Source organism: Botryllus schlosseri, chromosome 13, assembly GCF_051294905.1.
Source record: "Botryllus schlosseri isolate E-star chromosome 13, Bs_hap1, whole genome shotgun sequence".
NCBI lineage: Eukaryota > Metazoa > Chordata > Ascidiacea > Stolidobranchia > Styelidae > Botryllus > Botryllus schlosseri.
The window spans coordinates 21828766-21900854 of record NC_137248.1 but is presented as its reverse complement, the minus strand read 5'-3'; the positions used below and the strand labels follow the sequence as shown (position 1 = coordinate 21900854).

At 41.3% G+C, this 72089-nt stretch overlaps 2 protein-coding genes and 1 long non-coding RNA gene across 3 annotated transcripts in view; 1 reads left to right on the top strand and 2 right to left on the bottom strand.

The window, feature by feature from the left end:
- Positions 1-19977: 19977 nt before the first annotated feature.
- LOC145454344 (uncharacterized) lies at positions 19978-21425 on the bottom strand. Its single transcript, XR_013920102.1, has 2 exons — positions 20585-21425; positions 19978-20525 (listed from the first exon to the last, which is right to left on the bottom strand). It is a non-coding gene; the product is annotated as an uncharacterized LOC145454344 (long non-coding RNA).
- Positions 21426-24746: 3321 nt separating this feature from the next.
- On the top strand, positions 24747-68918 carry LOC145453297 (uncharacterized). The gene is made up of 17 exons (XM_080331282.1): positions 24747-24903; positions 32828-32953; positions 38960-39066; positions 39626-39773; positions 40294-40469; positions 42308-42441; positions 44435-44659; positions 45193-45338; positions 49654-49795; positions 55120-55304; positions 56294-56468; positions 61648-61768; positions 61915-62144; positions 62628-62769; positions 64091-64195; positions 67364-67551; positions 68635-68918. The coding sequence occupies exons 1-17, from the start codon at positions 24769-24771 to the stop codon at positions 68706-68708; spliced, it is 2559 nt and encodes an 852-aa protein (XP_080187408.1). The 5' UTR covers positions 24747-24768; the 3' UTR covers positions 68709-68918.
- A 1189-nt stretch (positions 68919-70107) lies between these two features.
- The window catches only part of LOC145453300 (kelch-like protein 9), a 23481-nt gene continuing 21499 nt past the window's right edge, over positions 70108-72089 (bottom strand). The window contains exon 14 of the mRNA XM_080331286.1: positions 70108-72089. This exon is cut by the window's right edge and continues 440 nt beyond it. The gene's annotated coding sequence lies outside the window, so the exon portion shown is untranslated.

Here is a 72089-nt window from a genome sequence, read left to right as displayed (position 1 = left end):
CGAATGTCTTGCGTACTGGTGTGGTTGTGTCTTCTGCAGTCAAATCAGCAGATAGCTGCTCTGTGATGACAAAATTTCTATGTGGTGTGGAGCAGGACCGTAACTGCCGTTACTGCGCCACGAAGCACCAAGGCCATGTAACATGCAACTCCGAGAAGTGTGCCAGAACAATCAGCAGCGAGAAGACCTTGGCCGAGAAGAAATGGCCTTGTGGTGACCGAAAACTTCGATATATCTACAATATACATATATGCTTAATTGTCCACAGGCGGCTAAATGGCTGGCGCCGAATGTTCCTGTACTGGCAATCTGAACCCCACAGGGAAAAATTATTTGCAAGTAAAGCAATACCATTTTGAAATCGTGTGTGCCCTTTAGTTTGGGCGATTTCCATATCTTTTGACATAGCAGATATAGGAGGTCACGAAATAGCATAATGTTGTGAAGTCAATATATAGGGGAGACCGGGGTTAGTTGTTACGATTTTGTCCATTTTCGGCCTCACGGCTTTTCTACTCGGCTTGCGCAAATGATTTTGTTACACTGTCTACACTTATCATCCACTTACTTCTACAAAGTAGAATGGAACTTCAAGCTCTTATACGTTTGGAAATATTTGCATTTTAAACATGTGAGTCTTCTGTCATAACTTGCCCCGAGATAGGGGCCAGTTGTGACTGGAGAGGAGGCAAGTTGTTACATTGAAATTGTCAGCTGAAAACTCCATATCCATAATAAAAGCATTGTTGTAACCATGTATATTGAAAACGAAATGAAAGAAAAATCAAACGAAACAGCAAAATATGAAAAGAAGTCATTCAGTCCTTGCAAAAATCACACACGTAGGGTGTAGAGCAGGGGTTCTCAACCCGCGGCCCGCGACATCTTTCATTATAAACACAATTATTGCTGACACGGTATTGTAACAAATTAATTTAGATACTTAGCTCTTTTATCGCACCGTCCCTGTTTCGTTTGATTACTAATTTTTGAATGCAGTGGTTCTCAAACTGGGAGGCGCATCTGAAAGGCGTGCGACGCTGCGGTCAACTGAAAAAAATTTCGCGCTGCGCGCAATTTGTCTTCAGTTCATAGTTATTTCTCTGTGTATAGTCCGAATTTCATATTTGAGAATTCTCTCATCAACAGTCATAACCTTCCATGCCATCAAACTAGCCGTTTGTAGCATTCTGGTTGCATTTTGTTATATGACGATAAGGGGGCACGAAATTTATTAACTATCAAAAAAGAGGGTGTGTCTGAAAAAGTTTGAGAAGCACTGCTTTAATGTGCTCTCGTTTCTTGATATATGCTCGACTTCAGATTGTTATTGTTTTGAATCGGTATTCTGCTGGACTCTGGTTCAAGAGAATCCCGCTACTGCAATTTTAAAGAGTGTTTGACTCACTACGAACGGTTGTTGAGATTGCCGACAACGTTACAGACGCGTCGTTCAAAATTACTTGGAATATCGCTAAATCCTAGAAATCTGCTGAGACAGAAGGTGCGATTTCAATAAGACCTTAACATACTGTGTGAATATTTGCTGTTTCCGGAACTTAGCAGCAAAGACAATATCACCTGAGTAATTTTGAAGCTACAGTCGTCTGATTCAATCGTGTCCAGACGAGTGACGTCAATGTCAGTCGGTCGCATGTTCTGAAACACGTTGCCGCGTAGACTGCTTTAACCCAACCTCGGACAAATCCACCGACATTGCGTAACTTTTTTATCTGGTTGAATTTTATCAGAGTGGACAATTGGACATATAAGCAGAGGAAATGCTGGCTGGGCAAACGTGGTGAGGGGGCCAGCGAAAAATATTAACTTGACGAAGCTAACTCTGTAACTGTTGATGTAAGGCCCCAGGCATGGAAGGAAAAGAGAATGGTTGATTGGTGTGCTCAGAAATGGCCTCTCATATCACTCCAGAGCTCAGTGTGATAATGGCCTCTGTAACGCAAAAGTTACCGTAATTTTATAATTGCTCACTCAAGCATTGAAACAGCTGAGAGTTCGGTTCTCTGGTGGAAGGGTTTTAAGTTGCATATACCGACTTGGCAATGAATGCAATGCACGCTGCATGAAGGGATTTAATTGCGCCGCTAGAAGATACATATTCTCACAATAAGCAGCAGCTGCAAACTTACGAACGCTGTCCATTGATGCTTTATAATGCATAAAAATGTACTAAATGCCCGTATACGAGTGGTAGGGGAGATGTGGTACCGATGGATCACTGGGACCGAAAATACTTTGAAAATTCTCTATGATAATTCCATGATTACACTCTGTGAACTTGTCTGCAATTGCTGGCTGGCAAAATCTTTCCTCACATAAAAAAAATTCGACGTGCGCGAGCTATGGGGTCTCTCACAGATGTTTTTTTGTTTTGGGGGGTGTAAAGTAAATTTATATCGACATATACATTTTTCTTTGTAACCTTCAACACGAACAAACTAGCAATCATTTTTATTGTGAAGTGTAGAGCTTGTATCAGGCTATATAATGGCACCTATTATTTTTTCAGTACTTTTCTTGAGTGGAATTTTTTTCGATTCATGTATAAAATTCGTAGGGTGGGGACCGATGATACAATAGCCAATTCAAGCAAAATAATCAAGCATACTAATCACAAAAGAAATGAAACATGCCTACGTACAGAAAATCTTTATGTAATAATTTCATATGATGTTTTATCGCTATAACGAGGTATTTGGAAGTCACACTGTCCATTTTCGGGCAATATGTATGTACCCTCAAATTTATAAGTCCGAGCCTAAATCGAAACGTGATTTTATGACAACATTTGAGTTAATATTTATTCTATTTTTTGACGGTTGCGATCAAACATTCTTCTTTGGCTTACTGTAGCTTAGATTATAATACTGAGCAAGAAAAGTTGTCACATCTGAGGTGTTTAGGGTATATGTGTCATAGGTCCCCGGGTCGTGTGCCATTGGACCCACCGGGTGGGGACCGATGACACGTTCGAGCAACAAATTTTGAACGTCCATAACTATTTTTTGAAAAGACGGATATTCATGTATATGTGCGCGATAGGTAGAGCTTGTATCAAAGTGCTGAGCCAGCAAAAGACCTGCTGTTTTCGGCTGAACATTTTGGGGCCAGCGATCATTTTCCAATTTTTGATCCATCGGTACCACATCTCCCCTAAATAGGCTAGTGTAGCCTAATATTAATTGTAGCCCACAAATACACGGTAATATTGTTCTGCGGCCCGCAGCGTCTTTTGCTGTTAAAAAGCGGCCCGTTGCACAAGAGAAGTTGAGAACCCCTGGTGTAGAGCGATCACTGCATGCTTCATGCGCCCACTTTTGACAACCAGTGCATTTGACCCATACTTCCTCAGACCTAGAGTTGTCATATGTGTCATGGCACAGTAGGCAATGATTGTTACTAGCATCTGTGTTTGTTTCGTCAGTGAAATCTAGGTTTCTTTTTGTTGCTTTTTTTGACATTTTCTTTTTGTCAATCTTAGAATTTCTTGCTTCCTTCGCCAAGTGCTCCCCGTTTCGTTCGCGTCCGCTCGTAGTGTCAGCGTTTCGTTCGCGTCCGCTTCTAGTGTCAGCATTTCGTTCGCGTCCGCTCGTAGTGAGATCAATTCTCACGCGTGCTCGCAGTGACGACATTTTGTGTACCTGAGAATGGCCTGTTAGCCAAGTCGCTAATTTCTGTCTAAAATACACTGTCTAAGTAAATCGATACTTGGATGTGTGAGCTCGTAAGATACCTAGCTTGTAGTTACTTCGTAAATGAGCGACATAGTTCGACAAACCTTTTGCTAACCTTATATTAATGGCGTAAAAGAGGGAAGTGTGATGCACAACGCCGCGTTATAGCGTGAGAGATGGTCGCAAGACAAGTGCGCGCCTCTCGGCGGACAAGCCTCGCGTGCTCAATGCAACACAATATAGATAGTCACCTCACAGCTGAAACACACAGCATATAAAATAAATACATTAGAAAATCACAAGGCGTGACGCACAACAGAGGAAACACACAGCATATATAAGATACGCTTGGGGCTTCTAGCGCTCGACAGAAGTCAGTCGGAGCCGTAAGATGGTAAAACGCGGATTTGAACCAGGGGCTTCTAGCGCTTGACAGAAGTCAGTCGGAGCCGTACTGACGCATTCTTAGAAAGATGGTAAAACGCGGATTTGAACGAGGGGGTTCTAGCGCTCGCCAGAAGGTAGTCGGAGCCGTAAGATGGTAAAACGCGGATTTGAACCAGGGGCCTCTAGCGCTCGACAGATGTGAGTCGCAGTCGTACTTACGCACTAACTGGTGTTCAATATAAACTGCCTTACGAGTCGAGACGTATAAGTGACAAACTACGTAAGATACCTTGTTAACTAATCATTAAATGCGGTATACTGTTTCACACATAGTGTGCAAAATTTATATTAAAAATAGACAATAGAACGGAAAACGGAGCATGAAAATATGCGATACACAACAGTAAATAAAAGTGGGACGAACACCGCAACATTAATGCATGAAAGAGAGGTCACGAAGCAAGTACACGCCTCTCGGCTGACCCGCCTCGCGAGCTCAACAAAACACAATAGTGAAAATTGCCTCACAGAGGTAAAGGAACAATAATGCATAAAAGGAAAGTCACGAAGCAAGTACACGCCTCTCGGCGTACCGGCCTCGCGAGCTCAACAAAACACAATTTTGATAATTGCCTCACAGAGGTAAGGCCCACAATATGAAAAATGCCGCTAAATTCAATTGCCAGGCGCCGGCACGAAATGGTTGACTCGCGGTGGGATGAGAAAGCGTAAATTTTCCCTACGACGCACGCGCGAAATGGCGACGTAAGCGCAACCAGCGGTAAGTTGCGGGCGATCGAACCAGGCAATGACTTTATCCAAAGTTTGACCTTGCACCTTATGAATTGTGCAAGCGTAGGCCGAAGTGAACGGATAGTATATTCCGTTAGGCGCAGTTATGGGGTACATTCGAATAAGGCGGCCATTAGGAATGCGTACCAACATAGTACGACCTATAACAGAATGAATAACACCACATAGTCCGTTAACATAACCGCGCTTCTTCTGCCTGTTCTCAGTTATGATAACACGCATACCGATATAGACTGGCTGGAAGTCGGACTGCGAAGTCGGATATCGAACGTGCTTAGCCGGTTGTGAAATCCCGAAGAGGTTTTCCCGTACGGCGAAGTTGAATCTCCGGGAGGCAGCGCGCGTAAACGTGAGAACTTTATAATCCGGATGTTCATTATGAATCCGCACGAGATCTTCGTCGTCTGGATATGGCGAATCGTACAAGACGAGGCCTTGAGCAAACTCTGAGAGCGATTGCGCAGTCGGTTTGCGTAAACGGCACTCTCTTGGAAATTGCGAGAGGCGGATATCGGTGGTGCGGTACTCTTGCAGTAAAGTGGTGCGGTCACATCGGCCCATAATGCCTCCGTGTGAAAAAAGGCTGCCGACGATGCCCGCAACTGAGACCGGCTGCTGCTGCCATCGGTCGCCACATAGCACAATAACAGAACGGTTCGATACATACGATAGTGTTGTAAGTATATGATCGCCGTGGCGCAACGAGACCATGGAAATTTCATCAATTAATATCAGATCATAGTGACGTAATTCCCAGTTCACTGAGGATCGATCGCTTTCATTCACTGGGATATGAAACGCCGCATGAACGGTATCGGTCGACAAATCATTACCGAACCAGGCTTTATACGTAGCAGATAAAAGGCCAGTAGGACCCAACATCAGAACTGTGCATGATAGCGCAAGCGCCTGACGTATTATTTCTTTCAAACACACGGATTTTCCAGTACCCTGCGACCCGCAAAGCAAATGGTAACGGTTCGCGTCTTCTTCGTCCTCAGCGTCAATAGTAGGGTCCATGCGATTGTCAATGCGATGTAAGACACAATTAACAAACCCAGCTTGCACTGGGGCGAAAGTAGTTGCCGGTTGTAAGGTAAAATCAGTAACGTCCAATTGTTCGAATGACAGCGATCCAGTAAAATGCCCATTCCAAACTTGGAAAAGACTAACTAAATACCCCCATAGCGTAAAAATGTAATTGGCGCGGCAACATTTCTAATGACAAAGTTCAGTGATTCTATCTTTGTCTTGCCAAAACGAGGCCCGATTGTGTTGCGCGAATGAAAACAATTTTATGTCGGCAGGCAGCAGTTCAAATTGTGGATGATATAATTGGTCAAGGCGACGAAAGGGAGTATTCATGACGGCATCTTGAAAAAAATACATATCATTGAACATGTTTACGAATTTCACTCCAAGCAGCAGAGGCTTTGCGAGCGATCACGTGTGACAGTAAATTGACGCAAAAATTGAAACAAAGTCATTCGTTCGGTATTTGGCACGCGGTTCATGTATGCTTTGATGGTATTATCGCTGCTTGCCCGCTCTAGGGTGGGGATTAAAAACCGTTTCGTATCGGAACACGTGTAAGCCATCTTGCAATCAGCCAACAGGGTGATCATTTCCGGTTCCGCTGGGCTTAATCCCGTAAAAAACGATAAGCGACGCTGTGCGCCGTCAAGTCCGAAAAGAAAATCTCACGAGGAACACTATGCTCGCGCAGTGTTGGGATGACTCGAGTCATGACTTGACTCGAGTCAGACTCGAGTCATCTATTTCGTATGACTTGACTTGACTCGAGTCACTTTGCTGAAATGACTTGACTTGACTTGACTCGGCGTATAAAAAATGTGGATTGACTCGTGACTCGGAGCAAAATTCACGAGTCAATTTCAAGTCATCAAGTAATCGGTGTCGATAAAAATCACTGTATCTCGCGTATGTTCGAATTGTTCACGAAACGCTGCTGTAACCCACGAGAGCGACCAATCATTCAATGATCGTGCGTTTTACTGAGCCTCCATTGTTCTCTCACTCTCACAAATATATTGACCGCAAACGAAGTCGAAGCTTACAGCTTACTTTGTCGTAAACTAGTATAGTAAAGTAATTTGATAGCAAAATGTATATTTCACTTCTCTGTTCTTACCTTAACCAAACCTATTGTTTTATTGAAATTTAATTCGAATATAGTTTACATATAGTCCCCACCAATTGGCGCAGGCTCGAATTGTATCATATCAATTTGTAAATAGGTAATGTATTGCATCCTATCAATTCGTTTCTCTATTCTCCATTTTGGATGGTAACTATAAACTGAGGGTATGCAATTACTTACGTAGCTTAGCAGTTCTACGTAGCCTATATGTGAGCGATACAGCGCCTTCTTGCGTGTATGTTTAACTCTATATTCGTTCATCGGTTCGAAATCAATGACCACTCAACCTGTATTTCAGACAGCTAGCAAAATGCAATGACGTAATCATGCTTCACACTTGGAAAAGGCAACTTGACTTGAATTGTGACTTGACTCGTGACTTGACTTGACTTGACTCGACTTGACTCGAGTCACCTCCAAAAATCGAGTGACTTGACTTGACTCGAGTCACCTTCGAAAATCGAATGACTTGACTTGACTCGAGTCAAAATGTGCAATGACTCGAAATGACTCGTGACTCGAAGGTAGTGACTTGATCCCAACACTGTGCTCGCGAGACTTTGACACGTATGACGCCACATACTTTAATAATAGTCCTTTTCCGTCCGTCATCTGTATGTCCATTGAACAACGCAAAGCTTCAAGTAGTGGGAGCGCGTAAACTCGCAGATTTACGGAATGCGCTCTCTGTGACCGCGTGAGATTCATTACTCCCCTTCCCTCGCTGGTGTCAATAGAACTAGGCTCTCGCCGCACTTGCAAACCGGGCACAGGTTGTCGGCTCTTTTGGCTGTTGTATACCAAGTCGCTAAACTCGTGGTCGACGTACGGGAAATCGGCACTAAACTGATTCACGTCGAGCTTGCAAGGGTCCTCGAGCCAAGCCAAATAGTGCACATGTAAAGTTCCGCGTTGTTGGAATTCAAAGCGATAAAAATAGGTCTTTACATTGCATCCTGGCGTGTGGGCATCATGTAGAAGGTTCCTGCGCCAGTCTCGTTTTCCCTTTCCAGATACGAAGTGCCGCATAATCTCAGTCAGGACATGCGCAATATGCAGTGTCTCAATTGAGGCCAACTCTGTGGGGCCTTTTCCCATGCGGCGTAGTCTTTCGAGGAGGACTTCGGAACCAGGAAAAGCGCATTCATACGACGAAATGGTTATAAAGATATCGGGAAAACCCAACTGCCGCACGACATCGACAATGTAACTGAGCTGCCACTCCTAGTAGGTGGGCGGAAAAGGTCTTGGAATCCAACGCTCTTGCTGCAGAGCAATCCATCGCCCGTACCGACGAAATACCGCCAGAGACGGTCTTGTAAATCCATCGGTCGAATTGAAAGCGCAATATAGCAAAATCGGCACTATAGTCCAAAACGCCAGACATCAATTTCAACACATACGATCTCTTCGCGCTTTTGTGAGATCCGGTGTCCGATATAGAAGTCTCGCAGAGTGAGCGGAATGGATAAAGGACTGGCCAGATTGCTGTTTCTACGAACTTAAAACTGAAAAGTTTATCGCAGTTAAGCCTCGCAGGCAACGTGTCGTTCTCATGACGAAGGATAAATTGTCCATAGACGCTCTCGGGACAAGCTCTGAGATATTCATAGGCCAAAGTCAGTCTATGCCGGCGGTCTTCGTCCGAAACGGCAGCTATGTCCGCCTGAAAATGTTTAATTCTTATTTAGGGGTCTTACCTTTTCCAACACACCTCACTCAGCTCTACCGGTAAATCCGATTACGTGAGCAGAGAAGGGATAGAAAATTGATGACAAAATGTATGCAATTCCTGGTCATATTTACCGATTCAAACACGAACTATATAAATTTTTCGCCTTTCACCCTGTAAAAATCTGAAGTGGGAATGAAGACAAAAAGGTTGGGAACCACTGCTATAGAGTGTACCCTGAAAACCTAGGCGAGTATTTTTCAATAAAATGAGTTTCCTGGGGAGCAATTACGGGGGAGTCGCGAGATTATTGATGTAATGCTTGAATTCGATAAGTTTCCTGTAAATTCCGCGGCAGTTCCACTGCCAAATTAGTAGTGCCGAAGTATACATTTAATTCGGGTTTCGTACCAAGAAAGTTTTCCCAGCCGCGTGAGACGGCACATTCTTCAGAACCTTGGGGTTTATACTCATTCTAAGGTATTTCGACGAGACTTGACAGACAATGCTAACTACATCTTGGTCGCCCGACTTAGTCAAAGGAACTATCTCGGCGACGAGTGCCAACAGGCGTACGGCGTCTAAACCTGGGAGTAACTGCGAATCGTGTTGGCTTGCATGAAGCAGAGGGTTGTGGGATACTGAATCCCGCACAAATTGTTGTTCGTTCCGAGGTGATGATTGCTCAATGCTCATTGCGCGATTTTAGGTTGCGTAGATAACAGTCATTTGGTGATGGGTATGAAGCCCTGTAATCATGACGAGGACGAGTTTTCCTTCGTAGTGCTGCAGTAAATGATGTGTAAGAGGTACTTGTTGTTGTGTCCGTACTCGATATGTACGTGTTCGATAACTGTAACCTGTTGGTCTAAGACCATAGTTTTGGCTTCACTGTAAGATATGTTCGAGCGCTCTCATATGGCAAGAATTTTGGCCTCTTCTTTGAATATGCGGCACCCACCACAAGCGGCGCTATGATGTTCCCCACAATTGACACATTTCTTTTCCGTATCACAGGATTCATATTCATGATCTCTACTTCCAGATTTGGTACAACACTTCCTCCCTCGACAGTGCGCGCTAGTGTGCCCAAAACGATTGCGTTTGTAACATCTGAGAGGTGGAGGTTCGTACGGTCGAGTTTTCAATTTAAGGTACCCCATTGCGACGTTTTCGGGGACCTCTTGCGTGTCAAAGAATAACAACACCGATAGACTATCTACCTTATCGCCTTCCCTCGTCGTACGTTGAAGTATCTTAGCAGATTTAACTTTGAATAGCGCAAGATATTTCGGGCTTCCTCATTAGGTATTCCTATCAGAACGCCCGAGACCACAGCGCGACTGCCGTACGGCTTTGATTGATACATTGAAGTGCTAATTTCAATAGTCGTTTTTTCTCAACCGTAATCAGGTCACTTTCGACCAAGGTGTTAACTTGCTTCTTATTCAAACACGGAACAAGGAAATCTCCCGAAAGCAACGCCCTAATACTTCCATACTGTCCTATACGGTTAATAAGCCATTTGTGAATGGTGACTGGACGGTAATGGACGGGCCCTCTGGATGATACAATCACCCGTAATTCCGGAGTAGCACTACTTGGATCTGCCGATGCTGGTACAGTAGATGAAGGGACGCTGTTATTTTCCCTATAAGTATTATTCCGGTCTACAGGCGTGTTTGGACCTGATAATACTTAAGATTTAGGTGGAATCTAGCGGCTCTTTTACCGTCTCCTTCACTGTCCGACGACGTAAATGCCACAGATGATCTACGCTTCTCGGAAAGATTTGCGTCTGTAGTGTCCATGACCAATATGAAACCGCAGAATAATAGGGCAAGATACGCGTGACCTCAAATCTCTCCGCTACTGAAGACGTCCGCACGCGATGACGACTAATCACGACTGTGTGCTTCCTGGATAAATTAGGAGCAATTTTCAGCTGCTTTTACTTCCTGGAACTTCACCAATTCTTTTACATCTGACAAGCATACCTGCTCAATTGAAGAGCAAATACCACAACGAATACTTGTGTCTCAATGAAGTTACCTTATTTGATTCAAGTTGATACTTTACAGTTGATACAGCAAATTGTAGTATTGTTATGTTATGCTGCAAAAAGGCCGACCTCAGATTTTTTAGCAGATGTGGTACATCAGCTAGAAAGTTGAGTTTTTCCTCAGAAAAAGAAGGGATGCTGTATTTCACATTTCAGTTCCAATCTACAAATAGAATTGGATGATCCGATTTCGCCATAGCATTTTGCAGAAAATTTGCAGTCTAATTGACTCTTACCCATTTGATTTTATTCCAGCTGCTTTTCACATTGCCTGGTTAGAAGGAGCCATATCGGAAACAATCAGCAACTACCTTGAACTGTTTTCGAGCCAGTTGAATAACAGTCTCACGGGTTATACTCCATAATGTGCCGCCCTAGATGGTGTTATGTTCATGCATTTTACGTTGGTGTCGTTTGCCTCTTATTTGTCTAGGGTTAGTAATTACCGCCAATCATTATTTATTCGTGTGTCGTGCTTCGTATTTATACCCTGTGTTCTGTTGTCTACTAGTCTTTTCATTTCACTGCACTCTGGATCGTGTCGCTGCCGTAAAGTTATTCTGCTGATAATATACTGATACTGTATTGCAACCTCGTCACATTGAGTTATTGTTCAAACAAGATCAAGAACATAACAATTGGTGTCAGAAGTCGGATTCAAAGTAATTTCTGCGACGAATACTGTACATATCATGGAATCGGGGTATTTTGAAGCTTCTAGAGAAGCAGCAGGAAATGATGGAGCAACAACGCGCACAGCATGACGAAGCAATGGCGAAAGTGAGGGCTGGGCTGGAGCGGCAAAATAAACAGCACAAAGAAGACATGAAACAACAAAATGCTCAGCACACAGAAGAAATGGCGCAATTAACGCAGAGGTTGAATCCCGGTGCATCAACATCTGACGCTACCGCTCCCAAGTTTGATTCATTTGTAAAATCACAGGAGAAATGGGACCAATATCTTCAGCGATTCAACCATCACCTAGCAATTTACGGCATTTCCAACATGGAGAAAAAAAGAGCGTGTCTACTCTCATGGGTCGGACCTGAAACGTACTCGCTCCTACGTAATTTGTTCGGTGCTGCTGATGTCAGTGCGCAATCCTTCGACGCGTTGACTGAGAAGTTGTCTACACTGTAAATCCGCAAGGTCGTATTGAACACTTCATAACACTTTTTTCTGCGTACAGACACACTTTTTGGGCATATAAACGCATCGGGCCATTATCGTCGCAACGCTTCAGCGTATTTCTCCGTTTACATGTAACACTTCGCCAGTGCGGCTTATTTTCAAGAAAATTTATACCTGGTTATTTATCATCAATTTTGCATTCATAAACCATCGCTACGTTTGGAGATCACATTAAATCACGGTATATGTAAAATAATATTACTCACTTGACCCAACACTAAGTTTAAGGGTAATATTTCAATGAAATATACATATTTCCCTGTGACGCGGAGGGGTCACAACCTTCGTTACGGTAGAGCGCGCTCGATTTCAGTTTGGATTTGAATTGGTGGTTCGTCAGGCTTCAGGCAGAGAGTAGGGTACACGAAAAAACTTGGCGAAATGGATATATTGAAGCAGTTTCTGCTACCTGATGGCGTAAAGGATCATAACATTCATGTACTGTAAGGTATGGAAATGCGGTAAATGTTATTGAATGTATGTAATGTGAGAATAGTCATAAAATTAACTCGTTTTGACATTGCAGTAACGTCGTTTGTTTTAGATGTTTTAGCAGGCTACTGATATACCTTATTCATATAAATGTTCTTTAGATGTTTTGCAGTATATGATTCGTCTGATATTATTGCTGGATGATCGAGCTTCGAATCTGATAATATACCAGGCTGCGACCAGGTCCAGCACTACGGTACTGATGGGAAGCTGCTATAAAAGTAACTTTTTTGACATATGGATAAAGGGATGTTCTCTCTATCCACACTGAAATATCACTATGTAGGCGATATTGTGGTCCATTGTGGACAAGTATTGCAATGTCAGCAATTGAATGCCGGTATGACAGTCATGCAACGGTTTTGATTGTTTTTCAACTGCAACACATTTTACACTGTAGGCCTACTGTTTATTCCAAGTGATAAGGTGTTAACTAAAGCGATTTTTTTTGAAATGTCAAAATAGGTCAGAATTTTGTCAAAATTGTACCGTCAGGTCAAAAATTGCCAAAATTCTTTACAAAATCAAAATTTTGTTGGCAACTTGCATTTCGTTTGTATCATAGATGATTGCACTGTCGGTGAACTTATCATTTTACAATTTACATCTTGTAGCCTACTTTATAGTCCTACCGTTGTAGACGGACCATCGTCTGCTCATTGTGAATCATAAACTGTCAAATGAAACAAATACTCAACGTAGTCTATTGCACTATCTTAACTGAAGCAAGACTGCGTGGGCATTGGTTCTTCTATTAGAAACCGTATGATGAATAAGTGCGATGTAGACAACTTTGTCATATTGAGAGAGAGAGAGAGTGCAGTGTACGCACAACTTCAGTGTTGCCGGCCAACAACTGCAGCTGGTGAACGTTCTTTCTTCATTCTTGCCAAGCTACTTAGTTAGGACAGACACTTTCTACCCGAAAATGTCGGAAAGTATCTTTCGTTGTACTACAACAAATTTTTAAATATTTCTACCATAATACGAGATGTAACTAATACTAGAATTATTCATGGGTCCAGATTTCGATAAAATAAGTTCTTTTTCATGTAAAAATTTGTCAATTTTCATGCTAAAAGATTTTTTCAGGTCAAATTACTTCGGAAGAACAGACAGCTCCAGCCAGAAATAAAGATAAGTTCCGGTAATACAATTCTAACACTATGTGAGAAACACCTAATTTAAGTACATGGGGTCAAAATTAAGTTTTTCATCATCAAAATATGTGTGAATTTGAATTTTTTAGTCAAAATCTTACCTTTTTAGGTCCAAAAAATCGCCCCAATAATAGCACAGCCAAACAAACAATCTTTTCAACAAACCATGGATCACAAGGGGTAGTATTTGTTTTGCCCAATCCCCGAATTTGACTTTTCTGAGTTTATTGTGATACGGTAACTGAACTAAACTCTATTTTGCAGGTAGTATGTATTGAACTTGGCACCTTTTTGAAATGCATTTGCTGTATGGAATACTGGTAAGCATCACGGTGTTTTGTAAGTGAACTGGTATATCCTTAGAGAATGAATTTGATTCTGTTGCAATCGGTTATCTTTGTGATAAAGATTTTTATGAATGTTTGCTGGTAAAATTTCACAAAAATTGTTAACGATCCAGGAAGTATACTAACTGTGCCAGAGTAAATTTGGTGGTAACGTCATGTGCAACTTTCCATTCCATTACTCAATTATTCTATGAAATACACCCTTCTGTCACGCACAACTTATTGCAGAAAAAAAAAACTGTATCCAGTATGATATCTGCGTGATTACTGAGCAGTTCATTTGTATTGCGAATATTGGCAACAAATATTTCTTTTCAATAGTCTTGGATTGCTCCTCAAATTCGTTCAACTGATGTCCACTCTTTAAAAAGAGCCCCCTGGGTCTACCGTGCCTGCGCTATCAGACAATGTTGACAGTGACGTGAGGAGTCGTTCGTAACGGGTTTTGTGCCGGCACAGTCATCTTATGTGATACATACCTTTGTCTCAAGAGCCCATGGATACATGTGAATATGTAAGCCTATTTTTTCATTTTGTATATCACCATTGATTATGTAATTTGCTGGTTTTTGCAGTCCTACTTTTCTCACGAACTATCTCGCAGAGTAGATTACGGGCTATTCGATATGAGCTGAAAAAGGCTTCATCTGTGTGCACTGTACCGTACAGTGTACCCTGAACTGCGTACACTGAACACTGAACAGAGATGTAGTTGAACGTAATGAGCTCATGTAACTTGTACTTTAACTATTGCTCACTGAACTATAATGGGCTAGGTCAGTGGTTCTCAACCTGGGTGGCAGAGCACCTCCCCTTCGCTCCTGTAACCTATCTGTGTGAAATATTTATATTTACTTCTGCATCAAATTTACAATTTTCCTTTGTAATGTTTCGTATTGTCTAGGAGCAGCATTTGGATTAGACCAGTAAAAAAAAGATCCGCCATGGCACGCCACGAATCAGGGACTCATCAAGCCTGGGTTGCGGCTGATGGAAAGAATATGAAAAATGCCCTCATGTGCAGGTAGTATGTATTGCAATTGGCAACTTCTTGAAATGCATTTGTTGTTTAAAATACTGGTAAGCATCGCGGTATTTCGTAAGTAAACTGGCATATCCTTAGATAATAAATTTGATTCTGCTGCATTTGGTTATTTTTATGAATGTTTGCTGGTAAAATTCCACTAAAATGATTAACAATCCAGGAAAGTATGCTACTCGTGCTGTAGTAAAATTGGTGGTACGGTCACATGCAACTTTCCATTACAATAATTATTTGTTCTATGAAAGACACCATTTTGTCACATACAAATGTATCCAGTGTGATATCTGCGTAATACTGAATGCCGGTGACGTCATATTTTGTGATACGATTTTTGATGTACTACGTTCTTTCGAGTTCTCTACTAGTTGCTGACGATTACCCTTGACGAGTCTCAGCCGAAAATATTCGGGCTCATTTCAATATGCATATACTATTCAATTTTATATTGAAGTTTTGCACCTCGAAGAAGCTGTTCGAATATTGAATAGTTCCCTTGTATTGCAAATTTTTGAAACAAGTATTTTCTTTTCAACAGTCTTGGATTGATCTTCAAATTCATCCAACTGGTGTCGACTCTTCGAAGAGACCCCCTGGTTCTACCGTGCCTGTGCTAACAGACAATGTTGATAGTGACGTGAGCAGTCATCTGAACGGATTTTGTGCTGGTGCAGTCATCTTTTGCGATAATACTTCTGCCTCAAGAACCCATGGAAACATGTGATTATGTAAGTCTATTTATTCATTTCATATATCACCATTGATCATGTATTGTGCTGGTTTTTGCAGTCCTAATTTTCCTAATAACTATCTATATATGCGATATGAGCTTAAGAGAGGCTTGATCTGTGTACATTGAACAGAGGTGTTCTTGAATGTAAAGAGCTGGGGTAACTTGTATTTAAACTACTGCTTACTGAACTATACTTGGAACATCAAATTGAGATCATTTCCCATGTCGTGCTAATTCCAAATATTTTCGCTAATTAAATTTCATCAGGAAGGAAGTATTTTGAAAGATTGAGAACAATTACAATTACTGCAATGAAGGAAAAGTATTCAACACCTTCGATAAGATGTCACAAAGTTTTTGTACTAAAGACAATCAATGTGTCCTTTGTCTGGTCAATTATTGTAATGGAAATCCAAACCCATAGGAATACCGATTCTACTATATTTATTTTCGGATCTTGTTTGCAATCAATTACATTTTCAGCAAAACGAGGTTGATGAAGTCAACTGTCTTCTTCTCCAAGCCAAATTGAGAGACAAGTTAATACAATCCAAGACCCAAGCGCATGTCTTATTGAAACAGGTATCGTAATCTTTCTGTTTTGTGGACCATACAAATTTACACCGTTCGTAGACGTACATAGACGTTCTGCTATAAATTTCATTCTGAGTTACAGTTCTGCATTCTCACTGTGGCCTGTGCGTCTGAATGTCAATGTAAATGTCAAAATGGCCGAATTGAAAAAAGCGCAGACCTAATTCAAGATATTTTTATTAGTCGTTATGCGAATTTTAGTCCTTCTCAGTGATAGGATTTCACATGTACCCGAGCGCCTTTCCTGCGCTTGTGTAACCTGCATGTGTGAAATATTTATATTTATTTCTGCATAAAATTTAGAATTTTCATTGACATATTCAAAACTTTGGAATTTAATCACATTTTCAAGGAGCACAACTTGGAGTCGACCAGTAGAAAAGAAGCAAACACCATGGCACGTCACGAATCAGAGATTGACCGATCCTGGATTGCAGCTGATGCCAAGAATATAAAACTGCTTCAGTGAAAATGAAGTATTCAGAAACATTGTTGACGTTTTGAGCTACTATGCATTGGATTGTCATACCCTGAAGGAGTGGTTCTCAAACAGGAGAAAGCATTTGAAGGGGCGTGAACCCGCTGTCAACTAAAACTTTTTCGCACATGGCAGCTTCTACTTATTTCTCTGTGTATGGTCAGAATTTAAGATTTGAATATTCTCTCATCAACAACTATTACCGTCACTGCCATCCAACTATCAGTTGGGATTTCTAGCGTTCTGGTTGCTTTTTTTAATTTCATGATACGACGAAAAGGGGTGTGTGAAATTTTTTTGCTATCATAACGGGACGTGTCCAAATATGTTCAAGAATCATTGCCCTAATGACTTCCAGATTTCATATTTTGCAGCAGACTGGTAAATAACAACAAAATCTTTTCTGTAAATCTGCAAAATTTGTATGGACTCAAGAAACGATTTCTTTGTTATTTAAACAAAAGTGATTGGCATTAACCTGATATAAATCCTTGTAATGCAAGCCCAAGAATATTTTTGATGCCTGGTTAGCACTTAGCAGGCCCAATTTCATTAAGAGTAAAAAATACTTTATTACTTGTTTATCGTGGTAGTGGTAGTGAAACTGATATATTCATTGTTTGTTTTTTTTACAATAAAATTAGAAATTTACAAGCCATAATTTGATCAATTATAAATATGTTTTACTGATTTGTGTTGATCATGTTTTCCGTTAACGGACGTAACCAATGAATTTAATTCCATGCCATTGTCAAGAAAGTTAAAGATACTAAATGATATTTTGTTATCACTATCCCTTATTCGCTATGCATTCATTTTCATGATTGAACGAGTTGCATGATATTTGTAGTGAGTTTGCTCTTGATCATTTTTGATGTTCGTGATTTCATGGACTATTCCGGAAACGGTTTCAACTGCTGATCTGAATTTATGAAACCCTGTCACAGCAGCTATTGGAAATTTCAATGTTTGCACGTATTTAATCACCCAGGTTGGGTATTATAAGCGTCATCTTTTCATGAATCAATAAAATCTGATTTTATTTTGAGCCCTGCGTTCCGGTGACTAGTCAACCAGCCACTTTGAGGCTGAACACTTTTTAGGTAAACACTTTTAATTTAAACACTTCGCAACACTTCTAGGCGTTCAATTTTTGGATCACGTTTCGTGTTCAATTTTCCGGGTTGAGCAACACTTCAGAATTTACAGTGTACACACTTCAAGGACTCAATTCATGTGCAAGCAGCCAGGTACGAATTTTACAATTGCAAAATGCAGCCGGGCCAATCGTATGCTGATTGGATCGCTACTCTACGCGGAATCTCCAAGGATTGCAACTTCACATGCTCAATAGAAGGCTGTGATCAGAGCTACGTTGATGAGCTAATGCGCGATCTCATCACTAAAACGCCGCACGCGGATGTGAGACGGCATTGTCTAACTATAGAGTATGACTGGAGTGACGACTCGATTGTTCTCCCATTGTTAGCCGGCAGAATGGTCACGGTCAGATGGATGCACCCAAAACAGGATCGCTCAGTGCTTGTTTCAATGGCGTTCAAGGCGATTCGTCGTGTATTTCTTGAAGTTGCGTCGGAATTAGTTATACAGTTCAACATTTAGGTAGCGGTGGCGAGTCGTTATGACTAGTGAATAATACTGTGTAGCCTATGTTACATTTCTCACGAGATTGATGTGATATTGTGGCTTTGATCCTTTGTAGAGTTTGCTACGTATATGAATATAATGACAGATGGTATAGAATATCTGGTTCGTATGCATTGGCTATTGTGAGATGAATTCATGGAAAGAAAGACTGAAGAATACTACAAAGTGAACAAGTGGAAAGATCTTGAACTATACCGATATGCAATTCACAATATCGTTGATTGAAAATATGTCCTATATTAACTGCATAAGCTCGAGTATGAATATAACAAATAATATTGCAACTGTCTTGTAGTCTTATATAATGCCTGTCCGATAACCGCAGAAACTTGAGTATGACTAGCAGAACCGTAACTGCCGCACCCCAAACACCCCCTAATTGGGAGGGGGGCGAGCTCGAAGGGGGCCCAAAATTATTTCGCGAATTAGCATAAATTATTGAGTATTTTTCAAAAATGTATGCAACTTTTTCAAAAAATTTTCGCGCTGCGTGCGATTTCAAGTTTCCAACTTTCTTAGTTATTTGGTAGCCTACTCTTCCCCAAGACAAAATACGCAAGACTTATCGAAATGGACATATCGGCGAGACATTTAAAGTTTTAGAACATGTAACATGCGACTCCAAGAAGTGTGCCAGAACGATCGGCAGCGAGAAAACCTGGGCCAAAAAGGACTGCCCGCTTACGCTGACCGAAAACTTCGTTATATATGCAAAATGCATATAGGTTTAATTGTCCATAGGTGCCTAAATGACTGGCGCCGAATGTTCCTGTCTTGGCAATCTGAACCTCAGAAGACAAATACCATTCCGCAGGGAAAAATTGTATGCCCGTAAAGAAATACCAATTTGAAATCGTGTGCGTCGTTAGTCTAGTACATTTGGGCGATTCTGTATTTTTTGATATAACAGACAGGAGATCACGAAATGACATCATGAAACGAAGTCATACCAACGGGGCCGCCTGCCCGAATATGTTCAATTATTATTTACGGGCCCTACAGTTTCCAAGCCACCTCATTCAGCTCTACCGGTAAATCTGACAACGTGAACAGAGAGAACAAGAAATTGATAGCAATATATATGCAATTCCCAATATTATTGACCGATTTTATGATGAATTATCGAATATTTTCGCGCTTCGCGCTGGCTCACTAAACTGTGGCCCTTATTTCGTGACAAAAGCGAACAACGTGATGGGATGGGGGGCGGTTTATCACCCTATGGGGGGCCCATGACCAACGTTTTTTTTTGGGGGGGCTGACGAAGTGCTATTACGGCCCTGATGACTAGAATAAGAGCCTTGTGTAATGTTAATGTTCTGCTTGAGCTCGAGTCACAATAGCCAGAGCTTACTCCTTGAAAGTGTGCAAAATCGCACTTGAAGGGAACTCGCCATGCCAAGAACACAGGAAGACGTCTGCCGGTCGACATTAGTAGTAAGCCAATGCACCACGTCAAGGTTTCGACCAACGCATTGGTTTCCTTTTTTAGGTAGGGAACCTCAATGTGGATAGGCAGCATTTGCCACAGAGAGAAAAAACTACCATACTAAAAGAGCATATTGTTCATTTTTTTTTCAAGCCATCTCGCAAACTTTTGGAAAATTTGGAGGACTTTTTTTGCTTCTCATGCAATGCAAACTTTGCAAAATTGTGAGACAAGATGTTATTCAAGTGTCTCATTGCCTTGTCCATGACATCCTCAACCTCATTTAGGTCTGAGCCAGATGGAAGTGACACAGTATGAATTAATTTGTTATAGAATGGATCACAGTGAATTGCGTCGAGTACCCTGAAAAAAATGATCTTTTTCAGGGGTTTTGCCATTTCTTTACTGTGGATAACATAAAAGCGGAGAACCATGTCATGAAACTGTTCAAACGGGCTCTTCAATCCACCGACTTTCTTCTGCATCACTTTAATGAGGTTTCCCGATGGCGCTGCAGATGTTAGACATGTGGCAATTGCTTCGTTAGCTTGCTTAGAAATGACTCCCAAAAGCACTCCACCAATATATTCAAGTATGTCTAAAAACATGTCAAAGTTTTTCCATGGAAAGGCAAAGTAGCAAAGGCTATTTACTTACCAGATTCCTTGCTGTTGACTCCTCCAATCTCTGTGATTGGATCCTGTTCTTTACCGCACACGAGAGAATCGAACATCTTCAAAAGTAATGCTGAAGCTGGCAATTGCGGCAAACCCAGCAACTTGTTAGCTTGGTGACAGATATTAGAATAAATGTTGATAAAATCCGTCAACACCAAGTTTGCAATATTCAGAATGGAGTTGTTTCACCAATGGAACAGCTTTGGTCACGTCTAGTTCCTCGAATGATGGGGCGCATTCAAAGTATTTTTTGCTATTTACACAAGCCCTCTTCAAAACAGCAATTACAGCATCCTCAGATATATCTCAAGTACTGGTGGGAACTTTATGATTTTTGTAATGTTTTTCAGAGCTTTCACAGTCGAAAGGATGCTTCGCATTCTTCACAAATCACACCTTTCCAGTTATCGAGTCCTTCGAAACATTCTTCAATTTCCATTTCAGTTAGTCCCTCCCAGTCATCCCAAAGTGATGCAGCTGAATCAGTCATGATACCGATTTCTATCCGTGACGAAATATGATCTAAATCTGGCGAAAAATATAACAGAGGCTACACGGTATTATTCACTAGTCATAACGACTCGCCACCGCTACCTAAATGTTGAACTGTCTAACTAATTCCGACGCAACTTCAGGAAATACACGAAGAATCGCTTTGAATGCCATTCAAACAAGCACTGAGCGACTCTGTTTTGGGTGCATCCATCTGACCGTGACCATTCTGCCGGCTAACAATGGGAGAACAATCGAGTCGTCACTCCAGTCATACTCTATAGCAGTGGTTCTCAACCTTTTTGTCTTCGCGGACCCCTTCCGGACCGTCACGGACCCCGCGAACCCCAACGAAGTTTTAGATCGAATTTAGCTCAATTATGCAATCGCCATTTGACTTGCGCAAATGATAGCTGTACGCTTAGTGATAAAGAGCAACAAAATGACTTTTCTTGGAAATAAGATCATAAACTCATCATGTGGAAATTGGGATGACTTTCAATATTTCAAAGCAAATTCTGCAACTGGATATCCTGAAATACGTGGTGGTGTCTTGAAAATACGCGCCTTCGGTTTGATATGAACGAGTGCCGAAAATTTATTCCCGCCATTTTAGGTTATGGCGAATGTAATAATAACGCGTAACGCTTCCGACGACACATTTGGGTATGATCGCAAGAAATATGGCACCACAATTGAAAAGCAATTTTTTCAATGTACATACAACGTCAAGCCTGGTCATTTCTATCTAGCACAGGGGTGTCAAACATACGGCCCGCGGGCTGCATCCAGCCCGTCAGACCACTTCATCTGGCCTGCGAGGCCATTCTGAGTAAATTGTAAAAAATTAATCTCATTATCCGACAGATTTTTAACAGAAGTTGAGATTTCACTATTAAATAATTTGACGCAAATAATCCAGCATATTTTTCACCACGAATAGGTCGGACCAACAACGCATATATCCGTTGTCCAGTGACATTGTCCACTAAAAAGGGCATAGAAATATTTCAACCATATCCTCGTTACAGCCACTCTTATAGTAGGTAATAAATGTATTCAATCGGCCAATTATCTTGTTTTTGCCTTTTCCATTGTTTGCGAATAACGTTGTTGCTGGAATAGAGTGGGCCCACATATTCCGTGATATCAATAGGGCATTCCAGTGAAAAGCAAAGATATGGATGTCGACGTAGCATATTGAAATTATTTGACTGGTCCGGCCCGCGAGTGACTAAAACTCTTGAATCCTGCCCGCGGCCCAAGTCCACAAAACATCTTTAAAAAGCTAAATGTTTGTATCAGTAGGCTATTGGCAATTTTGGGATTAAAATGAGCCCGCACAGTAGGATATCTCATCTCAGACGGCCTGTTGATGTGAGCTCTGGAGTTTTACTAGTAATGAAGCGAAACTGTGCCACGTGATTTCCCGATTTAAAAAAAAATACAAATTAGGTTATCAATTATTTTGAGGCTTCGCGGACCCCCTGAAAATACTTCGCGGACCCCCGGTTGAGAACCACGCTCTATAGTCTAACACAAACCAATCCATCCCTCGACGACGTTCTCAAAGTAGCCGCAACATATGTGAGAACTCTGGAAACTGATAGGGTTATCCAGGGCGAGAGTAACGGTTAAGATACTTCCATCGTCAACAAAATGACGGGAAGTTATCAGAAGGCGAAAAAACCTTCAAATCCAACCAAGGCAACTTCCCAGAAAGACTGAAATCCTGCAGCCGCTGTTTCATCGATCACCAGAGAAAAGACTGTCCATATCGACATTCAGTATGTCAGAAATGTGGTCGTAAAGGTCATATCAAACCTGTGTGCATGTCTACCAAACCTAGTGTCACACAACAGGTCACATCCGTCAATTTCTGCTCAGTGCCGCTCCTCTCCTTCGACATCGATCAACTGTATCGACGCGTAGGAAACCAGCTCTGGATCACCTCCAGCATCAACGGATCTCACACTTTATCACAGTATTTTCCTTGTTCGTCAATGCTGAGTTTATGCCATAGTCCTTGTACAAATAAGAAGTAATCGCTCTATCACAAAGAAATCGATTAGATATGGAAAATAGTCGAATAAGATTACGATTACTTCGGAATATTTTCGTATGTAATCGATCGCGATTACGATTACTTGAAAATGGTGTAGTTATCGAATGTGACTATGGAACGGAAACTCCCGTTTTCCCATTGTTAGGTCACGCTCGACTGAATCTAACGGCTTTGGTCAATCGCTGCGCAACAATCGAATAATTTGCCTTAGATTAAATGGCATATCACACTTATAGGTACTCGACCCTTGGGGGGCGCTGGAGGCAAGGTTAAGAACCACTGTTGTAACCGATACGCATCTTGCACCACATCTTCTAGCTCTTCAATAAATTCCTTGAACTTTGCAATTCTCTGAGGTGTCTGACTGTACGAATAGGATTCTTGGTGCCAGTTACAGCTCGCATTTTGAAAAATTATAGAATCGTCGGATATATTACTTGCCTGCTATGATACAAAAGACATGTTGGCGTACATATAGAATGATAACGATGACATTAACAAGGAAGGTATGACATGTTACTCCAGTTGCGATGTAACACGATAACATGCCGCTGATCTGCCTGAAAAACCTTACCGGCAGCAAAATTTGACATCTTAGTTTTTAAATTGATATCTCATCATCAAGAATGGCGCACAGAATACATACCGCGCTAACCAATTAACTTCCAACATATGATTAGAACGCAACTTTTCCATGTGATCAAGCGGCAGGGAATGCGTCTTGGCGACAGCCTTCCCAAACTGCCGAAGCGGAACGATCGCTAGTGTCTACTCCACCTTAGAACACTATGGTGACACCAGCATGAAGTCACATTTACAGGTCGGAATGCACTACTGTGACGTCATTTAGACAAATAAAATCGGGTACACCTCTTCCCTCATCAATGGTGAGTCACCATATTGTCATGAGCCGTCACTGTATGACAGGGATGGCCAGACTTGTTCCATATCACAACACATAGATTATTGTCGCACAACATGACCTGTACATCAACATAACTTTAAAAGAACGAAACATTAAAATGTAATTTTCACACAAAACGTTACCAAACCACTCTAATGAGTATATTTTGCAAATCAGTGCGACTACTATAGGCTACCATTCCCATTCAGAAATGCGTGGTTTCACCTCGAAAAGTCTCATCGTATTGTTCGATCGAAGGGCAACCTAGTGATACCAATTGGAGATAGAATTGACATTTCAGAAGGTCGGGGTTTCGATTTCGAACTCCAACCTCTCCTGCGTGCGCCACTGCACATGACATACCACCAACACAGTCACAATTCGACTGTTTATCTATCCTACACATATTTAGCTTTACCAGTTTACCAGAATTAAAAGCCATATAAATTACGGATAACCACACATCCTTGCGGGTTGGGATAATCACATGGGGTTCATCCTACCTGTCATCTATAATAAAATCTGCACCCCGCAGAAATCTAACATGTTAAGTCTCGTATTACAACTTCTAAGATATATAATTCTAATTACGCGTTACGTAAATACATCCGATCCGTATTATGTCCTGCGGCACAAGTCCAAGTCGAATAAAACGGGTTACATCAGCGAACTGTCATATTTCGACTCTGAAATCTACCTACTGATGATGCGCAGGTATACAGTATCTACTGCGGTGTGGTTGTTCATTATCTACCTGTATATTCAAGGATGGTTGTATGGAGCTTCAGCTGTTGGGCCAAATGAGAAAGACAGAAAGCAAATAGAGCCGACGTTTAAGGTAGAGTGAAGTGTGCTGTCAATATTTTATAAGTATATTTCGCCTTAGGTCATTTACACTCTTTATAAAATGTCTTTTCAGTAGATTAAGTATCGCGGCAACGAATAACACTGCAGTTTAGGACGCTTTAGTTTCGGATATTTATCCCACACAATACGGTTTGCTCTGACGAATTAGATGGGTGGGATTAAGTGTGGGGTTCCATTATCACGGTGGCACGAAATATAGTTGTAGACAAGAATGCAAGATTGACATTGGAAAAATCTCAACAAATTTCTAAATTCCACAAGATTGTCAAACTGCCCATTGCATTGATTTATGGGTACCAACCTTTTCGGACACCTTATCAGAGGAATGAATAATTACTTAGCAGCACCCCGGCACTGGATCGATATTGCGGGTTTATTGTATTGCAGCGGATAGCATATATCCGTTAGGTGTCTGCCTTTTCGCTCGTAATTATTTCGTCGATTTGTCCTCCAATTAGTTGATCATTCTGGTGTAAGCAATACCGAGATGAGCAGGTGTTTTCTTGATTTGCTTATGTTTTAACGTTTATATTCTGTGTAACATACTGCAAGCAGTGATTCCCGAGCTTATGCCTTGATGTACACTTGCAAAATAGGAAAATCGCGCAGACCGCAAAAATAGTTTTCGGTTGACCGAAGCTTCGCGCTCTCCTTCAGATGCTTTCATCCCCTCCAGTTTTAGAACCACTGACATAGTCGATCATCGAATAAGATTTTTATCCAATTGTCCGCTGCGCTTACTGTGAACAAGCGACTCATTGAATAAGGCTTTACTGCAGATAACGCGGAATGGTTGTTGGTTATGTTCGGGTGCTGAACGATTATCCCGTTACTGAACGTATTCGTTTTGTCATTTAGGGTTCGGTTTTTCTGTGCTGCACTTTCTGTAGACTAAGATATGAATAAAGTAAACACTTATAATAGTTTTCAATACAACATCCATTGTAGTAGAAAATTTATTTACCTCGAAGACTTTTCGGGTGCCTCTTTTCAAGAGTTACCGGCACACTAATTGGATTTGAACAGATTTAAAAGCAAAACCAAAATGGTATAATACGAAGCAACAATCAAAATCACAGACCATGAGATTCGCATTGTAACAATGGCAACAATAACAAACTTTAAAGTGTGAAAAGTCTTCGAGTTTATTAAATTTTCTACTACAATGGATGTTGTGTTGAAAGCTATATTCAAGTTCTGTAACACGAGCCAGCTACTTATAATAGTGTATTTTATCGTTTTTCCTACCGGGAATCGATACACGGTGAACTGCTCGTTAGGGTTAGCGGGAATAATATCACTAACCAAACGGGTTTTGTGCAGAACTGACCAAATGCAGCCGGTCATGTCATTGACCTATTCTATAAGCAATGCCATAATGGTTTCATCGTAAATGTGCTGAATAATCACTCAGCTATTGGCGCAGCCAGGGCGCTTAAAATCTCCATAGGCTTGTCTGCATTCCTCATTTGAAATATTGACATAGTTCTTTTCAAACTTTCCAAAAGATTCGCGACGCACCTGAGAATCTGTAGCGGCACACAGTTAGGGAGTAAAATTAATGAATAAAAGCGTAGAAAAGCTCATGTCTGTAAATAGATTTGCCACTTTCAACACGTTAGAACAGCGGTTCTCAAACTTTTTGACACGCGCCCCCCTTGGCGATGGTCAAAAAAACCGCGCCCCCTGACCACCCTTACATTTATCGTCATGTCAAAAAGGGCACATCATCTAATACAGAGGTGGGCAAACTTCTTGCTAATCATGGCCGCATTTCGATTACTTATGTAGCCTAAGGCCGCATTCCCGGGCATAGCCGCAATGAACGATCTGGACGCAAAATACCTATGATGAACTGTCCATATCCATTCCCGGTGAACTCCAGACTATTCTACGTTTCACAACGACCTATTGTACGCACCGAAATCGCGAGTGGCAATGTTATGAATAGTTGCTGGGAGTGCATATTGTCGCGCGGAGCGCGAAAATTTTCCAGAGCCGCGAATGAATTGTTATTTCTTTAGGATTCCCATTCCTGCTCCAAGTAAGAAGGGCGCTACTGCATTAAAATCGAAAAATGAAGTCTTGTTGAATTGCGCGGAGCGCGAAGGAAATTTCAAGATTAAATAAAATCCCTCGAAAATTCGGGAGTGAATTCGTAATTGCAATTTGCATGTCTACGCTCGCCAACACAAACTAATTGAATTAGGCGTCGACGGCCGCACGAATTCCCTTCTACGGCCGCAGGCGGCCGTACGGGCTTCCCACCCCTGATCTAATAGTATACATGTGGTATATCTTACGCCAATTTTGAATCCGCATTCCAGTTGTTTAGTCTTTTACATTGCTGTCAAACTTCCCCAAACTTGTTTGAAAATAACAAAAAAACATTGAAAAGGACATCAATTAATTTCCAGAGGCTGCACTGAGACTAATCCTGATTCTAGTAGTGACTACAGAGAGCACGGCGTCGTTCTGTCCTGCCATGCTAAATTTGATCAGTTTTGGAAATTAATTAAATTGTGTTGATTTATAGCCAAATTGCGGGCGAAACCGGGCAACCTATATTGCATCTAAGTCTGTCTTAGGCAGTGCAGTTCGCCAGCTATCAACAACAGCCACCTAGCGCACAGAGATTTAGGCTACTGCCAAAGCTATTAAGTAATTGATGACTTGCACGTAGGAATTTCTCTAAATCTCCAAAGAATATCAGAAATTTGCTCAAATGAAGTTGAAGTCAGCCTATACTCCGTTGAGCGCGACTGCTGGAGTTTGAGTTTGGCGAGCTTTCTAGAATACGAATTTCAATCTTCAATAATCGTCTCTTCAGAATGGTTTTGAAATACATGTTTAGTCACAATTTATACAGACATAGACAAAATTGACAAAAATTTCTCGCGCCCTCCCCTGAGAGCCTCCCGCGCCCCCCAGGTTGAGAACCCCTGCGTTAGAAGCTAATGTTCCAAAGGCAAAGCCGTCCTCCCATTTGTATTCAAAACAAAGCCTTGATGCGGATCTTCTACCTGCACCGCTGTAGCGACTGTCATGCTATATCTTTGACTCTGTAGTAAGTACGTAGCCACAAAGAATTGGGGGAGGGACATTTGATGAGGTAAAAGACGCCCCCTTTTAAGGATATGAAAAAATATAGTAAATGAGATATGGTTTTGGGCCGTTACTGGGTGATTAACAGAACTTCACGGCCGATATTTCACCCGCAAACATGATTTTATGAAAGATATGTGTGCCACGAAGTATTTCATAGTTAATAGTTGGATTTGGTCAATAAAATATTGTTACTTGCACCGGTCTTGGGCATCCCAAAGGGCGATCAACCGAACTCCAAGGGGATTGGTCCCCTATAGACCTACCTTCCCACGGCTACTCGAAAGTCCGACTTCATTGTCATGTACTAATTTATGCCTGAATTTTGTCAATAATATTAGTAATTACATATCATACAATTGCCCACGTGATCAGTTTTACCAGCAGAGCTAAGGGAGATGGTGTTTTCGAAAGTTTAGGGCATCAAGTAATGTACGTAGCGCGACATTAAATTGCGCCAAGCGCGAAGAAAAATTTCAAGTATAATGATTCTAACAAAAAATACTCTATGAATTTATGTTTATTTACGAAATAATTCTGGGCCCCATTCAAGCCCCCCCCCCCAAAAAAAAAAATTGGGGTGCTGCTGGGGATTTTCGAAGATTTGGAAGGTACGGAATCAATGTTCCCTCTAACTTTTGACGAGTATACGCACACTCACCAACTCACCGCGCAGGCCCATGGACAAGAGTGCGTAGCGGCTAAACAAAAGGTCAACACTTCGGGTTTTTTGTGCGCAACTTGGATTTTCTGTGGGCAGAGACCGTGTGAGCACTGCGCACTCGCGCACGTGCGCAGCTTAGAGTGAACATTGCACGCAATTAATTCATCTTGAGCTATTGTGTTGATACCACACCTTTCGTAATCGTCGAATAGAATAACATTTTTTGAGGTAATGTAGTGGGTTATTCCACGAACTTCGGCTTGGGAGTCTGTGATTGAGTCTAGGCCAGGGTTGGCTAACCTTTTTGTTATTCACGGTCTCATTTTGAATACCTATATGTAGCCCACGGCCGCATTCCTGTACTGTACAATGTATAATGTACAGTGTACATAGTCGTCATCTTCTAATTGGACGCCAAACGCCCATGTTAAACTGTCCATATTCATTTCCGACGAGCTTAGGACTAATCTATTTATTCATATGGGCTGATTTATACGTACCGAAACGGCAAGTAGTCATGTTTTGAATAGTTGTTGGGATTGGTCTTGTAGTCGCGCTAAGCACTAACAGCTTATCAAATTCGCGATTCAATTTCCTCAATATTATCAGTAGAGTTTCACATGTTACTATCAAACATATATCCAATCACAGTCTGTGTGATGTGATCAGATAAATCTGTAGAGTTGATGTAGGGGACGTTTTCGTACTGTTTGTACTCTGGGTCTCAGATTGCAAAGGGCGCCACTACAAAATCGAAAAATCGGTTGCATACTATATACCAGGGGTGGGCAAACTACAGCCCGCGGGCCGCATGCGGCCCTCAACACCGTACTGCGCGGCCCGCGATAGTCCAAAGAAACTTATTAAAAATATTGATGAAATGCGTACTATGAATCGAATTAATGCAGGGGCTTGATTAAACTATTTTAGTATATTTCACCATAATAATTCTAAGACAGTTGTTGTCAAACGGAAGGGTGCGCCCTCCTTGGGGGTCGTGAAAGCATCTGAAGGGGGCGCGAAGCTGAGCTCAACTGATTTTTTTCGCGCTGCGCGCGATTTACAAGCAATTCTAGGGTAAATACTTCTTATTTCTTTTGTGTTCAATTTCTGGCGCGACAGCCCGATCTCAAGGTCCACCCAGTTTGAAAGGTTTCAACTGCTAAACATCACAGAAATCCTAAACGAGATTGACATAATTCGGATCACGAGTGTGATTTCAGATTGGCGACTCCAGTTTTAATTATTTCAGTGGTGTGCTTATAAAAACGATTCGCGCGTGTCTCACGTAGATTCGTTCTCTGTATGCGTATAATTAGGGTATTTATATATTTTATTTACATATAGTAGAAGCGTGTTTGAAGCTAACATGGTTATGTTGCTGTCAGCATTGAGTGTCCTGGAACTGTACCAAACGTGGAATCGATAAATCTATGAACAGATCGCTGCTCACAAATTTTAATTTCAATCATTTTATAAGAATCGGGACAACCGACTTTCATCTCTATAGTTTTGACAAATTGGTTATTGAGGTCGACCTGCAGCCCATGAAATCTCGCCACTGTTTCTCACGCTTGTACGATATCATCAAAGTAAAGTTTGGTTTGTTTTAAATAAGCATATATATTATCTCCATGTCATCACTATATAATCAAATACCAATATTGCGTTTTTGTGTATAATCCCAATTGTATATATAGTGCCGCCCGCGAATGGATTCAGATCTTTAATGCGGCCCGCGGGCTCAAAAGTTTGCCCACCCCTGCTATATACCTTGATGACGGAATCTAACACCGTACCAAGTTTCAAGGCTGTGACTCAATAATTACGGTAGTAACTACGTTATCAAAGTCGACTATCCAGCGTCGGCGTGCGCTGATTTGGTTTGGAGCCTACCGCATAAATGAATTTTCGCAAAATTTGATATTGGTATATGTGAATTTCGAAAGTGTTCCATACCGTGATGGATGACGAAATTCGGTATGGTATATCTTGGTTGTGTTATCTGACTTCGCAGTAAGTTTCAGGATTGTCACTAAATGATTAGCATGGTTATTCCGTTATCAACGTCGGCAATATATCGGTGCCGCGCTCATCTACCAAATACTCGACTTTGACAGCGAAATTACTACGCTAATCTTTGAGTCACAACCTCGAAACTTGGTACAGTGCTAGATGACAGCATCAAAATATACCATACTAAATCCTGTCGCCCAACTCGATATGGAAGACAGTTAAAATCAACAAAGACCAATAGCGACTCTGCCTTTAATTAGTGCTGCAGACGGATCGACAATAACAAAGTCAGAAAAGGTATCAGGGCGTGACGGTCACGTGATTTTTCGAGTGTCCACACCACCTTCGAGTACACGCTGCTTAACCCTTTTAATGGGGGGTCAATTTTTGCAGAACTGACCGTCACTTTTCAAATTCTTACCGTGGCCTCACTAAAACTTGAATCAAAGCTGTTTCTGTTTAGAAGTGTGCGGAGTATAGTCTTCTACCGTCTCCGGCCTCGATCGACACCCCATGACATGTCTAGAGTTTTTATGAGACTAAATAAACAAACTTTATTCTGAAAAATCTCTTCCTCTTTCTCATTTTCAAAGACTGTCCCCCAGGATAGCGTCGAGGAGTCAAAAATCACGCCTCAGTGCGTAGCAACCGTTGCCTGGTTTCGAACAAGCCGTCAACCGTAGCCGTAAACCGCGTGGCTCGCCAGATACGAGAAATCAAAAATATATGAAAAATTTACATATGGGCGTGGTCAGTTAGTAGTCATAATGGTCAAGTTCAAGTTCAATATCGAATCGAAGCTCTACCGCCCAGTTAATGACACGAAACAACGTGGTATACTTTCTCTTGTCATATCCTACCATTTGCAGGCGTAGTAAACCAGTTTATGACCCATATTCCGTCACGAACTTGGTCTTGAACTTGACTATGTTCTTGAAAATCACCGTAGCGTGACCATAATTACCAAACCCCCTCAGAAAACTCCCCAGAACAAGGTTTGATGATCGAAACGGTGAAAAATTACGCAGAATACTGTACAGGTCGACTTCTGATGTTCTGACAGACTCTATTTCCCACTCGGAAAATATCTGTAAATACCTACTTTTTTCGGCATGCGTATTTTTGACCGAACTCCTCATGTATGATTGTCGGTAGTAGAAAATTGTCATGCCTTATACCTCGAAATTAGGTAGGCCTATATAGAAAACAAAAGCAGCCCGCCACGACATATATCTTTGGAGAAATTGAGAGATGAACTTGAACTTGGGTCATCAGTGACCCCCCCAGACCCACCCTAATAAAAGGGTTATCTCATACGCTCGTTACCACTAATAGTTAATGTAGCAACGAAAATAATAGTTTTTTTCAATACAGGGGACTTAATACCTCGATTGGTCCCTTAACAGCATACGAAACGTATAGTGCAATGTACGCACCTTAGTGGAAAGATCGCAGAGTGCGATGGAATCAGTATATCAAATTATATTTAATGTCATGTAAAACTGGCGGTATCTCCCTTGTAGCCGCATAAAATAGGCTTACCATATTTTGGAAATCAAAAAAGAAGACACTTTTCAGACATTTGCAACTTGTAAAACCGGAGTAAAATTCTCAAAATCCGGTTAATTTTACCCACTTTGTGATCGGTTGACTAAAAAAAAAAAAAAAAAAGGTCATCTTTTCGCTCAGAGCTAAAATCATCGTTTTTCACTCCGAAATACCCGCTGGAGCTTCACTTCTGTGCTGATATGCGGCATATCACTCGCAATTTGCTCGAAATCTGCTCGAAATCTCAAAAAAGAGGACAAAAGGGCGTCCTCCGAGGACACTTTCAAAAAAGTCAAAAAAGAGGACAAATCCTCTTAAAAGAGGACGTATGGTAAGCCTAGCATACAACCTACTTATTTGGACTTTCCACATCATTCATACCGTGACGTTATATTGAGTGACACTCCAGTAGCCTACTCGAGTCGAAGTGTAATAGTCGATTGAGAATCGAATTGCTCAGGTACACAATTTCGCCAAGCCCTGATCCGTAGTTGAGTTATCTATAACCGTTGCCCAGATGAAAATTTTAATTTCCATATAGTAGCGTCCGGTTTCTGTTTAGATTGAATACGGGTGGTTGGCCGAACACGAAGGCGGGTATATTGCACACTTCCGGATACCGGTTCATATCGAGATACCGAGATGGAAGATTGCCTTGCTTTTCCCCGAACGGATATATAATATAACGGTGAGATGCTTGGTGGTTTCACTTGGTAATGTGAAATATTCGCAATCTGGCGATTTCAGAAATTTTGCATCGAAATTAAGAGAGTGTCATAAGAATATAAATATTATTAAAATCTTTGTGCAGCCGTGGCCCGCCACGTTTGTTTTGCAAACATCCATTGGTCTACTACTCCACATCTTCTAAGCTAGACACATATGCAGTATTTTCTCTCGGTGAGGCAATAATCGGCGCTTTCTTTCTCTGTATATATTCAGTTGCTAGCAGAGTTCTTTTTGACTAATTTGCTAGAGAGGCGATTGAAGATTCGTGGCGTAATACATAGTTATAAATCCTGTACGTCTCTTATATTCCTTCTTAACTACGTGCCTTGTACTCCCATATGCAGTCATTATATTGCGTCATACATATTTAGGATTAAAACACTGTGTTTAATTTACATCGGCACAATACATTATAGGCCTACCTTCAAGATTAGAAAGGCTTCTGTGCTTCTGGCTTCTGTACCTGCCGTGCAGAGACAATGAATTCTACACACGACAGTTGGGATTGTAAACGCGTTATTGTAATGAACAGATTACTCGTGATAATATCATGTAATCACGCAAATCATGCGCTTTGTATTTAAATTTGTTATGACGATTCTACCCGATGAGAGTCAATCTAAAATGCCTTATACAATGAGAAGAAATATATATAACACGGTGAATCTTTTATTGCGAGCAATTTTCAAGTTATGTATGACAAATTATTTCTTTAAATGAGTAGATTAAGTAACCCGCAACCTGAAATCGTGCAATCCAATATAACGATTTACAGAATGTAAACCAGCGGTGGTCAGCGAAGTACTAATTTTTCGGAGTGTTCAGTGCGCAGGCTATTTTTGACTATAATTGTACTAGTTACTCATGTATTTCTGGACTCCTTGCATTTGAAAGGTTTTTGGTAAAACTGCATACTTTTTTAGACTTTGAATTTGTCAAGTAGATGGTAAAATTTCCATGCATCATATTAGCCGAATATATTTTCTAACAATGCACCAATTTTCAGTGGGATTAGTCAGTTTGCGTTCGCAGTGAACATTCATCAGCAATTTCAATAAAATTTCGAATGGCTTCAGAAGTACGCGACGTCTCGATCAAATATATTTATAGAACCTTCATGAGTACTTTTCTATATTCATTTTCTACTTCCACGTGAAGTAGCTTGGATTTCTTTGAAATCATCTGGCTCTACTTGTAATAGAGGAGCAGTTATTACTAGGGAAAATTTTTGTTGCACTAAAATCACAAGAAAGTTGTATTTAATTTTAACTAAAGTTGCAGTAAAAAGTTGCATTTACAATTTTTGTTGAATTATTAGGGTAAGATACTTGAAAGGTTCAGTTGTATAACCTAGTTCCGGCAGAGCTGTCAAATTGTTACTTTGTTGTCATCTAACGCACCGTCTTGCGAAGCCGCCAAAAATAACATTTTTTCAGGCACATAGCAAGAAAATTACGCAATGCGAGAATAATTTCTCCAAAAAATCCAAACAGCATAGCTATAGCCCCCTCCCCCTAAAACAAGTCAAATAACACCCTCCACACACCCTAGGTTTGTAAACGTGACCCAACGCATTACAGAAAAACTCACTCTCGGTGACTTTAACAAAAGAAATAGCCGGAAAAAGGTGATTCAGTGAAAATGTAACTTTCGGCAGTCTCCCCTCCGTGCTCGTGAAATTAGAAACTGTTTCAAATTTAAACGACAGAATTAATAAAGCGAACTATTTACATTTTATTTGTGTAATGTCGTGCTTGGCAGGGATATGTGAACTTCATGGTTGCAAGCCATTGTGTCATAGATAACGGTGAGATGCAACTGACCCATCAAAAAACTCTTTGTTATGCAAATCAAAGAGAATAGAAATGCTAGAAATAGTTTATAGCATGCTTTAAATGACTCCTTTACCTTTTAACGTAATAGTTGATAAAAGTTCAGTAAGAATTGGCATGAAAAATAGATAAAAGTTGCCAAAAGTTGGACTATAAAATCATCATCATGGTACATAGATTCTGAGTATCTAGGAAGCTGACGGAAGCTGTAAAAAAGTTGCCAAAGTGGCAAAAACTTGCCCTAGTTATTACTACCACTACTTCTATTCGAGAACCTACCATGACTACTTTGACCAACTCTGTGCAAGAAACCATTGCGACGACTGCGACTTTATTTTTAACAACCTCAATTACTTCCTTGACTGTAAAACTAAGATTGGGGTGCTATGAACAAGTTTCATTGTTGTGGTTGAAGATAGCCGCAATTGCCAAAATAGTACTAATACCGTGTCAAACGTAAAAATCTGGTGACAACGTACCAAAATTTGTTACATGATTGTGCCAATTGCGAAAAAGTGCCGCGGCTGTACTATAATCCAGGGAATGGCGTCCCGCCCGTCCATTTTTTTCATTCGGCTTTTCTCATCTTTGAATCAAAATAAATGTATCATTCAATGAATTATTTTCACGAAATCATATTTCCTCTACGGTGATTTTTCTTATCTATGGAATGTTATGGTATCGTTTACACTGTTTGAACGTAGACTAGCATAGTACTCTTGCGCCTGCACAAACTTAAACTTGTTTACGACAGTGCATTTCAAAGTGATGTCATGCGAGATTAGTAGGCCTGAGTTCTCGAGCGCTCTGCCTGTGAGTCGTTAGTAGTCGTTAGTAGATGTTCTGAGTTCCTAGTTCACAAAACAAACACCGAGCGCGATGCCTCCGACAGCGGGTTGCTGATATCATCGGTCTATCTCAAATTATTTCAAGTAAACTAAACGTACTCCTATCTTACATACTGTGGCATAGCAGCCACTTGGTGGTTGTGGCTCTGCGCAAGGGGAGGCAGGCTCCGAGGGGGAGGCAAAATGAGGCGGCAAAGTGCACAGTGTACACAGCCGGCTGAAAGCAGCGTAATTGGTAGTTCTATAGCTGGCGACCAGAGATCTAAAATTTAATCAACTGCGGTGTCAATCGAAAGCTAGTGTCGGACTGATTCCGAAAACACAAATTAAAATGTGAGCATGGAAATCTAACCACTCCGAAATATCCGTCAAGACCGATTGTTCCGAACAACCGGAGCGCCGCAGTACAATGACCAATCGACCGTGATAATGGAAATTGTATCGAGCGATTATTCAGAACAATTACTTTGACTATTTCGGGGTGGTTCCGTTGTCCTGATCAGCTTTAAATTGTATTTCCGGAATCAAGGCAACAGTCGCTTTGGATTAAGATCAGTATTGTTAAATTGGAGTTAGCTGCGGAAATTGACAGACTCAAGAGGCTGGTGCGGAGCAGTGAAACCACGTTTTATCATATTGCCACAGCGTTTGATAGTTTACAGCAGGGTCGGCAATTATTTTTCTCCGCGGGCCAAATGAGAAGCAGAATATACGTGGGCGGTCCAAGTCCTAAAATTTAGCTGTGGTAATTTTATTTATAAAGTGAAAGCAGTGACTTAATAAATGCTGTTAATAAATTTTGTTCAGTGGACGTGTTGATATCAGGGAATGAGAAAGCGACGGTTAATTACCAAAATATAATATTTATTTGCCGTCATATTTTGGAACAATGATAACATAATACCTTTTGAACTCTCTTTAAATCCATATCCGCGTTTTGTATCAATACATTAATATGTTCTGTGATATTACATAGCTTATTGTCTTAGTCGCTGCCTTCCGAGCAGTGTGTAGCTTGACGAAATGACTTCGTTGTGGAGCGAATCTTGCAGTTCTTCTGAAATTCGCCATCCCTTGACCGAGTGCATGTCTTCGTGTTTTTGTCAGAATACCGCCTTAAATTATATTCCTTAAACACGGCGACCTGATCAACACTAACTACTAAAAAGGCCGGTTTACCCTTGACTTCAGTAAACAGATATTTATTGCTGCAAACCATCTTCGAATTTTTGGTTTCGGTTTTCTTTTATTAACATGTTCGCTCACCCTTTTGGGTGACGATGACTCATAGTAGTCACGGGCACCGATTAAATTGTTTTACGAATGAGGGATTTGGAAACGTATCACGTAACAATTTGAACCACAGACCGTGTGATGGAGTGCTTCTCTCAAACTTTTCTAGACACGCCCCCTTTATGATAGTGAAAAATTCCGCGCCCCCTTATCGTCACATCGAAAAATGCGATCAGAATGCTGGCAATCCCAAGGGATAATCGGACTGCATGTGTGGAAAGTCATGAATTCTCAAATACGAAATTCCTACTATACGCAGAGATATGACTATGAATTGAGAGTAAATCGCGCGAAGCGCGAAACAAAATTCCTCGAACGCAACTTTTCGCCCTCAAGGTGGGCGCGCACCCCAGTTATAGAACCATTGGCGTAATGCGTAATGTGACAATGCCAACAAAGGTTTGGGGAATTCTTGTGAGTTTGATTTTTACAGCTTAATTTGTCACACTGACTTTATTTTGAATCTGGACTACACATACGAGGTACGTATAGGCTGCGTAATTCTGGCATATTAATGAACAGGCTTGGAAGTAAACGAACTTTTGGTCAAGTTAATACAGTAGTTTTTCTCCACGTATAGCAACATTGAAAAGTAGGCTTTATATTGTGAATCCCAAGCAAATCTTCGCGGGCCGCACAGAATAGCTCTGCGGGCCGAATTTTGCCCGCGGGACGCACTTTGCCCAGGTCTGGTTTACAGTGTTTAGTTAAAATCACACCAACTTGATTCGACATCATATTTATGCTCGTGTCTGAAATTTTGTCTGATCATTTGTTGTTTCAATTGCGAGCTGTTAAAGGAGCTTCTCAAAGCTCAAACTGATAAAAGTCTTTTTTACGTTCTACCATGAATGATCGGCTATCAGCTCTATCTATCCATTCCTTCTATAGAAAGAGACTACGTTCAAAAACTTCATTTTGAGGATATAGTCGCTGATTTCGCTTCGGCGAAAGCCCGAAAAGTTCAGTTTTGAAGCGGCTATTGATTTTTTTTATTTGCCTAATACAGGGGGCCAACCTTTTCGGCCTAAGAGCCACATGAGATTTGCGAGTCATTGAATGTTGATGTCCTTTCTCTAGTCGTCCGATACGAGCGAGCCGCATTATGTAACGATGAAAACAAGACTTTTGTTACTACGCATCGAAATCGATAACAATTATGTCATGAAAACTGATTCAGAGTGCATAGTGCACTTATTAACTAGTGCAATGCGCTAAAATTTTTCAAAGTTAATGAATGAGTTCGGCCAACTAATGTCACTTGCAAATATTGCGGGTCGCCTCTGTCTGTATTCCGCTGGGCCCATTTGACAAGAACAGGATTATTCGGCGCTTAGACATATAAATATCTAAGATTCCGGCGTAGATGCGTCCATCATTTTGTGCAAAGGTTTCATCGCTGACCATCTTTGTGCAAGTACAGATGCGAAGTCGGATGTTGGACGATACGTTCTCTCATAATTGCGAGTAGGTTTGCATTTAAATCATGAATCTATTTAAGACAAACACGCTTAAAACAAGGCCCTTGTTTGATTAAAATCATGTTTGTTATTGTTTTTTTAGGCCATGGCGTCACGACTATTCAATTGTTTACGTTAGTGGATTGACATTGAGGATTGAAAATATATATATATGGTAAATATAGCTACTTCGACGAAATATCTGTACTATTGCTGTTGAACCGACTATTATGAGGGTTCAAACCATTCCATATGGATACACGTCGGCGATATCGGGCGGTAATTGTCCATACGGCCATACAACATGGTTTTTGGAAAGTATTTACACGATCTCATTACTCAAACTCATTACACAAATCCCATGCGGTAAACAAAAATTTTCGGGTCAGGTCTGCATTGAACTTGAAAATGTTTCTTCACGCGTGCCATTTCTTGGTGTGATGTAGGTGATAAAACTGTACAACATGAGCATTACCGATGTAGACCGTTACAGCACCCATAGATAAAGCTATCTCTTTTTTCCATCCTTTAGCTCTGGCAAGCTACATTTCTCGAGTTGTCGCCAGATGGTGAAGTAGTTTACTGCAAGCAAACGAAGTGGAATGGACGTCAATGGCCGGGCATGGTTTTGGATCAAAGGTTAGTGGTTCGCGAATGTAGATAAACACCTTCGACCATTCAATATGTTGAGGTGGACAGTTTCTAATGTGGTAATATACGTATTGACTGCACATTCCCAATGTTCTCCGTTTTGACTGCCTTCGAACTTCCGGCCGGCGGTTGTACGATTCGACTCACTGGTGTTCACGCACACACGCATTTCTTCGCTGTTCGCTGTTGAACTGTTACGTAGCGATCAAGCATAGAGATGTAAAGATCATTATCGTCTATTTCACCATATCGTCGATATTTTTCTTATGGCTCCTAGGTAATGCATTGAAGTTTGATATTAGGGATTTTTCGAAAAAGTGGTGCAATGCTGAAGTCAGCTGATTTCGAGTTCATACCAAACATCGGATCCAGTAGATGGGCAAAAATGTGAATCCGGATCTGATCGTGTTTGAGACAAACTTGCCGGATTGCTGTCCTGTTTGCATCCTAAATCCTGATCCTTTACATCTCTATCAAACAATCACGCTGAGTACCATTGTTAGATAGTTGTCAGCCAATATCATGAAGTATGGTTTGCATTTTTCAGATTTTTAGTACGATTTAACATAACGCCGGGCATCGATTACAATGGTTACTCTGGACCAAAGCCTGACATTGTGTTCCTTGATAAAGTATTCATGCCGAAAAGGGACGTCGATTACGAACATAATATGACGATTGTAAATTTCACGATGGTAAGTTCAGCGCCGTCAGACTGACTTGTACAAACTACCAATCTAGTTAGTCAATTAGTTCAACTAGGTAATGTTTTTTCAGTACTTCTGGCCTTATTTCTAGTTGTGCACTTTGGATGAGGTGTAGTTTTAATTCTAAAACTCTTTGTCATTCAAAAAGAATTTAGTTGTCAATTCAGTTCGTAATATCGGTGTTCTGTTGTGTAATGTCCTTATGACCATTACCAGCTACCACTACGAACAGTGGCATAGCCAGCGGCGGGTTTTTAGGGGGTCGGACCCACTCACATTTCATGTTCATGGTCAGCTCATATGAAAAGCCGATCTGATGTCAGCAGAGTAACAATTACTTAGTTGTGTTTTAGTTAGAAAGTTGCAAATTTTGAAGTCCTTTGGTTCATTTTTGCAAAGTGAGTAGTTCTAGTTTTAGTTGCGCATTTTGAAATCCAGTCGTTTGTACAAGTCTGTCGTCAGGACACCGATAGAAAATCCCCCAGGCATTCATTCCCGGATACTTCAGTATAGCAAGCCCAGGTCGATCTACTTTCGGAAACCGACAATGGTGACCGTTCCTGCCACCACAACCAAGCCAACAACCACAACGATTCAATTGACGACCCAATATAATCCTTTCGCGAATACCGGACAAGAGCAAACGTACGACAGACATTTTGGACATGGAGAAGGACGATGGTGGTGAGAAATTTATTTTTATATGCCGTAGGGCTCTACAGCGATTGCTTGTAGCAGACTCGGGCAACTGGTATAATTCTAGTCCAGGGGTTGTCAACCTTTATTTGGCTGTGGCCCATTTTCTGGTTTGAAAATGTTCTGTGGCCCACCTCTTAGCTCAAAGTAATCTTGCTTAATGCATGTTAATCGCCAGCGCCAATACGCCTATTTCTCTAAAATTCGTATATTCAATTTTCATGTCGACGGCCGCCAACACGTAGCCTGCTAATTGAATTACGTGTCCAGTCCACGGCCGCACATATTTACTTCTACGGCCGCAGGTTGCCAATCCCTGAAACTGTGGATTTAGAAATGTAAAACGCTTTCTTGGGCAACATAGAGTTCATGGTCTACTTTAGAATATTGCCTTTGGTTTCCAAACTAGATCCATAGAAACCGCCAATTCGAATCTCAAACATGCTATACTATCTAACGGCTCGTAGCATGTTTCTGTCGTATTACGTCATATGTTTGTCAGTATTTTGATCAGAACTCATTAGAAATGCTGTGAAACTCTGAAAGGTTCAGGTTCGTGTGAACACGAACCTTTTTGAAAGGTTCTGTGTGAACTAGTGCGGGGCGGATCGACAAATTCTCTGGTCCGGCTCCGATCCGGTTGTTCAATTCTCTGGTCCGGCTCCGATCCGGCTCCGGCCGTATCCAAAAAAGTACTGATCCGGCTCCAATCCGGTCCGGCCAAAAATGAAAAAGTACGGCCAGAAATCCGGCCCTACTCGGTACGGAGGTTCCGTGAATTGATAAATATGCCTCGTTTATGTTCACACTGGCTTGGAGGTTACTTATGTGTGGTTGGTTGGTAGTTATATAGTTTTAAAAGTCATGCTTATCCATATAAAAGTCATGCTTATCCATAAAAATTCTGGCCGGATCAAAAAAGTAGTGATCCGGCTCCGATCCGGCTCCGGCCGTAAGAGAAAAAGTTCTGATCCGTTCCAATCCGGTCTGGCCAAAATTGTAAAAATCCGGCCGGATATCCAATCCGGCTCCGGTCCATGCTCCGCACTAGTGTGAACGCGAACGGGAACGTCATGACGTCACTTGACGTCATATTGCTAATTCCAATCCTACATTTCAGTGATGTGATGGCCTATATCAGGCCTGGGCAAGTGCGGCCCGCGGAGCTATTCTATGCGGCCCGCGAGCGGATGCTTGGAATTCGAAACATAAAACCTGTTTTTTGAATGTTGATGGGTGGACTAAAACCATGGGCTGTATCAACTGGACAGGAAATTCGCTTACTTTTAAGCCTGTTAATTAATACCCCACGGTTACGCTGCCTACGTACCTCGAATGTGTAATCCAGATTAAAAATATAGTCAATGTAGCAAAGTATGAGTAGCAATTCATGTCACAAGAAATCACGCTTTTTGTTACGTGATACGTTTCAAAATCCCGAATTCGTAAAACAAGTCAATCAGTGCTCACGATTACTAGGCTACATGACTCATCAGGCATCATATCTATCACCCATAAAGGATGAACGGACATATCAAAAAAGGAAGCCGAAAACTGATATTAAAAGAAGGTTTAGAGCACAGTGCAGAACCTACCGAGATTCGTTTGTGAACGTGAACCTCTAAATTTCTGAGGTTCACACACAGAACGCGAATGTGAACCTCACGTTCACACCATCCCTAGAACTCATGGTTGTATTAACTCGACTCGACTCGCACTTTTTCGGTGACTCGACTTGACCCGAGTCATTTGAGATGCAACCTTGTGACTTTGTTGCAACCCTGATAGAATTATACCACAAATTTAGGACGTGCGTTTGTTCACAGGTTCGTGAACGGATACAACGCAAGTCAAGTGCGCACAACCACAAAGTCTTCAGCACCTACGACGACCCAGTCGACCAGTTGGTGGCGATTCGCCCACAGAAGCTCAACAGCATTGCCGAAACCCACGCTAGCCGGTGGAATTTCGTTTTTTTTTCATCTAGAGCAGTGGTTCCCAACCTTTTTTGACCCATCGCCCACTTTTGAAGCTCCACACCGATCATCGCCCCCCGAATATCGGGAACCGAAAAACAGCACTTCGTCACCCCCCCCCCCAAAAAAAACGTTGATCTTTGGCCCCATATCGTGATAAACCAAACCCCAGACCCCCCTTAGCCAGTGGGCTTTTTGTCGCTACATATCAGCTATAAGCCTAGCCTATTTCATGTACTGTTTGTTGAGTCACCGTATTTTGCCTAAACGCGCGAAGCGCGACAAATTTATATAATTCAAGTTTGAATCGGTCAATATATGGTCGATGTGGTATGTTGGAAAAGGTACGACCCCTAAATAATAATTAAACATCTTCGGCGGAATCGTTGTTATATTGACTTCTTTACATGATAATATTTCGTGACCTCCTATATCTGCGATGTCAAAAGATATGGAAATCGTCAAGACGTACCAAACTAAAAGACGCACATGATTTCATATTGATATTTCTTTACTGTCAAATAATTTTTTCCTTGCGGGATGGCATTTGTCCTGTAGGGTTAAGGTCGCCAGGACAGGAACATTTGACGCCAGCCATTGAGGCGCCAATGGACAATTAAACATATATTGTATATATATCGAAGTTTTCGGTCAGCACAAGGGCATTCCTTTTGGACTAGGTCTTCTCGCTGCCGATCCTTCTGGCACACTTCTCGGAGTCGCATGTTACATGGCCTCTAACTTCATATGTCTTGGTGCGTCGTGGCGATGGCCGACGCCGAAGTCTCCCATTTCCATAAGTCATGCGTATTTTTGTTGGTTGACGGGGACTCCAACATCAAGATACATGACAATATTAAATCGCGCGCAGCGCGCAAACTTTTGAAAATGTCTCCTGAATTTCTAAAAACGTACTCAATCATTCATGTTAATTCACGAAATAAATTGGGCTTCCTTCAATTTCGGGCCCTCAACTCCCAATTGGGGGGTTGGGAGCGGTAGTTACGGTCCCGACTCCAATATAGCCGTTTTAACGCGCCATCGACCGCCTATCGCCCCCTTCTTCCGTTTTCGCCCCCCTATCGCCATTTTCGCCCCCCTAGACCGCCAGATCGCCCCCTGGGGGGCGATATCGCCCACGTTGGGAACCACTGATCTAGAGACTATAGTTTCATGTGGGAATAGAGCTCGAATATCATTGTCAGATTGGATCTCTGTGTCCGTGACTGGATTCCACCTCTGTTTCGCAGTCGATTCATGCAAGACTGATGACAAGATATGGGTAGCGATTTCAATTTTAGTTGATATACAACTTAATAGATAGGAGATATGTCAGACTTTACTCCAATACACTCAAAAGTGGCAAATAAAAGGGTTTGGTCGAGATTGAGTAGCTGAGTGACTCGATTGCGTATCGAGTATAAGGCGCCGACTATTCGAGTATCGCTCATTGTGACGGACCACGATTATGGATGGCGTGGGACAGTAAACTACGTACTTTATATGCGATCACAAAGAAAATAATGCCAGTTCTACGTCACATGAAGAAATTGTGGTATTTTGTCAACCATAACTGTTTGATTGCGCTTTCTAATAACGCTGCCGGTTGGTCACGACTTCAAAAAAATATCATTTCCACAAACGTAAGCAACATTATTTGGTCTACTACATGTTCTGGATGCTGTGATACGACGATTTGCGGTTTCAAGGGTTCAGCATGGGGGGAAAAGCATCAAAACCAGAATTCTGGTCTTTAGCATAACTCTTGATCGAAACGACCGTATAATTTCAGTGCTTAGAACATCATCTCTCACTATACTCGATTGGAATCATCACAATTAATACTCTGTTCGGATTCGAGTAGTTGGTTCATCGTGCTCGGTTCTACTAATAACTTGGAAGAAACAGTTGATAGTTGTGATAACTGAGTAAATTTGGCGCGAAGCTTGGAACATCAATTTACTTCATCACTTTCAGCAATCAACTGCAAAAACAGGCGAGAAGAAAGGCTTGTAAAATGCAAGAAACTCAATAAGCCACTGGATCGGTGTTACGTTCCACAGTGCGACGGCGAGCGTTTCAAGGCGATGCAATGTTCCTCGAAGAGCCGCCACTGCTGGTGCGTCGATGTCAGAAATAGCAATAGAAAAAGCAAACTTGTAAAAATGAAGAATTCAGCGAAACTGAACTGCCACACCGGAGGTAAACGCAAATATATCATGGTTTTCACACCTTTTTGCTAATGGTATTGATCCGGTAAGGTCAAATTAATATTACCAAAATTCCAACACATATCTTGCAACTCGTCCACTATTTTATCAACAGCATTAACTTTCAATTGAACTCAATTGAATTCATATTTCGATTACCCCGAATACTTCGACTGACACTCGTCAGAGGTAATGGTCAGCAACTAGCATTGAGAATTGAGAAGAGCATACGGTTGTCAACATACTGCTGGCGAGTGTCAGTCGAAAATACTCGGGTTTAATTCAATATGAATGTATGTTTCAGTTGTGTTGTATTCCAAATTGTATTTTATCTATCGCATCCGTATTTGGTGGAACACCAATGCGTCGCGGGTTCGAGTCCTTGAAGTCAACTCCATAATCCATAGCGGTTTATCCGGTCCTCTCGATCCGAACCGCGTAAGCGAGCGGCTCATAAAAGCCTAGAAGAAAATGGGGCATAAAACTAATAACTGTCTACGTTTATCATGTTACATTACTTTATAGACGAGTCCAGGACAACTACAGTCGCGTCCACAGCCTCGACATATGCGTCGACCTCAACAACGCCCTATATCCCTGACAATTTGGAAGAAAATATCGGTGGAAAGGCACCAGTGTTTGCTCCAAGAAACTCTTATAAGTATGAAAAGGTAATCATGAATACCATGCTCATTCTACTTTGGGATTTCCGACTCATAGATTCAGAACCTAGCCTGGCAAAAGGGACCCTGGTCTGACCAAGGATACGTCTGCTATTGGGATATATAGATGCTTCATTTAGTTAGTAGGATTGAACTTTTTTGCACGCGTAGCACAAAGTGTTTATGACAGAAAATTGTCACAGAATCAGCAAAATTAGGTTGCTCGCGTAGACCCCAGTAATTTATCTAGCGCAGTGGTTCTTAACCTTTTTTCCTGCAGCGCCCCCTTTCAAAAATTATCGTGCTCTAGCGCTCCCCATCCCATATTGTAAGGACTGTAATAAAGACAATGGGTAAGAGGGAGAGCCGTAACAGCACTTCGTCAGCTCCCCTTAAAAACGAAAGCTCATTCAAAGCGCGATAAACCAAACTTCTGGGGGTTTCGCCCCCAAGAACCGCGTCGCGTGATTTCGATGGTCAGCAAATTTTGTGTGGCGGATCGCCCTAGGCGCCAAAATTTTCTATAATGCATGAATGAATGAATAGGTGGTAATTGCACATATATGTCGCTATCAACTTTTTGTCCTCTCAGCCCACGTAATCAGATTTACCAGTAGCGCTTGGATGGTTATGGCTCATACCGTCCGCATGACTTATGTTCATGCTTACAAAGACTTTCGTGTCAACTGACTAGAGTTGAAGGTAGTGACAAGTGCAAGTTTTAAGCCTTACGTTGCTTTATTTACAGCTTAATCATTTATTTGAGTATAAAACTCACTAATAAATGCATAATTGTACAGCGCTGAGTGGGCTGTTGTCTGGGAAAATGAAGGCCACATAATTAATAATTAAACATATTCGGGCGTGCTCGTTGGTACAATTACTTCGTTACATGTTGTTATTTTGTTACCTCATGTCCGCTATATAGTCAAAAGATATTGAAACGCATAAACGTTATAAACCAAAGTAAGCACACGATTCAAAATCGGTATTTCTTCACTGACAAATAATATTTCCCTGATGGATGTTATTTTTCCTGTGGGGTGCAGACTGCGACGACGTGATAATTCGGCACGATCGATTTAAGGACTTATGGACAATTATACTTCTATACATGGAAGTTTACGACCAGCATAAGGGCAATCCTCTGCGGCTAAGGTTTTTCCGCTGATGATCTTTTTGCACACTTCTCGGAGTCCCATACTGGCTGGAACTTTATATGTCTCCATGCGTGCCGTGGTAATGGCCGACACCGAAATGCCTATTTTTATTTTCTATAATTATGCGTATTTTTTCGTGGGTGAATCGTCAAAACATGATGTGTAATTTATGTTCATTCACCGAAATAATTTCGGGCACCCTTTGCGCCCCCTCCCTATATTGATATATATATTGATATCATCCTTTATGAAACGATGAATAAATATTTTGACGATTCAATTTTGTAGCTCTCAAATACATGTATATTTATTTACTCATTTCGTGCACAACGCTTCAAAACATATCTTATGTACAAGGGGCTCTCACTCTCAAAAGTGATATACAGTGCCACCTTTTTCGATTGCGCAAGCTGTGCGCTGTAGGATATAATACCTAGTTCGAAACATTTTGTTGAAAATAACCCTAGTAAGCGTGACGGCAGCGTTTTAACTGAAAATTGGCGATCTAAAAGTACGTGCAATTCATTTTACATGAATTTTGATGAACCACTACATTCATGAAAACATATGTAGCAAGCATCGACACGCAGCGCGACCAAAAAGTTCGGAATTTGACATGTTTTGTGAAATGTTAATTTGCTCTAGATACTCATTAAGGATATTTCCTACTACTACATCATCTACTGCGAAGCCATTTTTCTTCAGCACCCCCATATCGCCCCCTGAGCCTAGCGCCCCCATATCGCCCCCTGAGCGTTTCCGCCCCCTTCAAAATCGCCAGCGCTCCTTGGGGGGCGCTGGAGGCAAGGTTAAGAACCACCGATCTAGCGCAACCCAGGGAGTGAGCATACCAGTGTTGGGAAGACTCGAGTCATGACTTGACTCGAGTCAGACTCGAGTCAACTTTTTCGTATGACTTGACTTGACTCGAGTCACTTTGCATAAATGACTTGACTTGACTTGACTCGGCGCTTCAAAAATACGGATTGACTTCTGACTCGGAGCACAATTTACGAGTCAATTTCAAGTCATCAAGTAGACGGTGTCGATTAAATCACTGTATTTTGTGTATGTCTGTATTGTTCGCGATGCGCCTTTGTCACATATTGAGAGTAACCACTAACCAGGCATTCACTGATTGTGTATTTCACTGATGATCCTCTATTGTTGCATCACAAATAAATTGACCACAAACGAAATGATCACAGCTTAAGTTCTTAAGTTGTCGTGGTGGCAGTAGATTAATCTAATGGCAACGTATCTCTGCATCTTAGACGGCTCAGTGCTTACATTTCGCAGTGATCAGCTTCACCAACCCGAGCGATCGAATATAGTTTATGCGTCTATATCAGGGCCGGCCAACCCGTGGCCCGCGAGAAGGTTTTTAGTGGCCCGCGAGATAATTTCCGAAATTTCTAATATCATCAAAAATGGATTGCACAGATTGCGAACTTGCAAGGCCAACCAAAATTTTGATTAGTCTGGCCGCAACACATGAGATGTGATGACTAAAATATCAGTTCCGACGCATTGACAGATCCATCAGCCATTCACATATTGGTATATCTTCGTACACTACAATAAAGCAGAATAATTTGCGATTGATCTATCAAAGGTAAGATTTTCTACAAGCTTAGCGCAAAATGTTGTCACTCGATTTCTTGTTTTTAATATTATTGTTGCCCTTTTGTGAAAATGGAAGAACACCTAATGTATCAGATTGAGTCTGGCTATATTCGCGATTACGAGACAAAGTGTCGTTCAACATATGCGACCTTGCGTTTGCGCTCGCAGTAAGACCGTCGACTATGAAACCTATAGGCACGAAATGATTTACGCATGTTGGTCGCAGCTTTCGATATCGATATGTTCATGCGCCGAATAGCCAAGTCCTCGCAAACATAGCCCAGCGATATACAGCAGGCCCGTAATATAGTCAAATGACAATATTATTGACCTATGAACTTCAAAAATTTTTCGCGCTTCGCGCGGATAGTGGCCCGTGCAAAAGTTCGTCAATCGAATGTGGCCCTTTGGTCGAAAAGGTTGGCCAGCCCTGGTCTATATTTTCACGGTCACGGATGTGTAGATGAATAGCATATTGTTCCATATCAAATTTTTCACCTCGATGCTTCGTATTCGATCCTCTTGGCTGATAATAACACAGCCATTCACTGATTAAATTGTCAGGTTACCCCTAAAAAACGCTGCACACCAAATTTGGTTCAATACTAACAAGTATAAGACTCCGCAGATCCATCTATTAAGAAACATTTTAAAAGAAATTTAGATTTTCCTGTCAACCCCATGGATTTGTTGAGCTGTCTTCAAAGACGATGCAAAACCAATTTGACTCAATTCCAACTAGTAGAAGCGGAGTTATTTAAGTTTTTCGTTGATAATTCTCGGATTATCCACCAATCACTACCATTAGTTTGAATTGAGTCAAATTGGTTTTGCATCGTCTTTGAAAACAGCTCAACAAATCCATGGACATGACGAAAAACTTTGAATTTTTTTTAAATTTCCGCTAATAAATTAAAAATTTTAATTGGATCTGCGGAGTCTTACACTTGTCAGAATTGAACCAAATTTGGTGTGCAGAGTTTTTCAGGTAAACTGACAATTTAATGTTCAGTGGAATCCAAAAAAAGTTATTTTTGAACAGCCCTATGCAACTATACAGTTCCTCGCGTATTTCATTCGCAATTCTAGGTGTGCGTGAGCGACACAACGCCTTCTTGCATGCATATACACCTTTTTATTCGTTATTTCATTCAAGATAAATGGCCAATTATTCTGTCTTTCAAACAACTACCAAAATGTAATGACATTAAATCGTTGCACTGATACTTCGAAAATTTGATTTGACTCGAATTGTGGCTTGACTCATGACTTGACTTGACTCGACGTGACTCGAGTCACCTCCAAAAAACGAGTGACTTGACTTGACTCGAGTCACCATCGAAAATCGATTGACTTGAATTGACTCGAGTCAGAATCTGCAATGACTCGAGATGACTCGTGACTCGAAGCTAGTGACTTGATCCCAACACTGGAGCATACCCAAGTTTGATTCCCTTGGCCCTGGTTTACAGCAATTCACCGTAGCAGCAAGCACTAAATTTCATTGCACGAATGACGACGTAGGTTCTGCCTTTCAGATCATTCACAATTCACATCTCTTCTTCGAAGCCCAGCGTTCAGGTAAGTTGCCAAAGAATAAACGAGTAAACTGGAGATTCAGCGCTCACACGTCAGACGGTGCGGAGTGTGGAAAAGATCTTTCTGGGGGATATTATCAATGTAAGTGAGATCGAAGCATTGTATTGGAACGTTTTATATTTTAATGTTAAGCGCTGCATAGCAAACCATTGGTATTGTAATGTGCTCCCAAATGGGCGCTGGCGATTTTGAAGCGGTGGATACGCTCAGGGGGCTATATGGGGGCGCTGGGCTCAGGGGGCAATATGGGGACGCTGAAGAAGAAATGGCTTCGCAGTAGATGATGTGGTAGTAGGGCATATCCTTAATGAGTATTCAAAGCAAATTAACATTCCACAAAACATGTCAAATCCCAAAATTTTTACGCGACGATGTTTGCTAAGTATGTTTTCATGGATGTAGTGGGTTATTCTAATTCACGTAAAACGAATTGGGTGTACTTTTAGATCTCTAATTCTCCGTTAAAACACTGCCGTCGCGCTTGCTAGGGTTATTTTCAACAACATGTTTCGAATTAGGTATTATATCCCGCAGCGTACGGCGTGTGAAAATCGACGAAGGAAGCACTGTATATCACTTTTGAGGGTGAGAGCCCTTGTACATAAAATAAGTTTTAAAGCTGTGTGCTCGAAATGAATAACTAAATATGCTATTATTTAAGATCTACAGAATTTAATCGTCAGAATATTTCTTCGTCGTATCATAAAGGCTGATACTATCTAGTGTTGGGGTTTCACAACCTCATATGAACGTTATATAATATACGTTGCTTTGTTTGGTATACATTCATGTTAAAATTAATAACTAGGTACAGCACTAAAATCAATGTGAGCAGATATATGCATCCCATTCTCAGTTGACTTACTTATAGTTACAGAAAGCACTAATACAAAATCCAATACCATTAATTTCCCGTATTGCCAATCGCCGATGTGAATTCAGGAGGGTTCGAACCACAGGGTATGACACTGTATCCGATTGTTGTTATAACAACCTTGATTTGACCCTGAATATACAACACACAATTATTGTATGGTTTGTTATAGTCGAATGGTCCTCGAGCGCCATTAAAGCGCGAAATATTTACAATACCAAAGTCCCGAAAAGACCGACTGGACTTTGACCTCTTACCAGGACCGAAACCCTCGATCGCTGAGCTAGAAGGGCGCCCTAAATTATTTCGACGAATGAACATAAATTACACATCATGTTTTGACGACTCAACCACGGAAGAAAACGCATAATTATAGAAACTAAAAATAGGCATTTCGGCGTCGGCCATTACCACGCTACGATGCCCGAAGACATATAAAGTTCCGGTCAATATGGGACTCCGAAAAATGTGTCAAAAAGATCGTCCGAGAGAAAACCTAAGCCGAAGAGGATTGCCGTTATGTTGACCGTAACCTTCGATGTATAATCGTCTATAAATCTTATTGTCCATAGGTGCTTAAATCGCCCGTGCCGAATTATCATGTCGTCGCATCTGCACCCCACAGGACAAGAGAAAATTATTTACCAGCGAATAAATACCAATTTTGAATCGTGTGCTTACTTTAGTTTAATACGTGTATGCGTCTCATTATCTTTTGACTATATAGCGGACAAGGGGTAACAAAATAACAACATGTAACTAATTAATTGTATCTACGGGCACGCCCGAATATGTTCAATTATTAATAATTACGTGGCCTTTATTTTCCAATACAACATCTCAGTATGCGCTACTGGTAAATTTGCATATATCGGCTTATATCAGACATGGGGTGATTACTTCATGAATGTAATCGATTGCGATTACGATTACTTCTGAATGACGCGATTACGATTACGATTACGATTACAGCAAAATCAGGAAGTAGTCGATTACGATTACGATTACATTGGAAAAGTAATCACGATTACTCACGATTAGATTTATTTTGCATCTTAGAAGCCATGTTGGAAGACAATATATGGATTGCGCTGAAAAGGCCTAATGAGATAACAAACTCCCTTTAAAAAAGATGCGTCATTTATTTGCTACGTCATAATGTACCCATTGCCCATTTTCATAGAGGTCAATTTATCGCGCCCAACGATTTGCATTCTTGCCAGGGACATAACTGCCGCACCCCAAATTTCCCAATAGGATGAAGAGCGAGCTCGAAGGAAACTCAAAAAGTATTTCCTAAACCAACATAAGTTATAGAGTATTTTCGAGAGATCAAATTAATATGAAAATCCTTTCTAGGTCAATGATTCCCTACCGTGGGTCCGAGAGCTGCATGCGGCTCTCAGCTAGTCTACTTGCGGCTCCCATTGACGTTGGAAAATCCAACAAAAATAATAAAAAATCAATCTATGACGAACAAAAAAATTGATATTCAAAAATTTCACTTGCTTGGTTTGGAATCTGTAGTTTATAATTAGGGGTGAAGACCAATTCCTTTGGTGTCGAGTAGCGATTCTCTACTCAGCAACAATTTCGTTACTCAACTCACGTCAAAAAGTATGCTCACAGTCAAATGCGTTTGGACTGGCACTCAAATTTAAGTCAGCCCATAACCAGACTTAATTAAGTGCAAGTGGTGTTACAACACGTTTTACAACGCTATCTGACCAGCAAACCAATGGATTATTTGGCTTGATTGTTAAGTTCAACGGCCGCATTGACGGAATGAATGCTTTTTTACCCATGATGAAAATGTTTCCAAGTCCTATTGTAGTTAATGTGGCCGCTGACCCTATAGTAATTTACAACTTGAGTTGCTAGACATGCAGTCCGATATAAAGACATGACAATTTGTTTGTGCGTCTCACGAAAGTTTTTCTTTTAGTCTGCTACGTTTGAGCCTCTACAATATATTTTGATTATGTAACAAACCGGAGGTCACGAATTAAGAACATACACTAAAATAATTATAACAAGAAACCAGAGGTCATAATTATGCATTACGTTCCCCCAGCTCTACAGGTAAGTAATAGTGTGGCGAGATAACGCAGTGGTATAATCCACGGTTGCGGGTTCGAGTCTGAGCAAGGTCGACTTCAGAATTCCTACCTAAGTGTTGGAGGTTTATCTAATCTCCTCCTCGCCGCCTCATCCACGTAAGCGGTGTCTTACAAAAAGCTTAGAAATGGCCCGTGCTTAAGTCGGCAGATACGGAATCAAAAATGCAGAAAATCGGCCTGGTGTAAATGACCGTTGTAGTCAGGGCCGTGACAGCACTTCGTCAGGCCCCCCCCCAAAACTTTGGTCTTGGGCCCCCCATAGGGTTATAGACCTAACTTCTGGGGGGCTTCGCCCCCCAGACCCCCCTCCGGCGTACACTGTTTACCACCATTTATCATGTTCGTTGGGAGTTTGTTTAGTGGATCAGCTTTTGTCGCCTAAGCGCGCGAAGCGCGCAGAAATTTCTAGAATTCATGATTGAATCGGTCAGTATGATCGGGAATTGCCTATATTGTTATCAATTTTTATCTTCTCTCTGCTCGCGTAATCAGATTTGTCGGTAGAGCTGAGTGAGGTGTGTTTGAAAAGGTAGGACCACTCCATTAATAATTAAACATCTTCAGGCGTATACCCGTTGGCAGGAACGAAACAGCACCTCGTCAGGCCCCCAAAAACGTGGGACTTGGGCTCCCATTGGGTGATAAAACGACCCCCCCATCACGTTGTTTGCGTTTGTCACGAAATAATCTGTACTGTATTGTGAGCCAGCGCGAAGCGCGAAAATTTTCGATAATTTATGATAAAATCGGTCAATCAGATCGGCGATTGCATATATATTATGCTATCAATTTATTTTCCTCTCTACTCACGTAATTAGATTTACCGGTAGAGCTGAGTGAAGTGTCTTGAAAACGGGATGGCCCGTAAATAATAATTAAACATCTTCTGGCGGGCGGACCCGCTGGTATGACTTCGTTACATGATGTTATTTCGTGACTTCCAGTCTGCTATATCAAAACATATAGAATCGCCCAAACGTAGGCTTCTAAACTACGAGATGCACACGATTTCAAATTAGTATTTCTTCACTGGCATAAATTTTTTCCCAGCGGGATGGTATTTGTCTTGTGAGGTTCAGATTGCAAAGACAGGAACATTCGGCGTCAGTCATTTAGGCGCCTATGTACAATTAAACCCATGTGTATTTTATATACAGAACGTAGTCTTCGGTCAGCATAAGGGCATAGACCTTTTCGACCAAGGTATTCTCGCTGCCGATCGTTCTGACACACTTCTTGGAGTCGCATGTTATATGGCCTAAAACTTGATTGTAGGTCTTGGTGGGTCGTAGCGCGGTAATGGCCTAATACCCAATAATAAAGATAAATTGCTTCTTGAATTCGCGCCCAGCGCGAGAAACTTTTTAAAATTGTCATAAATTTTCAAAAAATACTTTAAGATTTATGCTAATTCACGAAATAATTTTGGGCCCCCTTCGAGCTCGGGCCCCCCCCCAATTGGGGGGTTTGGGGTGCGGCAGTTTCGGTGCTGGTTGTAGTCGACAAACACCATGATTACCTCAAACAAATAAACTCTACATGTATATCTGACCATCGGGGGGCTGAGAGAGATATGATTAAAAATTATTAGTGATATGTTGCAATTACTAAATTTATTGACGAAACTCAGTCTTCATCTTGAGGGCCAAAGACCAACGTTTGGGCTGGGGGACGAATTGGTCCTGGTTCCAGCTATAACCCACGCTAACATGATATATAAGCCCATGGCCATGGCGGCAGGTCCCAATGTTGAATAAAAAATTATGAAATAACGATAGGCGCCCGTCTCAAGTAGAGTCATATGATAAGACGAAGCGAACATAAAATTCTGCCTTCAACTTTAATACAGATATTGTACTGCAAGCTGCCGGTACGAGAAACGGCAAAAACGGCTCGGTTATGATATATATAGCACCAGCTGTTGATTTTTACTGCTTCATTGTGGAAACCGCAATGTTTTATTTGACGAGTTCAAATCTTTGTCCGGTATACGTGCGTACTGGATAGGCCTACTGCTCACCAAGCAGCAACGGTCAAACTGCGTTTAACTAATAATAAGCATAACCAAATATCAACGTCAACACACAAGTCACTCTTTTAAACTAGACAGAGCGGAGATAAATTATACTGCTGTGAGGTAGTGGCGTGTGGAACGTGTTGATAACCTGATATACAGCACGGTGGGTGTTCTTACAATCACACTAATGTAAGTAGTAGCCTACGTACATCGAATATCTATATTTAATGTGGATACTGGTTTGGTACGTAGTATCGATGTGTGTTGGATGTTTCACTTACATAGGGCTGCAAACAACTTTGATGATGTGGTATTGTGCGTGCGACCAATTTAGCGTCGCGTATAAAGCTAAGTTTCAAAGTTATTTGAGTGCCAATCTCCAATCTCCTTTTAGCTGGAGGTTACATAAAATTTGGATTTCCCGCTGCGTTTGCGGTGACCCAGCTGGCATGGAGCTATTTGGAAGCGAAAGACGCCTACCGAGCTGCCTGGCAAACTAAATTCCTCAAGGACACTTTAAAGTGGGCGACTGATTATTTCATCAAAGCACACACTGACAGATACGAGTTCTTCGGTCAAGTGAGTTCAGTTATCCCCCACGTATTGTACATATCGATATAATCATCCAGAAATGACCGAAATTTAGTAACAAACCTTCTAATCGTCGTGTTTTAGCATATATGATTGTAACTGAGTTCGGTATTGAGACGCAACCATACCGTCTGAGCAGCTCGGGAGCAAGTGCGCACCAAATGCTCAATCGGTTGCGCAACCATGGCCAATACGCTTGCAGTTTGCGCTGCTCCTAAACTGCTCCCAGAAGGCATGATTGCGTCACAACTCACAACACCAATATCCGTTGCAATGCAACATTCGAAGCTGATTTTGGGGGGTTCCAGGACCACGAGCAGATTAAAATTTATATTTTAGCAATCAGTACCGTGGTAGCTTTCGATTGATGCCCGTTTGATCAAATTTAGGCTCGGCAGGCAGGTCAAAAATTACCTTCAAATTGCCTTTAGACAAATGAAAAGTGTGACGTAGATCAATTTAGCTGAGCCGTGAGATTTGCTTGTGTCCAAGCCATATAGGACACTATGGTCGATTAGCCGGCGGGATACTGTTCCGCACTGCATGGCCGGTATATTGGATAGAGAGACAATGTGGTAGTTGGTCGACGTGGACTCGTATGTTTTGTACTATCGATACCGAGGTAAAGACGTCATTGAAATTTACGGGCAGGGACCGCAGTGGAACAGATACATAAACTCGGCAATTTCTAGTTTCTGCGTATCTTTTATGTTTAGGACACCGAATCTTTTGAGCAGTGATATTTTCCATATGCTGTGATACGATCGATGAAGGTTTCTAGGACTTCAGTGGAAAATACTGTCAGTCTAGTAGTCAAAAAAGTCATCTCTCGCTACCCAACTCCAATCATTTTAATAAATACACGGTGGTTCATATTTGAGTATCCAAATCATTGCGCCCTGCCCACGTTACGGTGTATAATCGATAAAGAAATCTTGACCGTAAAATAAAATCGATACCATCACATTCTCCGACAGGTTGGCGATCCAATACACGAAAACGACTTGTGGACACGTCCGCAAGACATGACATCCGTTCGTAGACCTTGCTATCGCATAACTGCCCGAAGTCCCGGTTCGGATTTAGCAGCGGAAACAGCCGCAGCACTCGCCGCTACTGCAGCGGTATGGATTGAAACCGGGGCAGGTAGAGGTGAGCACTCAGTACTACAGCTGTTGGTCAGTGATATTCTCTACATTATAGGCCAATTGCAGGGTTTTAATCACTCGAGTCGCGATTTTAGTGGTCCGATTTGACTCGTGTGTAAGATAGGAAAAATGACTTGACTCGATTTGAATATGTTCTGTAATGGTCAGGCTTGTACAAACTAAACATTTTAGTTAGTTGGTGGTCCACTAACTAAGAGTTTTTTCAAGTAATTTTAGTTTAAGTTCTAGTCGCTGATTTTGAAAATTGAGTTGTTTCAGTTCTAGTTCTAGTTGCGGATTTTGAAAATTGAGTAGTTCTAGTTCTAGTTCTAGTTTCAGATTTTGAAAATTCAGTAGGCCTAGTTTTAGTTCTAGTTGCACATTTGAAAAAATATTAGTTTCCGAACAACTATAAAACACATTTTGTGGTTTTGGGCGAATTGAGATGCCGATGTTTTGTTGAATGATGTTTGTGCAGCCCTTGCTCGCTCGGAGTTATCACTGCTAACAGTGACGTAGCCAGCGGGTGGCTTTTTGGGGTCGGAATCTCTCCCATTTCAAACTCGTAACCCCGTTCTTTTGAAAGATCGATTCAATGTCTGATATTGCCGATAAAATTAAAATAAATGTGTTGACTAGGAGAATGAAATCCAGTTCTGTACGGTTCTTAAAATGACTTGGGAACCCCTACGTCACAGATTGTTTACTATTTTCTGCGAATGACAGGTAGGAAATACGTTGGCGAGCTAAGTCAAAAGTTTGCACTATAATCGGCGGTGTATGAATTTCTAAATTTGAGAGCAATGAATTACGTGGTTAACACAAGCTTCTTTGGGTGGATGAGCTACAATCAGGCAATTAAGAATTGAGAGTCAAAGTACAAATATAATATTTATCCCACGTAAATATTCAAAACAATGGTAAACAAGAAAGAATGGTAAGTCTCTCAATCACACTAACCCCCAGACACGCCCAATGGGGTGTTACAGGATGGTCACTATTCTGAGCGGTGTGTAGCTTGGTAAAATCGTCTAGTTGCTTTGGTAATTTCGCATTCAAGTTTTCCGCCTTGGCACGGTAGAAGATTTTTCATGGCGCGCTAAATGATTTGATGTGCATTATCATAATCATGTTTCTTGCAAAAAGTGAAACGAAAGTGTTCAAAATGGAAAAAGCTCGACTGTTTATCTAAATTATTTCATAAATCAACATGAAGTAGGGTCGTTTGGGACATATGTTATTTCTATTCAAAATTTTCTCACAAGTCCCACGTATATAGTCCGTATGTGGCCCGCGGGCCGTAAAATGTCCAGGTCTGCTCTACGCTAATCCACAAGCCTTCGAGGAACATCTAATTTTCAGTGGGTCACAAAACAAAAGTCTACTACATGTGTGCATACCATATGTTTTGTAATCTGTAGGACTTACATTAAAGCTTGTACAAACTACCCATTTAGTTAGTTGATGGTCAGCTAACTAACGGTTTTTGAGTAGTTATAGTTTTAGCTGCTGATTTTGAAAATTGAGTAGTTGTAGTTGTAGTTCTAGTTGAGGATTTTGAAAATCGGACAGTTCTAGCTCTAATTGCGAGTTTTAAAAATTTAGTAGTTTTAGTTCTGATTGCGCTTTTTGAAAATACAATAGTTTGTACAAGTCTGGTAATGGTCCGGCTTGTATTCGAATCATTGCGCATGAACCGACCAGGTGAGATGACTTGAGACTCTGACAGAAGCCAAGGCGGACATTTCATTGGAACTTCTAAGAATAGTAAAGTTACCACATAAGACGTTTTTCGACGATCAGGACTGGTTCTTGAAAATAGGACCAGAAACTGTTACGACTGACGTAAATTAGCATATTCGATGTCTGTTCACACCCAAAGGGCCGAAAAGGGTGGTACACGAAAGTTGACAGACAGATAGACAGACAGACAGTTTTATTGAACAAAATTGCAATAAAAATATAATACATGCTGCAGCGATACGATCCTTAGGGATTCCCGCGGATTATCCCTAGAACAGCGGTTCTCAACCGGGGGTCCGCGGACCCCTAGGGGTCCGCGAAGCACTTTCAGGGGGTCCGCGAGACCTCTAAATTTTTAAAATGGTTCATAACCTAATTGTCATTTTATTTTTTAATTTGAGAAAGCATGAGGCAATTTCTAACCACAACTGCTAAAACCCCATGACTCATATCATCATCATAATCGTCTGACACGGACTGTCGTAGTGTGGAAACTCATTTTCATTGCCAATTTTCCAATAACCTGCTGATACAAACATATTGCTGTTTAAAGACGTTTTGTGGGGGTTTGTGGAAAAAATAAAAATATGGAGATAGTAACGTCAATCAGGGTGACTTCGTAATGTCTGCGAAACCTTCTCGATTTGAAGTTGTCAGTCTCATCAAATTAGTGAACAGTCGCTCGAAATAAAAATTTCCGAAGTATTTCCCTAATTTGTCCCAATGCAAGGAACAGCTTCTTAGAGGTACAGAACTTTAATATACAATTGAATAGTATATTCATATTGAAATGCACCCGAATATTTTCGGATGACACTCGTCATAAATCGGACAATGAACTACCTGCTCTTAAGGCTGATTTTTTTTTATGAACAAGTAGTGTTTCGTTGCTATCAAAGCATTACGCTCTAACCCTGAAATTCATATCACCAGTTATATTGGTATGCAGCCTTGTCTTGTTAATGTTCAATTGTTCATGGTCGAAAATGTTTGCTCGTAAATATATATGTAAACCCGAATAGAACAAGTCGTTTCATGACAGTCTTTCTCTGGTTGGAAAACGTGGATCCATTCTTTGGAGCATAAAATATGTCTATACTTTTAGATTAGGATTTCACTTTGGCGGTAGAAACTATCTGCGGGCCGAATCCGGCCCGCGGTCCGTATGCTGCCGTCCCTGCGCTAGATACTGGACGTGATATGTTCATAAACGATGTGTTTCTTCATTTTGGTGCCATAAATGTTGCGATCACACCAAAAGTATCGTAGGAAGCGTTATGCGTTAATATTGCATTAGCTTCCATCTATCTTCGCGGAAATGGTTTTCGGCACTCCTCGTTCATATCAAAACGAAGACGCGGATTTTCAAGACACGACCACGTACTTCAAGAAATACAGCAGCAAAATTAGCTTGGAAATAATAAAAGTCCACCAATTTCTACATAAATAGTATGATGTTATCTTCAAGAAAAATCATTATTTTGCTGTTTATCACAAGCCTACATTTCATATTTGCACAAGACAGATGAAGGTTGCACCATAATATAGGTAAAATTGAACTAAAACTTGAGGGGGTCCGCGAGGGTCCGTGACGGTCAAAAGGGGTCCGCGAAGCCAGAAAGGTTGAGAACCACTGCCCTAGAACGTATAATCATATCGCGGTCATAAATCCTACGTGCCGACGTGCACATCTTCCTACGTCCATACTTGCATGCATTGTTTGGATTGAAACATTGTACTCGATTGACACCGCGGTATCAATCTAATTGTCCTCAGTCTAAGGCAGCGGTTCTCAACCTTTTTTGACACGCGCCCCCCTTGACGAAGGTCAAAAAATCGCGCCCCCTGACCCCCCTTACATTTATCGTCATGTCAAAAAGAGCACATCATCTAATACAGAGGTGGGCAACCTTTTGGTTAATCATGACCGCATTTCGATTACTTATGTAGCTTGAGGCCGCGTTCCAGGGCATAGCCGCAATGATCGGTCAGGACGCAAAATACCTCTGGTAAACTGTCCATATCCATTCCCGGTGAACTCCGGACTATTCTGCTTTTCACAACGGCCTATTGTACGCACCGCAATCGCGAGTAGCAAAGTTATGAACAGTTGCTGGGAGTGCAGAGCGCGAAAATTGTTCAGACTCGCGAATGAATTGTTATTTCTTGACGATTGGCATTCCGGCTCAGATTAAGAAGGGCACGACTGTTTTAGAATTGAAAAATGAAGTCTTGTTGAATTGCGCGGAGTGCGAAGAAAATTTCAAGATTAAATTAAATCTCTCGAAAATTCGAGAGTGAATTCGTAATTGCAAACGGCCGCCAACACATACTAATTGAATCAGGCGTCGCCGGCCGCACAAATATATTGCATCTAAGTCTGTCTTAGGCAGTGCAGTTCGCCAGCTATAACAGCAGCTACCTAGCGCACCGAGAATTAGGCTACTGCCAAAGCTATAAAGTAATGAATGACTTGCACGTAGGAATTGCTCTAAATCTTCAAAGAATATCAAAAAATTGCTCGGATGAAGTTGAAGTCAGCCTATACTCCGTTGAGCGCGGCTGCTGGAGTTTGAGTTTGTCAAGCTTTCTAGAATACGAAATAAGTTTAATCTTCAACAATCGTTATTCCAGAATGGTTGTGAAACACATGTTTAGTCACAATTCTCGATTCTGACGCAGGTTGTTGTATTTCACCACTACACGCGCTTGATTCATTTGAAATCGGACACGATATTTGTCGTGTATTTGATAGAGTCGTATTGTTGTAGTTAGGGTTACACTTGGATTTGAGGTGTATTTAATTGGAGAATATGGTGTTATTAAGAATTTGGTATAAATAATTTGGTCAGTTGTTTTATTGGTGGAAATTTGCCTCACCCAAGAAGACGCGTGTTTGGCATACAATCGAACCGTGAAACAGATGGCCGTGCAACGTGGTTGTGTACCCAGAATTCAAAATTCTGCTGTTTTACACATAGTACGATAACACCCTTCCAGTGCGTGAAAATAAGTTATATACATCTATCCTTATTTAGATATATCCCGGAGTGTATCGGATTCTCTCTCCATATGCCACCCCAAGAAATCCCGCAAAGGTGCTTCAAGTAGACATAACCCGCTACACTCCTAGGGTGTAGTTCCATAAGGGTTCGTATGTTTGACTCATTCTCACCGGTTGGGGCGGTGTGAAAGCTAAATTTGGTACCTGCAAGTGGCGTTAACCTGATTTAATCCCCACACGATGGTGGAAATCAGATAGATATACCCATTTCCACCCAGGTATCTGCAGTGTAGGGTACACTTTACGCATATATAATCTGTTCATATAGTCATGGTTCATATCAACGTTCAAAAACTATTTAGCGATAAGGGCATGCTGATGGCTACGAGCTGAGATATGCTATGTTATGCAGTGTAATGTATCATGTCATTTCTAGATGACCCATACGTCAAGACGTTAATCCGTCACGGGAAGGAGCTGCTTCAATTTGCCGAAAAATATCGTGGAGTATATCACATGTCTATTAGAGCCGCTGCAAACTACTATCCATCTTCGGGGTATGTGCACAAGCTAGCTGCTAGGGCTACCCTATTGCAGAATGCAAATTCCGGACAGCGCATCCTATAGATCCTATAGATAGATTGTGTTTTCGGAAAGTTGTGTGCGCTGTTTTTACATACCGGAGTCTATATTTTCATTCTAGCTACGAAGACGAGCTGGCGTGGGCCGCAATATGGCTGCATATCGCAACAGGCGAAGAAATTTACTTGGCTCGGGCGAAAACGAACTATTTCAAATATTCGCTTTTCAAACAAGAAACAGAATTTTCATGGGATAGAAAAGCAGTCGGCGTTCAACTATTGCTGACGAAATACACGAATTTTCGCACCTATTTCACGCCCGTCATTAAGTTCTGTGATTCGGTCATGCCGGGTAGGTCTTTTAGCCAAATACCAGTCGAAATATTCCAATTCACACGAGTGTTTTCACGTAAGTAACATTGTATTCGATCACTCAAGACAGACTCCGACTAGATAATTCTAGTTGTCTATAAATTGGACTATAATTGAAGCGATATTTGTGAAACGTTTCTATGCTCTAATTTTAATTCCAATCTATATTCTGGTTTTCTTGGAAATGCCACAGGAAGACTGTATTGTACGTCACCGGCCTAACTTGGTGTCGTACATTTACCATTCACATCTTTAATTATAATTCGGAATTTAATTAAATTCTCAAGTTTCTGCAAATTCAATAATTATAATCTAATTTGAGAAAACATCCTTAGCCTTATCATTACAATTATTATCTCATTTTGAAATACCGAAAAATATCTATTTGTGCGACTCTGCACCAATGGGTATTTACATAATCGTATAATCGTACTATGCATTCCATGACTTATGGTTCTTGCAGACGGAATGACGAAATACACGCCAGCTGGCTTGTTGTACATCTCGGAATGGGGCCCGATTCGACACGCATGCAACGCGGGGTTCATATGCATGACCGCATCCAAAATCAAGTTTTTATCGAGCACCAAGCAAAGGAAGTACAGGTGAGATTAGAATTAGGCTCCTTATAGTGTCAATATAGAGTAGTCGTTCTCAAACTTGTGGGGGGGGGCATCTGAAGGAGGGCGCGAAGTCGCCGGAGAGACATGAAGTTTGTGAACTCAGAATTAGTTTACTTTATGCTGAAACTTCCTAGTGTCAACAACGGAAATAATCCTAGTAATATTGCGATTTAGCTTAAGGTCGAGTACGTTTGAGCCATGCCCAAACCAGGAAATAATAGGCAATAGACATCAAAATCGCCAAAATATGTGTTCGCTACGTGCTACCACTGCACATGATTACTTTTGACAATATATGCAACTGAAAGTTTATTCGCGCTACGTGCGATTTGTTTCTAGCTTATAATTGTTGGTATGTGTGTAGTCCATGATTTCATATTCGAGAGGTCTCTCCACAGAGACAACCTTCCATGCTATCAAGCTATGTGTTGGGATTGCAAACATTCTGGTTGCTCATTTAATATTTTTGACATTGCTATGTGGGCGCGAAAATTCTCACCATCATCAAAGGACATGTCTGATATAGAGTGTCATAAATGGTGAGGCATAAAAATAGCTATTCATTGGAAATAGCAGGGTAGTGCTTAGCTTGTGTTCGTAATAGTGTCATTCTATGTCAGGGTTCGAGTCATTTAGATTGTGCTTGGGTTTCGTTCAAGGTTCGGCTGAGCCTGGAGTATTCTGAATGACTCGTTATTAGGTCTGTGGAGAATGATTCGAGTGATGGAATCTGAACCAAGTATAATAATTTGAATGATTTGACTCTCAAGTAATGAGAGGTCATCCTTTCGAGTACTGAAATGATACGCTCTTTGCCACATAGTGTCGATACCATTTTCAACTTTGGAAGCCTTGCAACCACTGTTGCCTCAAAGATGCGCGCGTGCGTAATTGCGCAGTGCTGACATGGCCTCTGCACACAGAAAATCTAAAAGCTGCGCTGGGAACATTGCTTGAAACTTCGATTGCTCGTATCGGAGCATACGCAGCAACATATTACGCATCATATCGTATCTGTGAAGTCATGATCAATACCCCACAACATGAGCACAAAGTGCAATGAAATTGGCATGGTGGAAAATAGATATATTTATTGTGATGAAGGAATGGTACTATGTTCGTTGCGTCAATCGCACATGCTTGAATTTGACCTTTCCACATCCTTCATACTGCTTTGACGTCATAATGCTCAACTCCAAATCTCTATCATGATGCTAGCTATTATGACATTGGCGGTTTAGAACTCGCTGTATTGACACTAATATTATTATTTACTGACACTGCATACAAATTATATCGACAGAAAATTTGGTGAAGATCAAATCGACTACGTACTCGGAAAAACTGGAAAGAGTTTCGTCATAGGATTTGGAGCGACATATCCAACCCAACCGCATCACAGAGCAAGGTGAAATTTAGATTTAGTTTGTTGTCGTGGTTACCAGTGGAACTACATTCGTCTATGTGAGCAAAAAGACCTACACTCTAGACCAGTGGTTCTCAACCTTTTTGACCTCGCGGACCGGTAAAATTTCAAAAAATGTCTGGCGGACCGGTGAACTTGCAAAATTGCAATGAAGCTAATATGTAAAGTATGCTACCGTTTCTTTGCAATTATATGGTGCTAGAGCAGTGGTTCCCAACCTTTTTGTCTTCATTCCCCACTTCAGATTTATTCCGAGCCTTCATTCCCCACCAGTACCGAAACAACACTTCGTCAGCCCCGCCCAAAATACGTTGATCGTGGGCCCCCACAGGGTGATAAACCTAACTTTGAGCTACATTGAGTATACTGTTGAGTGCGTGGCCCCTTTGGAACGCGCGAAGCGCGAAAAATTTAGATATTTCATTTTTGAATCGGTAAATATGATCGGGAATTGCATCGCCCAAACTAAAATGCACACTCGATTTCAAATTGGTATTGCTTTACTGGCAAATAATTTTTCCCGGCAAGATGGCATTTGACCCGTGTAGTTCAGATCGCCAGGACAGGAACATTCGGCGCCAGTCATTTAGCCGCCCATAGACAATTAAACACATATGTATATTGTATATTGCATATATATCGAAGTTTTCAGACACCATAAGGCCATTCCTTCTCGGCCAAGGTCTTCTCGCTGCTGATCGCTCTGGCACACTTCTCGGAGTTGCATGTTACGTGGCCTTATTGGTGCGTCGTCGCGCAGTAATGGCCGACACCGAAGTGTCCATTTCTATAGATTCTACGTATTTTTGTTGGGGAAGGGTTACCAAATAATCATATATTCGGCAATATTAAATCGCGCACCCAGCGCGAAAACTTTTTGATAAAGTGGCATAAATTTCAAAAAAATACTTTAATTTATGGTAATTCACGAAATAATTTTTGGCCTCTTCGAGCTCGCCCCCCCCCCACGCCAATTGGGGTGTTTGGGGTGCGGCAGTTACGGTCCTGCTCTTCCCCCTATACCCAGCACTTTTGCCATCACAGAGCAGCTATCTGCTGGTTTGACTGCACAAGACACACAACCACACCCTTACGCAAGACAATCGCCTCAAACTGCAACATAAAACGTATTGTGAACCGATACCAGTAGCGCTCAAAATTTCGCAAAAGCGGTATTTCACGTCAAACTAGTCATGCTGGATGCGTTTGTGACGCCATGATTGGCCACCTAGAGGTAAAAGTGAGGTTTTGTGAACAACACGCAAAATCATTTTCGATACATACATTCCAGAGCAGTTAACTGGTAACGGCAATTGCGCATGTGTCTCCGTGAATATGTAGACTGTCCTGTATATAATTTTGAACAAATGCGTCTATTCCCCACCAAAAATCCTCGAATTCCCCACCGTTTCGGAACCAATGTGCTAGAGAGTGACATTTAGAGGGTTTTGATCGTGTTTAATTATATTCATGATAGCATCCATGTGATTTTATGGTAGTGAGTCTGCCGAGTCGAGCTAAAATTGCTTTATCCAGATAAACGTGCTACCGCCGAGAGTCCTTTACAGTCTTTCGCGTTGAAGGCCGTGGGCTTAACCGACCACGCCAACTCTAATAATATTCTTCTCTTTGATGATATCGAGAGAAGAAGCGTATCGGAGTCGAACCAAGCGCCTTGTCGTGCAACATTGCCCACTGCCACCAGACGCAGGCTACTCTGGCAACTACCTATACGAATACAATGCGTGCCGCAAGAAAACACATTACAGCAGCTATACCGGCCATCCGCAAATCCTGGCCGAAAAAGCACTTCGTCAGCCCACCCCTAAAAACGCTCGTCTTGGGCCCCCACAGGGCGATAAGTCAAACTTCCGGTGGCTTCACCCCCAGTCCCTACCGTTAGGTGGATGTTTTCACCTGTACTTGTGAGCACATCCATTTTACTCAGCGTAAGCAGAGAGTTTACGTAGCTTTAATCGCGCCAATAATGAGAATTTTCGATCATTCACGAGTGAAGCGGTTTTCTCGCAGCCGAATTTTTGGCCCACCTTTCGGAGACCTATATGGTAACCTAAGCTTCATTATGTGTTGGCACGCCGCGGCGTCGTAATGGCTGACGCCGAAATACCTATAAATCTTTCCGTATTTCTCAGTGAAGGTCACCTAAGAAGCAAGACTTTTAGCGCGAAAGTTTCAAATAAATACGAATATATAATATATCATAAATATGATTTATGTTCATTTGCGAAATAATTTTGGGCCCTATTCAAGCTTGGCCCCTCTCCAATTGGGCGGTTTGGGGCGTCCCCGTTACGGTCCTGCACAAAATGGATGAATCAAAAACCAATGATCAAACTGCGCTGTTTAGCGATGAGTCGGCTCGTATCTGTTCTGTGTAGCCTAGGCCTACTTGTCACTCGCATGTCGTTAAATGACACGTCTTGAACTTTAAGTCAAAACGAACATGTTTCCAGCCCTAATGTTACCTCACGAAGTTCACGACGTTATGAATCAGTTTAAAATTTGCTGTTTTATTTATTTTATCAATGAACAAGCCTTCAACATTGCATCTTGAAATTGAAGTATAAAATTGAAATATGCCTGCGGACCGGCAGGAATGTCGTCGCAGACCGGCGGTTGAGAACCACTAGAGTCTAGACCAGTGGTTCTCAAACTTTTTCAGGCATGCCCCCCTTTATGACAGTGAACATTTCGCGCCCCTCTAATCGACATATCACAAAATGCAAAACGGATAGTTTGATGGCATGGTTGGTTATGACTGTTGATGGGAGAAGTCTCAAATATGAAATTCATACTATGTACAGAGTAATAACTATGTATTATGGGTAAATCGCGCGAAGTGCGAAAAAAAGTCAGTTCAACCCAGCTTCGCGCCCCCCTTCAGCTGCTTTCACGCCCCTCCCCCCAGTTTGAGAATCACTGCTATAAACGAAAATATTGTGTAAATATATATACCCATGGCACACGAAACCAGAACCTACCTCAGACGTAAGTACTACTTTAATCCACATTATGCAGGCACGTAGGAACGTAGGAAGGTTTGCACTAAGGCCGGTGTGAATGTGAGCTTCGCAAAAGCACTCTTTCATAACAAATCCAGCCGAATTTACTAATCATATTGTTGTTCAGTTCCTGTAGCATTGTCGGTACGTGCGGGAAAAAGGACTATCTGTCATCCAGTAGGAATCCTCAAGCTCTCGTAGGGGCTGTGGTTGGAGGCCCGAGCGAGAGAGATGTTTGGATGGACGACAGAACAAACGCAATGACGAATTCTGTGTCAATCGATTTCAATTCGGCATTGCAATCAGCAGTTGCCGGTAAGATTTTAGTAGACACACAGTGGCAGTAAACATACCGTACCAGTGGGCAGTGGCAGTGTCAAATTTCTGCTACATTTTCCTTTGCATCACTTTCACGCAGTGGTTCCCAAACAAACTTTTTTGGCTTGTGGCACAATAGCAAAATTATAAAACGCTCGCGGCATACTTGCAGAAAAGTTTCTTTCCGGGAAAAAACGGGAATCTCGCATATCAATGACGAGCTGATCTTCTGTAGAAAGATCGCTTGATTCATTCAGGGATATGTATCACTGACTCATTGCTTCCAAATGGACTATAACTAATCATCTTGGAGTGTGAACAACAAATCATGAAATGTAGTCCAAGTTGCAAGTTGAAGTCCAGGCAGTGTGCTCTGGTTTTACGGAGTAACTTTCTGTTGCAGTCGATTTACCAGGAGCGTGAAACGTATAGATTATTATCTTCGCCACATAACAGCCCAAATATAACGTGAAATTAGCCTACTCGACGGAAATGCTGCGATTGGATTCATTGTAATGATCACGTGTGCTTATTTATCAGCTATGAAGCAGTTAGACCGCTTATAAGTAGCATATCCTCGCCTGCGTGCCTTGTTTTAAATATTCACGAACTTTCCTTTCCAAAATTACAAAAAAAGATTCGCGGTACACCTGAGGATCTGCGGCGGCACACTAATGACTCGAGTCATCACAACCCTGGCTGTGATTCCGTAGTAGGACTACGAATATTTAAATCAGTGCTTCACAAACTTTTTTGGCTTGAGTCACACCAGAAAAAGGTGAAACGCTCGCGGTACACTAACAAAAAAGTTGCCGAAAATATATATTCTCGTGGTAATGTCTATACTTGTTGATAGATGCAAGTATATATTCGACTGAAACGTTGTTGACAGACACAGTCAAAACGAAATGAAAATATGTTCGTATGCCTATTAACTACTTTCCGTACTCGCTTACAGTAAATCCTGAGAATTATTGTGGAACTGTAAGTTGAAGTTCAGATAATGTGCTCATGATTTGCGGCACGATTTTTTAATTTATGAGTCGGTAATATTCTAACGACGCACCTTCTATATTACAGTTCTCCGTCAATTCCAAATTGAATACAAGGCGTGGTTCGAAAGCCAGTGGAGGCAAAAAGAAAACGGACAATAAGTTACCCGCGCTATTCACTAGCATGCGCCGGTTATTAGCTTTCCGCATTATTTGTTAGGTTATCACCAGATCATCTTGGTTTTCTGACATAAGTACTTCACTGATTATCGGTAGCTGCCTGTTAAATTCGATATCAGTTGTTGTGAATTACGTTCCGCGACGTCATTTTTTCAGTATGCTTCCTTTTGTAATTACATTTTCATATGCAAACCTACGATCCAACAGGTCATGATCCAACCCGAAATAGTGAATTTTGCTTAACCGCGAGGAGTCGCACTCGGACGTACGATTGAAACTTTTTTTTTGTTTTTAACACCTGAAATATCGTAGCAAGCACAGATTATGGCAGATCAATATCCCTATTTACTATAGTTCGTGTGTAAAGTGCATGTACTCGTCGAAAATATTGGTAAATAACAACGGAGAATGCATCCCACAGAATTAACTGTAACAATGGCTGCGATTCTGATTCACCGCACTGTGTTTGTACTTTGTAGTAGGTCGATCGCCCCAGCTAACACCACTTATATATTCAGCGATCTATAGGATGCGCAATTTTAAACAGTTTAACCTACTGGTAAATATCGACAAGTGGCGGCTAGAGGGGCTAAAACAAAATACAGCCGCGATTACACTCGTCTTGTGAAAACAATTCGAAGCTAGTTTCAATTCCCAAAGGAATATTATGAGATATATTTGATGCGAGTCTTACCAAAAGTCAAATATACGAAAAATACAAGCTCTTTCTCTTTTTCCGAGAAATGCCGCGGAAAATATACAAAGCGACTTTCTGAAAATATTATCAATGATCTTTCATCAATGTAATAATCAAATCTCGGGGCGAAATAGGTTTTAGTTGTATTGGGATCTCATGAAGCCAGTTCTTCCATACGGCCGCCATAGCTCAGTGGCTGAGGGCACCAATCGTGCCTGCCGCACCAACTCCCACTTTGCGGTGGGGGCGAGGTCGAAGGCACCCCAAATTACATCATGATTAATACGAAGTCAAGAATTTTAGTACAGCTTTATGGAACTTGAAATTTTTCATCGCCCTTGTCGCCATTTACTGTCGTGGATATCTTCGGTTGAATATGAGTGACCGCGTACGAAAAACAGAAATTAGCATACGTACAGGAATGAGATTATTGTATTCGCATTAATGAGAAAACGGTATCGGTCGAGGCTGTTGCATCTATCGAATCAGAATTCGCTCGCATAAGCATGAAAAGGGAAACGTCTGTATAGTGTATACGTTTGCGGGTCTTGTTTTAAACAGGTTTGTTTTAAATGCAACCCTTCCCATGGGTAATTGGGTATCTATCCATCATCTTGCAGACAAGCGATCTAATAACACCGGGAGCATGATAGATTTCGCCCGGACCAATCAAACGAGCGCATGTATGAACGGAAACAAACATTTATTGACACATTCCGTAGAATACGCAACAGTATTAGACGTTCAACCTGATTAAATGAAAATGACTTGTCTGCCAGCTACAGAAATTATAACTGATATACACGCGGGCGAATACTTGCTCGACACTGTCCAAGGACGCAATTGCGATTGGAAGGTGACCATTTCAACACTGTTATCCCGCGTGGTGGATCACTTTCAGCAAGTCGCAATGGACACTCGTTACGCCACGAGAAAAGAATTTCACAAATCACAAAACTTTCAACCTGACCACGGTTATGATTGCGAGGCTTCAAATCACGGAATGAAATGGACGAACTCATCGAAATAACAGAAGCTAAACGTAGCTAAAAACTGAGCGGCAACCCGCAAGCTTGCAGTAGTTGGTGATATCAGCGAGATTATAGAATATATATGTCACGACAGGATGGATAACATACAAATAAAGGGAAAAATATTACAGTAACACGTTACAACGATTCTATTTACAACCGTTGATGTCAAGAGGGTTGCTGATGCATTTCGTAGCTGCTAGTCTTCATAACAGAGTATGGTAGTAGATATGAACTAGGTTACAGGGCCAAAGCTGCTCATACAGTTGTCCCAACTCCACAATCCTTCACGATAAACCAATGTCGATTTCAAACAAGCCTTGACATTCAGATTAAGTTTTGAACGGTAGAGTTTGGCCGAGGTGGTCCATAAAGAAGCGCCTCGCCTCTATCTTTCGGAGCACCGCTGGAGTGTCGCCCGACATTAGTCACCGAGATGCACTTTGTAACTCTAACAGTTTTTAGCCACAACTTCTTTTTTGTGACTGGTAGTGTTTGGCAGAGGTGCTCCAGATCTAATTAGGTTAGTACCTCTACTGTTTTAAAGTGCCCAAGTGTTTATGGTTTTATATGGATTCCATTTTTTGAGCAGAGCTACATGTTACAATTTTCATTTTTTTCCTAGAGTATGAAGTAGTTATGGTACAAGTTTGCATCACTAACAGTGAGATTGTCCCGAGTACTAAGGTAACTGAATATATTATCGACGATTCTAACTCTTTGTAGTGTCATACGTCTTTATGCGTTAGTCGCGAAGGTGCATATTGAATTTTCGAAACTATCCAGCTCTTGATTAACTGCTACAAAATATCTCGACCAAATCCACTTGCGAAACTAAACACTTCTGTTCTTTCCAGACTTTTCAAAATCTACTTCCACTCGAGCAGCAACGCTGAATACTTTGACAACTTCGGTTGTTTGATTCGAGTTATTGGTGTTACCATTCAGCATTGGAAAATAAACTGCAAATTGAAATTTACTCATCCAGATCCCTTCCGGAATTAGGATCAAGCACTTGAGTTGCGAGCAGCACGACACATCGAAAATACAAACAAATCAAAATAAATATCCCAGATACAAAAATACAGACAGCTGTTGGTGTATATAAGAGTGTGCGGAGTTCAACAAGCACAGATAATCGGGTTGTTCAAAAATAACGTTTTTGGTTCAAATTTTACTGGCTAGCTACCTAAAAAAAATGCTGTTCATCTAATTTCGCTCTCTTGTGACCTGTAGGAGCTCAGCAACGGTAAAAAATTTAAAGCTAGTGAAAATTTTTTATTTCTATTCGATTTATAGTGGCTATATTCACTAGTCTGAAAACACCATTCGTAAAAAATTCGACTACATACCAACCCATAGAAGTCATTGGAGGAGAGTAGCTGAATGAGAGAATTTTGCACCGCAATACTAATTTTTTACAAATCCAAAAATTACTCAAAACAACTTCGCTTCAATGGGTCGGAAATACATCGCTTTTTTAAATTTAACAAATTCACGAGGTAAAATATGAAGAATTTTTAAAAATTTTCAAAAATAAATGCAAAATTCTTTACTATTATAGCTCTGCTTCTACAGGTCGAACAAGCGCGTAATTTGATGCACGGCGTTTGTCTTTGGCAACGTATTAATTTC

Bases quoted from the DNA above. Each gene is read 5' to 3' on its own strand.
- LOC145453297 (XM_080331282.1), top strand. From the start codon at position 24,769: ATGATGCGCAGGTATACAGTATCTACTGCGGTGTGGTTGTTCATTATC. The intron at 49,796-55,119 runs GTAAGTGAGATC...ATCTCCTTTTAG, and splicing joins TTCTGGGGGATATTATCAAT to CTGGAGGTTACATAAAATTT. The intron at 62,770-64,090 runs GTGAGATTAGAA...TTATATCGACAG, and splicing joins ACCAAGCAAAGGAAGTACAG to AAAATTTGGTGAAGATCAAA.